Raw genomic sequence first — 72,089 nt, forward strand, 5'->3', positions numbered from 1 at the left:
ATCCCCTGTATATATATACACTCTGTGGAGTGTATTTTATTAAGAGTAGGATAAAAATCCACTAGATATTTCACAAGTGAACATTATAATGCGTGTACAAGACTTGTCAAATTAATGCTAATTATGCAACAAAAGTCCTATAATACACATAACGATAAAGATGGATGATGTAATAACTCGGTAGTACTTATATCTAACATGCAAATTACCTTGTCACTCGAGAAAGAGATCGGGGATTTTATTAATGCTAGTCAATTTCAATGATTACTCTCATTCCTTGTCTATCAATTTTATTTTAACACTTAAATGAATTAGACTGGTTCAGCGGGATTGGTCCTTACAACTGAATTAGAATATTTACATAAATGCAAGACATGATAGTCTGCCTGAAAATTGAACTAATCAGCTTGCATAGTTATATGAACATTTACATAAATCAATTACCAATCAAAGATATTATTCCTCTCTGGTCATACTCAATAAAATTCTATTGGTTTTAATGAACTAATAGTTAAACCAAGAGTTAACCTTAGACAACAAATACAAATCTTAATAAACATAATTGTAAGTCCTGACACAAAGGCCTAAGGTGCGTGAGGAATACAAATTGGACTAATGCTACCTCTGGTAATCATTTCATGCTTATGGAAAACAATAAAGAGATATTCCAACTTACGTGTTTGTATCCTTACAGCTATCCAATAATAATATGTCAAGACAAATAAATGACTCGCGACAAACTACTCGGTTAATGCGACTCGCAAGGTCTCGTCGATAAAAGGGAACTTCTCCCCTAGTATAATTTACCAGAGTTTATATACACAATTTGTTTTTCACTTTCAATCGTTTCGTTCTCTATTTCTGGACTATTCTAACCACAAAAGGTTGTTTTCTGTGACGTCAATACGGAAGTCCTTGTAACTAACTTCACAAATATTTTGACACAAGTATATATTTCTGTTTTACAAATAGCTTATGTATTCCCTTTCACTTCAACTGGTTTTGTTTCTAAAAGTAGTTTATATCCGTATAGTATCCGTGAATTCGCTTTCTAGACATTTTTAAAATTGTTTAATAAAACACTAAAAAATTTTGGTCTAGTCTCTATATTCACGTAACATTTAAATACCGATTATATACATTAAGAACACAGACAGTTACTATATTTCACAGTGTGTTTTGATAGAGTTGATGTGTATAATCAAGAAAAATCAACAAATAACGCTAAATTACTAACGTAATACGCAACACAATACCTTTGAATAAAACAATACATAGTCATTTAGGGATGTGGCCTGCAAGTTTTTCAGGAAGCAGGCTTTTCATATTAAAAGCAAACCAAGAGTATATTTCCAAATTACGAAAGCTTCAATAAGACAATAAATATATACATATTACACAGTACATAAATACGTATATTTTTATTATTATTATTATTATTATTATTATTATTATTATTATTATTATTATTATTATTATTATTATATTTAGTTTGATACTTTTTTGAAACCTGGGTCTTGACAGTGCGTGAAGTTAAAACTACAGCTTGTAAGAAATTTACGAATAAGTTAGTCATAAGAAATCGGAAACTGTTCATGAAAGTTCATTTGTTTCACTGTCTTCATCTTCGTTACTCTTAAGTAAAACAGTTAGGATAAGTGACTTTCTGAGTATATTACTACAAGTAGAGTCGTTAAATTTTAATTTTAAAAAATCATTTTCTTACGAAACCAGGATATAAGAAATAATGTTTGGAAATACGTATCGTATAAGGGGTGGGGTAAGATTTTCTTTTAAAGAATAGCGTATCTTTTAAATCTCTGAAGCTAGTGAAACGAAACTTGGCATATAAACTTTCCACTGTAAAGCAAACAAACAGATAAAAAAACTGAAAATTCAACACATAAAAAGGAAAGAACAAAGGGTGAACTTTCTGTAATGTTCAAATTTCCTATTACTTATTCAGAAAATATTTATAACATAAAGGATTTGCTTAAGCTGGATGCGTGAAACTCGTATTTCAACTTTTAACTAAAAGTAATAAAATATATGTCTCAGCGTCTTGAAAATTACATTTCTAAGAGGGAAGGAGGGTCAATTTCTATAATATTAAAATTTCACACTGCTTATGAGATTTGGGTAGAAAACTTTTTCTTTAGGTATGGGTTCGTCCATTTAAACAAATGAGAGTACAAAGTGGATGATTAATTAGGTTCTTTAAATTACTTTAACATGTTGACGGAGTTTAATTATTAGAAAGTGTACGAAATATTCAACAACACTTTTTCTTCCGAAAGTAAATTGTAAAAGAATTAGTACAGCAGAAAGTAACAAAAGCGAATAAAAATAATTTGGATTCTTTTCGTAGTACTCGAGGTATCGGAATTGTTGGGAGAATCGAATTTGCTGTATTCGTTCCGGGCCATCACTACATGTATGTTGATATTGATGATAACCTATAATGGTGGAATAGATCAGATATCCCAAGTGTGCCCATGAAGATGGCATGTAGGAATGCAGGGTTAAAACAAGTGACCCTGTGGACGTGGAATATAAATGGAATATAAACTGTATTACAATGCATATGAAGTGGACACGTCATTTATATATGAATACAAAAGTAAAAGAAACAATAATAGTGAAAATTTTACACCTAGGTTAATAATTATGCCTTACTTCTTACATCTTATTACACTGTACATTTTACATGACATCATTGTTAAAATAAACTTAGCAATTATTACTTGCAGTGTATTTAGAAATCCTCCAATAAATATATAATGGTAAAAGCGAGTAATGACATTGATTTACTGTACATCATGTATCTTTCCACTCACTTAGCAGTTCATGTATTCCTCTACCGAGTAAAAGCAATGTTGTAATAAATATTTCTAGATTCTTTTTTTAAATTTAGCAACAGTGGCCTAAGTTTTTATTTCTTTCGGAAGTTTATTGTAAAGCATGATACCCGCGCATTTACACCCTTTTTCATATAATACTGTTCTGTGGTCTACAATAGAAAAGTTTTGTTTGCTTCTTGTATCATGATCATATTGCTGTTCTACTCGTGTGAGGACACCTTTTAGTTGTTTCTTTACAAATATCAATATATTTAAAATATACAAACAGGGTACTGGAAGTATACTAAGTTTTTTAAATATTGGTTTGCAGTGATCTTTTGGTTTAGCAGTTGCCATCATTCTTATTATTCGTTTCTGTATCGTAAAAATTACTTTGGCCTTGTGTGTATTTCCCCAAAATATAATACCATATGTTAAATTCGATTGTAATAATCCAAAGTAAATTGTTTTTAAAGTATTTTAGAATCCCTTAAAACATTTTAAGTACTTTAATTGCGAATTATATTTCGTTTAATTTTTTACTAAGCTTAGCTATTTGCCCATCCAAAGATAGATTTTTATCTATCCAAATTTCTAAGACCTTAGTTGAGTTTACATATCCTATTTCGTTATTTTGAATTACAATGTTCCTAGGCTGTGCATGTTTGTTGCGCATGTGATGAAAATTGATTGCTTATGTTTTTTCAAGATTTAATTTAAGCTTATTTTCTTTAACCCAGTGAGATAGTTTACAAAGGATTTCGTTTGCACTACCTTCAACAACCTCATTTGTTTTACCTTTTGCTATAATATTAGCGTCATCTGCATAAAGGGATGCTTTTGCTGGAGCAATATTACTTGGTAGGTCGTTAACATATATCAAAATTAATAGCGGCCCTAATACGGATCCTTGTGGTACTCCATATGTTATTTCTTGTTTCTCTGATATGTAGTATATAGCTTGGTTTGTATCCCTGTTATTGTATGCAATTTCCACTACTTGCTGCCGATTTTGCAGATACGACTGAAACAATTTGGATGCAATGCCTCTTATTCCGTAATCTTGCAGCTTTGAGAGAAGATTTCTATGTGACAATAAGTCAAATGCTTTCGAAAGATCCAGTAAAACACCTATACATTTCCCCTTACTGTCTAAACTTTTATGTACACTTTCCACGAAGATATATATATTGCGGTTTCCGTTGATTTCCCTGTTTAAGTAAAAAGAATGCTAGCCGGACACTCATTGTGGTTTCTAAGATTTTTGAGAAAATTGAGAGAAGCGAAATAGGCCTATAATTTTCAAGCACTGATTTGTCGCCTTTTTTATATATTGGTTTTACTTCTGCTTTTTTTTAATATACTAGGGAATTCTCCAGTTGAGAACGACATATTTAAGAGGAAACGTTTCTTACTAATCTCGTAAATTTATCTTTATGCCTTAGGCTGATTATGCGCGTTTCGTGTGTATTTTCAATTTTTTATTGTGTTTCTATGTACATCATCTGGCATTTGTGATCAGATAGACCATCAATTATATCATATTTGATGTCATCTTTTACATTAGTAAATACATTTTCAATAGCCGTTCCTGAGTGCGTGGTTTTTCTAGTGAGTTTATTTATGATGTATGTTACGTTATACGTGTTTAGAAGTCTAATTGCGCGTTCCTTTTGTGGACAGATTTTTAGGAAATCTATGTTGAAATCTCTCAATATTATATTTTTTTCTTATGTGTATTCCGTATGCCCCATAGAAACATTCTTAATGAATTAAAGATAGTGTCAAGAGATCCCCAAAGGCTACGATATACTACAGCAATTATTAAATTTAACGTTTCTTTAGTAATGACTGCACATTCACAACCGAACTCGGTACTTGGCATGTCTATTTTTTTTAACATCTTGTGTCAAGTTTTCTTCGAGTAGGATTGTTAATCCTCCCCTGCTGTTTATTTCGCTACAGAAATGACTAACTACCTCATAGTTTTGTACTTTTATTTGTTCAAAATTTTCTTTTGTTAACCAATGTTCGGTCAGGCACACGATTTGCGGTTGTTTGTCTATAGTATGCAAAAATGCTTCAAGGTCAGTTATTTTTTATGTCAACCCTTGGATATTCTGGTGCATTAATGTCACAATGGGTTTCCGCGAGTTTCACTTTACCTGGATATGTGGGTCAGGTCCTGTCCTGTCTGTTTTTCATTCGTTCCATCTGTTCTTCAACTCCCTCCCACTCACTTGTCGCTGTTGTTCACTAACACTTCAGTTCCCCCCTCCGCTTCCCTTCTTTGGTTGAATGTGGCTTTTCCTCTAGTGTCCCTCGCTTTGATAGTCGCCGTCGCCTGCTGCTTCCTGCAATGACGTGTTCCTGTCGGCAGAGGTTTCTGTTTGGCGAACCTGTTCTCCAGAATACATGCTATTCTCGTAGTCTATACACGTGCAAGCTATATTTTGTGCCGTTGGTAATTATTTTATCATATCTGAGATGCGCGCTGTAACCATCGTTTCTGGCCTTTACTAGTTGCACTTTCAATTGTTCACGAATTTGTTTCACTCCGAGAGAATATTGCTCATTGATACTTATGCCAGCTGTGTGTAGTTTTCGAACATTTCTAAGAATTTCTTGTTTTTTTGAACGAAATTGATTTCACAACAATTGGTCGTTGCCCACTGTTGCTTCCCATCGGATATACTCTTTCCATTATGTCCCTTGTTATAGTTATGTCCGTGTTTTTCCTAATAAGTTGTATGTCCTTTTTTTCTGTTGTATTCCAGTCCCCGTTGTTTTCATCTTCTTTTACACAATAAAGCACAATGTTGTTTAGTTTGGATTGTCCTTCGAAATAGTCAAGTTGGTTTTTGAAATCCTGGTTTTCCTTTATGAGTCTTTATACTATGTTCTGTTTCTTTTGTAGCTGTTGTTCGAGCAAAGTCATTTTAGGAATCATACTTTTCATTTCTGTTCGCAATGCTCTTGTTTCTGATATAAGGTTGTCTGGACCAATTTTTAATTCTTTCAAGACTTCTTCGATGTTTGGAGTAGTAGGTCCAGGGTTCGGTTCAACTGCTTCGGCTAATAGGAGTATCAATAGTATCAATATAAGCGTAGCACTGATAAATGCACACTTCCCATTTTTGTTATCTTTGTTCGCACATGACACAGCACTTCCCTTTCTTACGTAGTTTTTGATCTTGTTTTCGATATTATATTGAAATTTCCTTTCATCCATTTCTAATTGTTAATTAACATTACTATTTAATGATTCAATTCCATGATATTTGATTATTTAATGGATGGAATTTTTATTGATATTGTAAAGAAACTACTTCTTCTTGATCAGTTCCATTAGATATTTTATGTCTCTTCCGTTTGACATTTGTTGTAAACATTTTATCTTGTTTAGTTTATTATGTAAAGTACCCTTAATGCGTTTTTGTGTATTTTTCTAATTTGTATTCATCAACTTCTACTTTATTAACATCACTTAAACTAGTTAATAGTCTCAATTGTTTCCTACCAATGTTAATATTTCGAAGATCTATTTTCCTATCTATAACATTATCAACTATACCCATATTTATTGTATATCGAATGGTAATTCCCAGTAGAACTTAAACAGCGTTTTTCTTTGAGTGTCATTTTTCTTCGACCATTAAAATATACATGAACATTTACATTTCTTAATAATCAATATAAAATATACCTAATATACATGAAAGCTGACCAATCTTATGTAAAGTTCCTTGCAGGTAAAAAATTATCGGAAGAACACATATGTATGTGTTTCTTCTATGTGTTGTAACTAATCGCAATGTAATTTTAAAATGTTTGTTTTGATATATATGTAAACATTGGCTGCAAATATGTGCTAACCTCCGTGCACCGAAGTAGAAAGTCAATTTTCCCCATCCCACAGATTACTCGTGACTGTTTAACACACCCGGCTTCGTAAATATTGCTTCGTCGGTCCACAAAATCACAGTTGGAAAGTTGGGAATGGACATAGTTTGCGTAAGTACCATTGCAAAAGGTCCAAACATTGGGGAAAGTGTTGTGGCAGTAGTTGATGTACTTTCGTCAAATTGAATTGGTGTATATTTTAGTGATGTACGGGCCAATACACAAGTCGTATGACTGGCGTATTGTATATGTGCTCTACCACATGTGGTGGATTGAGGACAACCTCAATTGCCCCAAGAACTTGTTTTTCAAAGCTAACAGTTGTTACGTCTCGAATTTCGAATTACTTTTCGAAGATTTATTATTTTAAAATAATATTATTATTAGCATCGTGTTCTGAAATAGTAATCAAATTTTTAACAAAAATCATACCCGCATCCACGAAATAGAAACTTGGCTCCTAAAGGCGCAACTAGAAAATATTCAGAAGCAGTAACTCCAAAATGACTTGCTTTTGGGGCTAAAATAGCCGTATTTTGGTAAAATTCTAACCTTCAAACATGTAACATAACTCCCTTTGCATTTGAAATTTCGAATAGCAAGCACAGGCGTCCACCATGATGCTTGATAGCACCATTAGATGTCAGACCACTTTCAAGTTTCATTAGTCTCCCTCAAACCCGCTCTCAACACATAAGAATGGTGAGGACTTTTGTTTTGCCATGTATATTAATAGATTATATGAGATCTCCTTAGTAGGTAGATTTTAAAATTTACCTCGAAAGCTTCAGGAAGGTACTTACGAGAGTCACTGGCAAGAGGATGTAATAAGGAGGAGTCATGATATAAAATAAATTTGAAATTACTAATCTATACTGAAATATTCTGTACCCAACACAGGGTAGTCTTAACGAGAATAAAATTATTTACGCAATTAAATTCAATAATTATTTTCTTATGTACCGGTATGACATTGCTTTTACTTTCTTCCAGTGCAGAGGTTTTCTACTAATAGACAAGTAATTTTATTTCATATAATTGAAGGACTTGCTACATGACCTTGTAAAACAAGTCCAAAAACAATGGCTGAAAATGTAACTGCTCCAAACTTACGCCTAATAATTTCGCTCAAAAGCAAAATTTGCTTTAATGTTCAACGGTGAAAATAGTTGAAATTCGTTCAGTTCGCCTTGTGTGTGCCTTTCGTCGATTGTGCTGCCACCTGGTAGTACTAAAAGAAACAACAATAGAAGAAAGAGAAGAGAGATGAGAGAAGTAAGCTCAGAATCTAAGAAATTATGTATTGATTTTAATGGTGAGCATGATTCAGCGTATTATCGTTAAATTTGAACGATACTCTCCTCGCAGTCTTTTAGTTTAATATATCAAATATGTAATAACATTAAAAAGCCAAAATTATGCGTAATATGTCGCAAGTTATTTACAAAATTGGTGACTAATATTTTACTGAAGTTTACTAGTCTTTTTCTACTACGTTATTTTTCGTAAAAAAAAAAAGAAAAGAAAAGGTATGTGAGAACGAGATACATTTGGCCAAGGTGACCAGCCGTCCCGTTTTAGCCTGGACAGTCCCTTATTTTCAACCGTTGTCCCATTTTTCTGATTCTCAAACGGGACGCCTAAATGGCCTGTTTTTAAGCAAACATGACCCAGGTGTCCCGTAATTATTATTCAAAATATAAATGGTCAATGCTAATTCTACACTTTTCCGTACCAACACTCATTCGGAAGGTTCAACCGTGCCTAGAACTTCTGAATATACAAATGAGAATTGAGTGTTCTGTGGTTCAAGTGGGAATTGAGTGGGAATTCTGAGTGTTGAAGTAGTTAAAAGTATTTTTGGGTAGTACTTAAGTTAGAAACGCTGTGTTATCATTCTTACTTGCGTATTTTGTAAATTGAAAACACTGCTGAGTCCCAAAATGCAATGTAGAAGCCCCCCCCCGCGTCGCCGATTTGTATGCTTCCCGATTTTCAAAGTAAAAGTTCTGGTCACCTTGCATTTGGCGGACAAAGATATTCCGCTCTAATGGAATGATGAAAGAGGGACGAGTAAAATAGTCATCCGACGACATTATCCTACAATTCAATATACAATTGAACTGAATCTAAACTAATCTTGTTATGACAAATATCTGGAGTAGACGTCTTACATTTCTGGCAGATGAGGCGGTACAAACATTTGGTATAAGAAGATTGAGTGGATATAGAAAAATGAAAGGACTTGGACTTCGTAATTACAAGTGTTCACGTGACGAACTGAGCTAAGACATTGAACATATTACAACATTCGTATTTACTCTAAGAACCAATCACTTCTCTGGGGCATAAGTTACTCTAATATTTTATGTAAAAATTCAAGTATGGTTAGTTTCAATAATAAATGACACTGTGAGTATTTGTAATTTTTTGTTCTATTTTTAGAAAGCATACGTCAGTAACGCATGTGTGTAATAGTGGATGTAACAACCCAAGTAGCACAGATCTTCGGGCCGATGTACTTTTATGGTCGGCATCGTCCATTTACCTTCGGTATTTTCGAGACAATGTAGCACGTAGGCCCTATGTTTGAAATTGTCGGGGGAAAAACATCCTTTTTGCGACGATTAACCTATATCGGCCCGATAATCAAAGTCGTCCAGAAAAGGACTGCCAATATTTGTCGGCATTTTTTCTGCCCTATATCGGGAGTTTGTCGCCAATTCTGAAATTAAGAAATTGAATGGAGACATCTAAAATTATATATTTCGTTTAATATTGTCAATTCCATTTGTTGTGTATCGAGATAATGGACTAAACTTATTTAAAATTTCTGTCACTAACAGAGGTGTCTCGCGATTCGTTGCGTCGTTAGTTAGCTGAGGTCTAGGGCTGAAAGGTCTGGGAGTGCAGGAAAAGAAGCAGAATGTTGAAGTGGAGCGCTGGAAGGTGAGTTGTATTTCTTTATTACTTATAAAATGAATCTATATATTTTCATTAAATAATTATTATGTAGAAGTGCACATGTGTGTTCCCTAAAGTTGGTGAAGAAATTTCAGTTTTCATCCTTAACGTAATTTATAGGTATCAAGCTGATTGTTTTGCTTACAGAACGAGGCCGTCAGCTTACATTATGCATACTCAGTAGCGTAGCCAGGATGTGTGTTTGTGGGGGGGGGCAAATGCTGTTATAGGTACAAATAGAAAAATTACAAACAAAAAATATAAACATAAAAATATATAAAAAATTACAAACATCAAAGTACCAGAGTACATTGTCAGACCTCTTTGGGGGGGCCGGCCCCTCTGGGCCCCCTTCCCTAAGCCACTGTGCATACTCAATGGAAGTAAATGAGAGCATGCCCCTGTCTTGTCCAAAATTAAACCCGTAGTATTTGTTCATTATATGTACGGTGCGTGGTCTGAGCCACAAATACTAAAGGGGTTTAAAATAAAACTCAAATGCACGGTTCGCTTGAGAATTGGTCGACAAATAGCAGACCCAACAGTAAGCCTGCATATATATATATATATATATATATATATATTAACGACATTTTTAGCTATAATCCTTTTTGATAATTATAAAACCGAGGGGCACACAAAAAGAATGCCCCTATCAACACAAGTAACTTAAGGTAATGGGTTCACTCGAGCAGACGGTTCTGCCAAATAGAAAATTTATAGGTAAAATATACGATGTGAAACTTTTTCGTGAAGGATGAGAGCGTAAATATAAGTAATTACTGTCAATGAACAGTCTTGGAAATGAATTATGGGCATTACTCGAGCAGACTGTTCTACCAAATTTTCACACAGTTAGTGCATTTTAAGGTTTCTTTTAGCAGAACATGCACTAAATGAGGGGCTAATGCATAAACGCTGAACCCACTTGTGCTAGGTGGCTACTAGCAAGCACGATTGCTATCTAACAATCAGACAGGAGCGTAGCAGGGAGGGCCGAGCGGAGCGAAACGTGCGTCTACAGGGAGCAGGCGCGTCAATGATGAAAGGCATACGCACAAACGAGAACAGTGGAAAAATACATAAAATATCCGCAATAATTTTTACCTTCAAAAATACTTAAATAATTGCAATAATTCCTATCTTCAAAATGACATCATTGCTTTCCCGGGTAAAAATGGCCCGCTGCAAGGAGAAATTCGTCTGTTCTGAATTTTTATTTCTCTTCCAAACTTCACACAGTAGATTTTACGTTTCGACATACCCTGACGCTGCAAAAACTTTCTAAAATCATTGAATCAAGTATGCAAAAACGTATAGTAAACTTCTTGGAAAAATATAATAAAATAGACATTGCTCAAAATGGTTTCCAACGCAAAAAGTCAACTGAGACGGCGATATTTAATTATCTCGATTATATTCGGGATGCATTAGACGACAGGAAAAAATGTACTGGCATTTTTCTTGACTTAACTAAGGCATTCGACCTTGTTTCGCATCAAATACTCCTCGGAAAACTAAACAATATCGGTGTAAGAGGAGTTGTAAATAAGTGGTTCCAAAGCTATTTAGAAGATAGAAATCAAGCCGTAGAAATTGATTACACGGATCAGCGGGGTACAAGTTTCAAATATACCTCTGACATCAAACCAATAAAATGCGGGGTGCCACAAGGCTCTATTTTAGGCCCTACTCTCTTTATAATTTTCATCAATGATTTTCCAGCTTACATAAAAACAGCCAAACCAACCATGTTTGCTGACGATACAAGTCTAGCCATTACTGAATACACTGACAGTAAAATGAAAGTTAGTATCGAACAAACAATAGAAGAATTAAACTCATGGCTTGAAAATAATAACTTAAAATTAAATACCGATAAAACTACAGTAATAAACTTTCATCACTCTCGAAATACACATGTAAATAATCCAATCATATCTATTAAAAATAAATTTATAGATAACGTTAAAGCAACGAAATTTCTAGGACTCTGGGTAAGTGATACACTAACGTGGGATAGGCACGTATCTGTACTCCAAAAGAAACTTTGTAAAGTGCACTATGTCTTAAAAAGTGTGAAGACGTCATTCAACATATCAGCATTAAAAGTAATTTATCATAGTCAGTTTGAGAGTCTACTTACGTATGGAATAGTACACTGGGGAAACGCAGCAGAAAGTAAGACAATTTTTAAGATTCAAAAAAGAGTACTGAGAACAATGAAAGGTACAAAATCAAGAGTATCATGCAAAAGAATATTCCGTGAGCTTAAAATTCTCCCACTGCCTTGTCTTTATATATTACGAACGGCAATCTTTACAAGAAAATACCTGAAACCGTCTCTTAAATGCAACAGTGACATTCATACATACAATACCAGAAACAAAAGCGATTTTGCAATTTCCATTCATAATACAACACTTTACCAAAAAGGTCCAAAATATACAGGAATACAAATTTATAACAGCTTACCCATCAACATAAAAAACTCACAATCTGATCACCTCTTTAAGCAAAGACTAACAAAGTACCTACAAGAGCACTGCTTTTATACTGTCTCGGAATTTTATGAACATGCTCAAGCTAGAAACTTGTAGTTGTATGAATCAATAGTAAGGTATTTTATTTTATTATTACATGAGTAGTCATATTTATTTATATATTATTATAATCAAATATCTTGAATACGTGTTTCCTAAATACTAAATGAAGATAGCATAATATAAAGAAAAAAACTATAGATTCTCGCACTATGAACAAAATCAGGTAGATGAATAGATAAGGTATGGCATTTCTATGTACATATATGTATCATATTGGAAGACTAATGTGATGTATAAGGTAGTGTAGTAGTAGTTTATTATATAGACAATAATAGAATTTGACATGTTCTATACCGCATGTACAAATGTACAATACTGTGGTCTCTTGAACGCAAAATAAATAAATAAATAAATAAACGAACAGAACATTGTCGCCCTTTATTTCCACCTTCACATTTTTTTATTCTTCTGCTTCAGGAAATAGTTACACTTACATGGAACATCCGTAAAGTGTTGCACGCTGATTTCAACGAAATTTTGCAGGTTCATACTAGACACAAAATAAAGTGGCCCACATTTTTTTTGTTTCCGTGGAGAAACGGTTTGATGGGGCCTAAGCCCCTCCCGAAGTATTTTCGAAAAAGCTTGAAATCTCAAAAAGAACATAAGCAATTTGCAGAAAAAGACGTATACACATACTAGATAGAAAATTAGTGAATACGGTTTTTTCTTTTGTGGGAGAAAATAGTCGCATGGGGAAAAACTTTCTCCACTTAAATATCTCAAAAAATAATGACAAAGCCATAATCGACAAAATGGTACAAGCGATTCTGAGGAAATTATGCACGCAGATACTAGACTTAAAAGTAAGAAATATGTACTGTTTCCTGTCTGCGAAAAACGGTTTAAAGGGGAATAAGCTACTAACGAAATATTTTCAAAATGGCTTGAAAAGACCAAAACAACACGAACCATTTTGCAGGAAAAAGCGTATACACATGCTACATAGAAAATTAAGGAATACGGGTTTTTTCTTTTGTGTGAGAAAACTGTTGTAAGGGGAGCAACAGCCCTTATTGGAATATCTCTGAAAATAATTGGTACAATCATGCACGTCGTGGTTCGGAATAACTTTTAGTCTTGTATTTTACTTTTCCCCTTCTTACTTTTCTCCAACTATTTCACGGCGAACATGGTTCTTACCCATGTCTGCATCTTCGTCATACTAAGGTTGGAACACAGTAAGTTCGGATGCAGACAACGTGAAAGATGTTTACTGCACTGTGTGTAATTAAATCATGCATTAAATTTGCAACAAACCAAGATTTACATAATGAAAATATTATATCACTCAATAAACGCACGTATTACATGCCATTGACCAAGAAAATAAATTAGTTAACAACCCTTTGTTTAATATATCAACGAAGTAGGTGGCTTGACAAATAAACTAAAGAACTCACGTCATTATTCGACTAGCCAATGGTGCAGTTCCCTCACTGTCCTGAGGTCGAGTCCCAGATGCTGTTTCCGTGATTAATATTCCAGGCTGCCGTTAGTAAACGCAATTTTTAGTGTATATGGTAACAGACGAGGTCGTGCTTCAGGGTTTCACTTATCGTAATATTTATCACAACGAATAATAAATTGACCCGACGTAGTATTCACATTTAAAGTGTTTCACAAATAAAACTGTTTGACATAGGTCAACTAATGAGACGTTTGGGTTCTTCCCATGCCGGGATATGTTAGACGTTTTAAAAAAAAAGTTGCTCAGAGATGCGCGCGATCTATAATTGCAGACAGCATGGGCGCTGCCTTCGAGATGGTGTGGGATGCACTGAAGCATTTCCTAATTGAATATTGCATATGAATCCTTAGGCTGGAGCCCGCTTATGACGTATAGTGTTGAGTTCAAAGTCTTTGGCTGACAAAATGTGGATGCTTCGAATTATTAATCCATTTATTGACAGTGGCAACACATTTATGAAGAAAAGGGAGAGGGAAGTCTCTCCCGACCTTAACTTTAGATTACAACTGCATTTTTATTTGGATTACTCTTCTTGGAAACATTTAACTTTTCTTTACTTACTAAGATTACCTGGAATATTTGTTTTTTTTTCTTTCCAGCACTTCTCAGCGGATTTTCCATATGTATATCAATTTAATCACTCTTCATGTACAAATTCTTAATTCATTCCAAAATGTTCTAGATTAGTTCATTTAGTTTGTTTTTTTTATTTTCGATTAGAAAAAATCTAAATAAAGAATTATATCTGATACGGACCGATGTCCACACTGCCACATACAATTCAGAAAATCTGTAATGCGGTGCTGATGCACAATAACGGGGCATTACAGACTGACATACATTTCTAGTTGGAAACCACTTTGATCGGAGTTGTACACATTACCTCGGCCGAATTGGATAAAATCGTGTTTACATTGTCAACAAAGGCATTTACGGTGCGTACGATTTTGTGTGTTGTTTTAAACTCCCACAGCCAAGTATTCGATGCCTCAAATAATGGAAGGTGAAATCTATTGCTGGCCTGCAGAGCCCATCGTCATAGATCAACATCGTGTACTGGAAAGTGTGCCTCACGAGCGTCTTGGAATTGCCGAAGAACGTATTGAGATACCTGCTATATCTTATCCTTCCATGTTCCTCCACCAATGACTAGTTTTTCCAGTATTCTAGCTGCTGCCCTGAGGTTAGGTTTCTAAATTTCGCTTCTACCGGTACGGATCGAAGGGATATCGGTCTTTTAATAACACTTCCTTAGTAGTTGACAGCCTTTTGTTTGTATGCAAAGGTGGCGTGCGCTTGACCAGGTACGGTTGTGCCGCCATCGCACTCTTGTACGTCATCATCCACAGGAGAATATTGGGCGGTATCTTCCCTGTCGTCCTCCTCAAATGCTAATCTCAATATTTCTTATGTGTCCAACGTAACTATATCGTCCATCCAGTATTTCAGCAAGCATTGCAATATGCGTGCTGTATCCCTTTCCTGTGCTGTTATTGGCGACTCTGGTCGATGTATTACTTCAAAAGTAACAAACAGTAAATGCAGAATGTTAGCGGGATTGAGGCTGTATTTCTCTTCTTTAACACGCTGATGGAACAAGGAACTTATAAACATATGAGTATCTGACTCAATGTACTGAACTTCTTGATTACATATTATGTACACATGGTAGATTTTGATATCTCATTTTGCATGTGTGGCTCATTATCTTGAAGTGTTTTTTGTCGCATTCATGTATCATTATCACAAGTAAACATGTTATTGCACGAGCCAAGGACCAGATAAGTATAATTGCACACCGCCTTGTCAGTTAACAGCCACATGTTTTGCACATACAGATAAAATTACTTTCGCTCGAACTTATCATATGCAGCGATGAGCATGACCACCTCGTAGGCTTGCTACTGCAAGATAACATTATACATATTTCATAATACAGTTTGATATCTTCTGCTGCCCAATTATATGCACTCAACCTTTGAAACGGTTCTTCACAATACACATCTCTCGCATTATTTGTTCAGTAAATGACACTTTAACAGCTTCCTGTCTGTGAGGTCGTTTGAGTTCTTTTTCACGTGTAGTTTCTCCATGAGTGCGACATATACATTGGCTCGTAATGGAAAGATATATGGTCAACAGAAATATATGTTGGGTATGTGAAATATATACTGGAAATTTCTGCAAATTGTTTGTGAGGTTTAGGAGGTTTAGAGCTTTTTGAAAATATTTCGGAAGAGGCTTACTCCCCCACAGAGTTTTTTGCACAAAAGAAAAATACGTATTTCTCATGTTTACGTCTACTATCTGCATGCATAGTTTCCCCTGAATCGCTTGCACCCTTTTGTCTAATTTGGCCTTTGTCATTATTTTTGGAGATATTTAAATGGGGGCCTCTGTTACAACTGAAACCGGGTTTTCACACAAAAGAAAGAATAATACTAACGCGAATATTGAAAAGTTACCTCCGTATAAAAACAGCTGCAAATAAATACACTAAATACCTTATTTATTACTATTACACGATCTTCTTAATTTGTATTTAATATTCACATACAACTACCAACATTCTGTCAATACGCCAGAGGGTATATTTTAAGCGTAATAATTTTTAAGTCGTGAAATAATTATACGAATATATATTCGTATATATATATATATATATATATATATATATATATATATATATATATATATATATACAACTGATGTATTTTAATGAAATTATTTTACATAAATTTCATACATTGACGAAAATAAAATATCATAATAAAAATTGTCACCTGAACGAGTATCGAACTCACGAACTCATGATTTGAACGCTCGTGGATTTACCACTGAGCTAACATGAGTAAGTCACGCATACGCAATCGAAAAATGCATATTTCGTTAATTTTCAGTGGGTGTACAAAGTATTTCATACAGAGTGAAATTCCCATTCATACCATCAACCGAATTTTCAGATATGCTCTGCGTTTATGATTAGTCCAAAGTGGGCAAACAATAATACTTCATAGCAGTAAACACATAATCCTTCGGCGCGATGTCGGAAGTGTTAGGGATCGTCAGCAGCACGATATTTCGTTCTGGGGAAAACGCTTTTTGGAATGGTTTCTTTCACGCTTATAAGTGAAGAAAACGTTATATTTACCGTGACAAAATGCATAGTATTACACACTATTCTGAACATAAAAAACATGGAGCTGTCGGTTCCTAGTATTTCCTACTTCCTTCCTAACCATTGGATGTCCACTGTTGTCATGACTTACCTTCTGCCTAATTTGAATCCTCCTTGAAATCAGGTATATCTGAAAACTCTATTGAGAGCATATATGAGAATTACATCGTGTAGAAAATACACTGTATACCTATTGAAAATTGACAAAATATGTACTTTTGGATTGTGTATGCGTGGATTTCCTTTACGCTGATAATGAATACCACCCACAGTTTCTGGAATTCGAAAAAGGACCTCTTGAAATTTGACTTATTCGCGATTTTGGAAACTATGCACTGAAATAGCACTGAAGCTATGCACTTTTCTCCACACGTCCAGATGAACTTTTCTCTTATTTTGATGTGGGAATAACCTCTTACAGTTTGTTGGTATATTTCATTAACACCATGTATATATATGTATATACATTGTATTATTTTGTAATTCATACATTGAGTAAAAAGTAATGATATCCAAAAAGTTGGACATTCCGAAAAACAAATATAAGTACCATGATTTGAAACGGAACTAACTGCGAAAATCTTTTTCAAGAAACATAACTGAATTTCCATGATGATGGCATTTATATCCTTTGAAATTCTTTTTTCTCGTTTGTTTTTGTTTCATTCTACCATGGATGGGATCGTTCGCTTTGTTCTCTTTTATTGGGAGTGCAGGTGAGAAAATCAGTATGTGGTCACATATATACATACTTTGTTATCCTGTATGATTACGAAATTTCTTAAATATAACTTTCTAACACTTAATAAATTTCAGTATGTCATATTACATTTAAAAGGGACCATACGAGATCATCAGCAGTTTTTCCCGGTTGCAAAGTTTGGCTTGGAGGCTAGTGCCAGGTATCTTTGGCTTACTGTTTCCGAACATACCCGAAATTGAACTTAAAATATGTTGAGCTCAAAATACCTAAAATCGACACTGTCATATTTTTTTCGAATACGGTATACACTATAAAGAAATTTTAAATCAAATTTAGTCATTAAATACTAAAAGTAATATATTTTTTGAAATCTAATTCTTCTGCAGTAATGCTATTAAAATAGGTTTCAACAGAAAACCAGAAAAAACTAAAGTATGCAGATTAAAAGTATTTCCTCAATTTAAATATAAACTTGACTTGCATATTTTTGGTCTTAAGACATGTGTCCTTTTTTACTTAGAATATACGCAAATATTTGGGTGGAGATTGGCAATATGCGTCTAAAATGAAATAATGAGAACCATTATTTATGTAAAATCACACGCAGCAATTTGTTCTAAAGGACAGTAGCGTATAGTACTGAAACAGAGTAAAGGAGGAAATATTTTAAAGGATAGGTTAGGTTTTTAGAGTACCATGGCTTAGGGAAATGTTAGATTAATTGGAGAACATATGTTGAAGACAGGTTAGGTTACTGGGTGAAGTATGTAAAATCAAATTAACAGCCAAGGATTATTCAGTACGATATTTGAGTTTGAGTTTGCTAGGCCTAAGCCTAAGCAAACGTATTTGCGTAGGAGGAAAATGATTTAGGTAGAGTTAAAAGTGTAGAGCATAAGATTGAATTAGAATCAAATGTTCCATTTAGAAAACAACAATATCCAATCCCAATTGCTTTGAGAGAGAAAGTCAAGGAGCAGACAAATATTTTGTTAGAGCAAAATATTATAGAGGAAAGTAATAGCTCGTACAATTCGCCTATGCTATTCGTTAAAAACCATCTGGAGCTATCAGGGCCGTTTTGGACTGCCGCCATATTAATTCCAAGGTCAAGTTTCACTCCGTGGCTTTACCTCCCATACATCAAATTTTGACGTGTATGGGAGGCATACATTTTCAGCGTCCTTGACATAAAAAGTCCGTATCATCAAGTGCCCATAACAAAGGATTCAAGACAGTACACTGCGTTCAACATACCAGGAATATGACCATACGCGTATAAAGTGCTTTCGATGGGATACATTCAATCGCCAACTGTTTACACGAAAATCATGCCTATGATACTCGCTAACTTTAGTCCGGAGGCGGTGTCATATTACATGGACGATGTATTTGTGTACGTGAATGAACAAGAGAAGATGGTGACGCTACTGAAGTATTTTTCAAAGATTACGAAAATACGGGTTGAAATTATCAGTAGAAAAATGTCAATTTATGGAGGAAAAAGATTTGGCATTGGGACATGTCGTAAGTGACGCGGGGTATGAGATAAGTCCAAAAATAATTCAAGCCACTAAAGCATCTAAGCCACCAAAATCGGCAAAGGAATTGAAATCGTTTTTGGGACTGACGAACTATGTCAGAAAATTTTGCAAGGATTATGCAAAATTTTCGGCAGTTTTCCAACCGTTGCTCCGTAAAGGTCATAAGTTCGTGTGGTCGGAAGAACATCAACAAGGTTTTGAGAAGTTAAAAGATGCCTTATTAAGTGGACCACTCCTAGCACCATTTCGAGAGAATTTGGAAACAAGGGTCTACACTGATGTGTCGACAAAGTCCATAGGAGCTGTGTTGATGCAAAAGCAAGAGAACAACGAATGGACACCTATTGCATACTATAGTAGGGTGTTACGACCACAGGAGACTAAGAGGCATATAGTCGAACTTGAGATTCTTGCCGTAGTTAGTGTGTTTAAGGTTTTCAATTATTACTTATATAATAAGGAATTCGAGTTGTTTACGGACTGCCGGTGTATAAAATACCTTCAGATACCGAAGTTATCTCCTAAGTTATTGCAATATAGTCTTGAAATGGCACAATATCAATATACCCCGGTTCATTGGCCAGGTGAAAAAAATCCAAGTGATGTGTTGTCAAGAAATACTGACATTCAACCAACATCAGAGAACGTCGATTTGGACGCCTTTCCAATCAACAAGGAGGATCTGGAAGTGAATATAACATTTGATGACGATGTGGACGTCGCTGAACTACATAGCAAGGATTCGTTTTTTAGTCCTATCATGAGCTCAATCGAACATCCTGAGAATGCGGAGACAAAGGCAGAGAAACAGGCGCGCTGGTATGTGATTAAAGACGGAAAATTGTACAGAACTCAAAAGATGGCAAATGGAATGAAATTCCTTTTATGCATTCCTTTTGCATTAAGGGAACAAGTTTTTCGAATTCTACATTGCTCTATCTACGGTGAAGGACACTATTCGTACACGAAGTGTTACAACCGAGCATTAAAATCAGTATATTTCCCTAATATCAAGAAGTTTTTTGAGGAGAAAGTTAGCCAGTTTGTTAGCTGCCAGATCCAGAAGCGGAAGACAGGACGTACGCCATTGCATGGACAAACATATCCTAGTTATATGCTATTCCAGTGTGTAACTATGGACGAAATTGGGCCTTTTAAACGATCTGAAAATCATCGGAATAAATACGTTTTGGTTTTTGTAGATAACGCAAGAAGATATGTGATCGCTCGAGCAGTACAGTTCAGCTTACAGCAGAAATTATAGCAGAGGTGATATTTGAAGAATTGATTACCAAACACGGTATTCCAGAGATTTTATCCATGGACAGACATCGTAGCAGAATAATGGAAGATTTAGGGGAACGATTTGGAATGAAATTACACTTCGCGAATACAGATGCCCATTATAGTACTGGAACTGCTGAACGCGCCATCGGTTCGATTCAGCAGGTTATGAAATATTATATAGACAGAGAGTGTACCAACTGGGATGAAATTCTTCCATGTATCATGTTTACGATGAACACTCAAGTTCATGACGGAACGAAACATTCGCCATATTATTTACTGACAGGACGTGAACCCAGAACGTTTCTCGAACAAGATCATGACATTCCCTGGGAGTATATAGAGAATGATGCGCGAATTCAAGCTGTAAAAGAAGCACGAAAAATGGCATACCAGAATTTACAAAAAAGGTTCAAATCTCAGAAGAAACAGATTGAGAAAAAATATTCCCAACCGACGTTCGATGTAGGTCAAAAAGTATGTATAAGAGAAATGCCACGAGCCGGAATCGCAACATGTTTTGGGGGAAGGTTTAACATTAGAGGAATTATTTTGGAACGAATGAACAACAATTCGTACAAAGTAAAATATGAAACTGCGAAAGGTCAGGAGAAAGTTGACACGATTGCCATTCGAAGAATCAAGCCATTCGTAGGACAAAAGGATGAAGGAAGTGACTACGATGATGCTCAGAGTTCGGGTGGTGACAACTAGGAATGCGGAAAATGGAGACTTATGGTTTACGATATTTCGGTTGTTGAGAAAAAAAGTATATATATAAATAAAAATAAATATATGTTCATAAGTTTTTAATATTTAAAATAGGAAAATTGTAAGCAAAATTGGTTTATCGGTGCACTGCGAGCTGGACCGCAGGCGAACAACCAAAGTCCGTCCGAAGCCGAAGGAAATTTCGGTTTCCATCTGTAACATCTGAACCATTAAACATGTTTTGTTTATAGCAATTAGAGAAAATAGGACTATAGTGTTTATTTAAATTAGTGAATTATAATCGATTAATTGGAGTGATAAAATATTTAAGGTGCAAATACAACATAAATAAATCAATAAATAAAATAACTGTATAAATAAATAAATAAACAATTAAAGTTATAAATAGTTAAAAGATTTAAAATTCATTAATAAATAAAGTAATTCATTAATCCGAAGAGAATAAGTAATTGGAGATTTTAATTACTTGCAGTAAACACCATGTTGAGGAACATAATATGGGGCATGATTATGATGACGGTGACTGCAGCGGAAGACGACCATAAGAGGTCACTTTGCCGGATATTGGTTTGACATTGGTTCAAGATGCTTATGCTATTCACTCATAAAACATGGTGTATACGACAAGTTACATTGTTACATTTAAATTTTCAAGAAGCAGTGCCGGTGCACGACAAATGTACCGATGCTTACGATATACTAAACGAATATGCAACAAAAGAAAAAGAATTTAGAAATGATATTGTCAACTCATTACCTTGGCATTTTGTATACGAAAACGGCAAGACTAAGTGCATGCAAAATAATAGGAACAAGAGGTTTATATTTTCTTGGCTCTTAGGTTTAACGTCAATTGGTTTGTCAACATATAACTTAGTCCATAATCAGCAGTTGTCATCTTCGGTAGAAAAATTAGCTAAACATGAGAACTTACTAGCTGCTGAAATTAAAAATTTAAAAACATCCTTCAATAAGGAAATTTCATTGGTAAATGTTATTGTAGTTAAAAAGCAACATGTATTGCAGGGATTTAAAAATAAAATACAAGAGCTGTCCCAATCCCAACGGAAGATACTTGCGAATTTATTTGCGCATTTACATCAGGAAAGAGTTAATAAAATTATAAACAACATATTAAATAATCAGCTTTCATATTATATACTATCGAATCAGGATATAGAAAGATTGGTAAATTTACATGATGTACTAAAGCATACTATTTATAGGTCAGACATTGGTATGTTTTATCAAATGTCCAACATATATCTAATGAAATATCACTACGATGAAAATAATGTTGATTTGTTAATAAAACACCGATAATATATGACAGTAGTATATCTATTATGTATAATGTTATATCAATGGGATATTTGACAAATAACACTAGCATATTTTATGAATTGCCAGAGGCAGTATACATAGCCGAAGGAAAATACCATTCATTTGATATAACAAGATGTGAGTTCAAAAGTTTACTGTATTTTTGTGAGACTATCACGTTAGACGATGAAGCGAAATGTTTAAATAACATTGTGCTGAATAATTCATTGGAAGGATGTCAGCAAAATTCGGAAAAGTTTTTAGGGAAAGTAACATGTCAATATACACATGCAGGTGTCATGTGTATTACACCTATTCAACAGGATGCGTATATGACGAAGGTAGGTGTGGATCAAGAAATTACATCCACGAAATTAGAACAAGGGAAAAATAAGTCATATTTTATTAATTACGACAAATTTGATAACATTATCATTGGTGAATTTGTTATTCCAACTAAACACATTGTGCAAGTACGAAATACATATTTTAAATTGATGGGAAATTGGACAGAGAAACAAATGAATTTTTCAATACACACACAGGAATTAAATGGGTTGACGGAGAAATTATTAAAATTAAAAGTTGATACGACGGTTCCAGAACTAAGTTTAAAGACGGATTATATAATGTATGTGACAGGCGAAGTAATAAGTGGATTAATTATAACAACTACGTTGCTTGTAGTATTATATTGTGGACTGTAAAAGTTGATTCATAAATATAAAATGCAGAACAAAGAATAATAATAATAATTGAGAAGTAATAATATAGACAATGGATTAGGTAAACAATGTTGTATGCGCCTTGGATTAAAAAAATTAGTGATGAATATTCGTGAGTAGGAGAAGAAAAATTATTTTTTGAAAAAAAAAACCTGGAAAATAAATAATGAATTAGGACAACCAACAAGTGGAGAAAATATGTAGAGATACTTACCAAACAAGATTGGTAGTAGCGAGCCATAAGTCAGTAAGCCTAGACAATAGATCCTACGGTCGTGGTGTCCATTGCTTTAACGATTAGGAATAACCAAACGGTGGGAGATAAGAAGGAAGTAAAACGGTAACATTCTGTAGCCCACTAAAGCAAAAGAAGTAACAAGAATAGAAATAGATAAGCCTAGACCATCATAGACGAGGTAGAAAACATCAAACAAATATAACAATAACTAGGGTTAATAACAAACATCTGTGAGGCAAGTAGCTGAAAGCTAATAGAAACAACGAGAATAAGAATAGGTTTTAATAAAATAGTAATAAAACTAGAAAAAAGATAAAATAAAGAATAAGAATATATAGAAGAAGTAGAAGTATAAATAAGTAAGCTTACTTGATAAAATAAGTAAGTTAGAAAAAGTAGGTAAAGTTTGAAAATAACGAAATACTGAGAAGAGAAAAATTATAGAACAACATGCAAAAGAGTGTCTAATAGACCATAAAATAGTCACAATAGGATTTCTATGTATTGCATCATAACTGTAGTTACGATAAAGCATTCAAAATTTTATGTAAACATTGTATTTTGTACCAAGTTAAATTCTTAAAATCAAGTTTTTTCAAGAAAAAGTAATGGGAAATAAAAATAGTCAGTAATAATAATAATAACATATCAATAATAATAATTAAATAATAATCAATAATAATTGTAACGTTTATTAAGTGAAGAGTCAGACGTAAAATTTTAATATTTATTTTCGGAAGAGAAGAGATGTTGTTTGTATCATCACAGATAAAGTAATAAGCAGCAAGGATGACTGGCAAGCTTCACAGCACGGGAGCTGAGATTTGGAATCCCTTCAAACCTCAGAGGGGCGGAGCTAATGGAAAGAAAGATGGAAGCTTTCTTGAAGCCACGCCTTTTGCATAATGAACACAGCATTTTTAGGCAAATAACGATGCAATATGTAGTAATTCCGAGTTAATAAATGATCTTAATATTATAGAAAGATAGAAGAGAGTTTAATACATGTATTATTAAATAAATACCTACATATGAGTATCTAGAATCTGTATGTAAATATGTAAATATGGGTGGTACTTAATCTTGCTATGACGACTTTAAAAAAGAAAAAAGAGAGAGAGAATAAGAGAGAAGAAATGAATAGAAGTACTATGTAATAATAGTGGTTTTAGGACTAGATAGATTACATAAGGATAGAAAAATAGTTCATTGCAAGCAAATATTCATTACTTGTGCATTAAAGGAAGCAATGTAAAAATATAGAACGAAAAACTAGGCCTATGGGAAACACAGTTTGAAATTTCACTGATGATAACCATAGACAAAAATTTAGAAACTTGTTAATTTAAAATAGATATATTAGATAAAATAGGCCAAGAATAGAGTCTCACACCTAGTTATTTTATATTTTGCAGAATTACTAATTTTATTACTAATTTTTGTAACGTTAGTGACCGGATATTTGTTATATAGACTAAGAAAATTAGACAAAAACAGAGGAAATATTTCTAGTAGTGTTCAAATAGAAGACACGGACACGGCCTATGAACAACAAAGGCAAGATTTTCACTATTTAAGCACAGAAATATACACTAAGATTAATAAGCAAAACACAGAAAAACACTTCAAAACACACACATCAGATCACAGTACTAAAATAACGGAGAGGTCGCGAGATAACACAAATATTGTGGGTACACATTCTCCAACGGACACTGATATAAACCATAGTGCTACCGAAAATAACGCGAATTCTGTGAGTGCCGTTAATGGAACATATCCGAACTTTCGTTACGAAAGTCGAAGATACTCAGACTTTCACTCCCTGCGAAATTTCCATTGTTTAAAAAGTACGAATTTGGAGGATAATATACCGACAGCGTGAACTTCACGAGTTCCAGCACACATCAAGTAGGTCCGAGTACTGATGCAACGTAAAAGCGTCAAGGTCACGGCGAAGGGCATTCAAAATTTCAAACTCAGCACTTTGTGGCATGGTTAGAATTCAGAGTTGCTAACCTCATGAATCTTAATTATGATTTTTGGTGTGGTGCAAATCCAGTGCTGTTGTGTTTTAAAAATTTTTCTAGCATACTGCGAAATGCAATAATGTTATAAGGAAGTGTGCAAATTTATCTTATGTGTGTTGTTTGTGTTTAAATTGCAAGTTAGTGATGTGATAAATAATAAACATAACAGAAAGACTTGTAGGAAAATTAACTGAATTGGAAACTATGGTTTGAACTTTGAGACAGTAACCAGTGGAAAATTCCAATAAAAATTGAGAAGAGTTAACAAGAAATACATATATGTATTTTCACTGAGTGTACTGAACACTATAGAGTACAAGGTAAATGTCGATAGATGGAATGAGAGTACATTCTTATTACTCAAATATAGGCTATGAACATTAAAAATAAATAAATAAATAAATGTACATATTTTGAAATTAGAAGTAACATGTATGTTATACATAAAATATAATATATGAATATATGTAATAAAGATATGGTATTGGAATAAATAAAACATACAATATGGACAAAAAATGATAGGTGATGGGAGCGATTTATAATTTTAATGTATTAACTTTGTTTAAAGATGTATTAATTTTGTTGTTAATTGTCGAATCGATTTGCAAAAGGAAATCTAATCGAGAACGGAGTTCCCTCAGTTTTGAGGGGGGGCATGAAGATATATATTAAAAGATTATAATATTTTATTAGGTGATTGGGATAATTATATTTTAAAAGTCAAACTTAAGCTCAAAATATTACAATGATGTTTAATAGTAACATGTATGGCACGTGTTATTGTTTGTTATTGTATGTCTGTTTGTGTAAGCATTTGCATCTGGTTATGTTTATATTGTGATACTCGTGAAATCCTGGCGAGACGCTAACTCGCAGGATTATGTAAATAGAAATTAAGAAAATGAATGTCAGCTTGAAATGTGTAATAAAACCATTTGTTAACAATGGCACAATTCGGATATGTCATAATATTCAGATTCGCATAGATTGATAGTCTGGGAAGTCGGTCACAATGTAATACGGTCTGAAACGAAGGTTTGACCAATAGCTGAGGTAAACAAAGTCGAATCACGAAATGACGAATTCCATCGTCTGCGGGAAGAAGCAAAAACCTAGATTTGGATGGAATCGGGATCAGAAGCTGATCAAACGGAGAGGAGAAGTAAATCAGAAGTAGATATTAGTCTTGAGTTCCAAGTACTACGAACAACCATCTATTAATGGTTGGCAATGAATCGGCTAACTGTGGAAACGGAGTCGTCGATACCAACATCGTCCTCAGAGGAGAGAGCCCAGCAGTGAAGATTCGTCGTTCCAGCCTGAAGTCTGAATACCAAGGTATGTGTACCTCAGTTATGTGTGTTGCTCGCGATCGAAGCTGCAGACATTTGACATACTGTGATCTAAATGTTTAAGTCATATCCATTAAATTCCACACACTTACACTATTACATTCACTGTCCAAATACATGAAGTTTCAACGAATTAAAAGTGTTTATGGGATATACTAGAATATCCTCTCGCTAGAAATTCTACTTGCTCAATTCTATCCATTTCAGACAATGGGTAGTAGCAACTTCTTAATGTCAACATGCGATAATCCCCAAATTTAATAGGCACGACGTGGGGAGGTTGTTAATATTGAGCTCAATTTGAATTTGTTAGTTACCTAGGAAATGCCTTCTTTTCTTCAGCGAGTTTGTTCGATTAAAAGGTCAACTCAACTAATTATGAACAGGCGCCTAATTTTTAATTACAGGAAAACGCGTTCTAGGTGGACTTGTATACCATTACGCTTCTCTTTGCGGAAGCATCGCAGAATATGGTAAGGGCTAGACGATGGGACAGGTGCCGTTTGAGAACTGAAGACTCGAAGTCCGTTGCGCTCACATCTACTCTTACGGAATGTGAAAAAAAATTGCTGAATTCCAGTTTCTTGTGCAATACTGGGATATAATTCCAGCGACGTTTTCATATGGTCTCGATCACATAAGATTTTATTACTGAGCATCTCTTATGGTGCCTTGCTAAATATGAACTTTAAATACATTACTCTAAGTAAATAAATTTAAATATCAACTTTGAATAATTTTTCCGCTTCACGCATACGATATATTTTACATGTATATGTTAATAGGGGACGGTCTTGCAGTACCGACCACCTTAAGTATTTTTATTCTAACTTTTACAAAAATGAAAGTACTGTGAATTTCAAAGCAATTGTCTATTCTTCAGAAACTACTTTACTATAAAAAACATTATATGGTTTACATTTTGCTACAAATAGCTATATATTGAGAAAAACAGAAACGTATTATTATTGAGAGAATGAGAAATGTCGTACAGTACCGACCACCAAATGTGGACGACAGTGAAGTACTTAACAATTATTAAAACTAATAAAAAAACAAAAATGTATTACATTACTCTGTTTTCTCAATTCTAATAACTATATTTTGTGATACTGTCCTATATAGTAACTATAAATTTGCAATACTGTGATAGTAAAATATTTTCCCGAAGTGTGAAACGAAAACGTCTGTTTGGCCTACTTTGCGTAAGAACAAAACCCAAATTCAGTTTAGATACAAAAGTCACAAGTAAAATAAGAAAGGTTTTCTTGGTCTGTGCATTCAACGTGCGCCCAACCTTCACACTTAACGCATTGCACCCCTCTTCATCAAATGATTCATGACAAATGATACATACTGTAACTTCATGATAGTCCAGTGTTCTTCGACATGTTGGTTTGTCGTTGCTCATCTCTTGGGAAGATGTTTTCTTCTGTCTCCTTCCGACCTTTTCCTGGTTGTTCTCTTCAATTCCAGCTTCTAACTTCTTTCTTCTCATTTTCTTTTGTTCCGCTAGTTTTCTTTTTTGCAAAAGCTCATTTTTATATGGTGACGAAGTTAGGATTTCAGAATGTTGGCTTCGTCGTTTCTTTTCTTTGTCCTGTCTTCCACATTCTCATTGCTTGGGGAGATTTTCTGAACAATCTTCTTGAAATCAGTCGATAATTCTATTAAGGAAGATGGCTCTTCGGAAAGGTGACCTGTAGCTAGGACTGTGGAATGATATTGCTGTTAAGAAACACTGATTGGAGTGAGTTTTATTGAACAACTCGACCGTTCAGAAAGATGATCTGCACTTTGCACTGTGGAAGAACTCTGTTGTTGAGAAAGTGGGATGAATGTTGTTGAACAACTCGGTTGTTCGGAAAGACAGTCTGTACCGTGAAGTGTAGAAAGACCCTGCTCATCAGAAAAGTGAGTTGATGATGCAGATTGATTGTTGAGCTCTGGATCGCGGAAATGTTCAGCAGGAATGAAATCCAAACCTGTGAAAACATTTGGGTTGAAAGGCCAAAATCCAGTACATGCAAATGCTGACTGCGCCAGATCCATTCTGCAGATAGAGATGTAGGCTTGGATGACAAGTACAGCTATATCTTTCTGTGAGATTTTAAATGGATAATACTTCCTCATCCAGGTACTGCACGCTTGGTTGTATGCTGCTTTAAAAGGCTTCATTACAGCACGGTCCAAGGGCTGTAATTTATGGGTTCTGTGAGGAGGCAAGCTTATCATGTGCACATGATGTTTTCTTGCAAACAGGATAACATCCAAATCCTTGTGACTACAGTGTCCGTCAAGTATGAGAAGAACTGGATCTTGTTCAGTAGGGCGAGTCCTCTCAGCAAATAACTCCATCGATTTTAAGAACGATTTAGCAGTTTTCCAACCACTTTCCTCAGCTGCGAAGATACTTCCCGGGGGAGCATCCTTTCTCAGAATACCGTCTACTCGTTGTTTATTAGGAAAGACAAACAGAGGAACAAAAATGTCAGCAGTGGCATTAATGCATAATACAACTGTTATATTTTTTCCCCTTTCACCAGATATAATTTTGCTGATTTGCTTTTTTCCTTTTTGTGCAATAACCTCGGTGTCGTTGGCATGAACGATTGTCAAGCTAGTTTCATCACAGTTGTGTATTCTATTCGGCGGAATTTATATGTATTCAGAAGTTTTGAATACATATTAAAGAAGCGATCTACTTGATGCTTGTTAAAGCCCACAGCCCTTTGAAGACTTGTAGATTCTGGAGTTCTTAGACTATGCTCCAGATGGCGTGCCATAAAATCATAGTAAAACTGCTTGCCTGCCACTTTGAGTTCTTTATTAAATTGATGGGGTAGTTTTAGATGTTCTGCCAAATCATATGGAAATTTTAGGAATTCCTTCCTACTAAGAGGCATAAACTTATCGTCCACATCTTTCATGTAAAATACTAGCTGTTGCTCCATATCTTCATTAAAGGTCTTTTGAAACCTGCCCATCTGAGGAGACAAAGCTAGAGCTTTTCCAGCTTGTATTGCTCTTACTCTGTCTCCCAATGTTGTTTTAGGTACACCAAAAGCAGGCGCAGCCTGTCGTTGTGTCAAACGTTTGGAAAGTACTTCATCTACAGCAGCCTTTATACTTGCTTCGGCCCATCTTCCTTTTTACCTTTCCGTTGGTGTTGCCATTTCCCTCTGTAATTATCAAAAAAGGAATCTGACCATTATCTTGAAATTAAACTTCGTTTTCTCTATAGTTAATATTGGTCGGTACTGGACAACGATAGAGTGGTCGGCACTGGACGACACACTAGGTGTGACTTTGCAGGTCATAGCACGCTATGTAGTGAATACATTAACTACATTTTTCCGTAATCATTAACCTAAAACTCGTACCTGTGACAGGAATTGCAAAACATTTGAGTGACTTACCTTAGAAAGAACCAATGGTGTCCTAAATATAACTTTTCTCACTGAAAATATCGTCCAACTTCTTCAACGCTTCGCAGTTCGCTCATTACTTGACACAAGAAACCGAGCTCGAACTAAGTGACGTATGACTACAGAATCTCTTCACGTGTCACTGTAGTACCCTGCCATCTATCAAGGGAAGTGAGAACTGTAAGATATTCGGTACTGTAAGACGGTCGGTACTGGAAGACTTTTCCCTATGTATGTTCTAAAACATGGTCTTAAAATAAATGCACATAAGGCACTTTGCATCAGTGTTTTTAATTATATATATTAACACGTTTTATTGTCTTATTAAATACAAACTTAAAATCTTTTTTTCCCACTCTCTTTGCACAAGAGAGGTTTTTCCCCTGTATCTTGTAGCATGTTTATTGATATGTTATTTTCGAATGAATTTTTTGCCACACTTTCGAGTTGTGTGAGCATTTTAGCTTTGTGTTTACATGTGCCTTATCAAATTTGTCATTCGACTAAATTTTTGTTTCACTCCGATAAGTGAGAGACTTCTACTCTGTGCGAATTAGTATTAGTACTGATAACTGCAAATTTTAAGTACATCACTTTCCACTCTTAGATTGTGAGATATTTAACCTGCATGTGTTAACATGTGTATTGCGAAACTTGATTTTCTGGTATATCTCTTTCCACACTCTTGACACGTGTAATGTGTTGGCCTTGCATGTACTAAAAGATGTGTTTCCAAATATATATCTCGACTAAATCCCTTTCCACACTGCGAGCACATATGGAGATTTTCTCCCGAGTGTTTTACCCTGTGTCTTGTTAGATCCAGTTTTCGAAGGAATGTGTTTCCACAGTGTTCGCACAGGTACGATTTTTCACCAAAATGTATTAAAATGTGCTTTGCCAAATCTGTTTCTTCAATAAAATTCTTTCCACACTCTAAGCATTTGTGAGGTTTTTCACCTGTATGAATTAACAGATGTTTCGCTAAATTTGAGTTTAAACTAAATCCTTTTCCACAATGTTTGCATTTATGGGGTTTCGCACCTGTGTGTAAAAACATGTGTCTTGCCAAATGAGACTTTCGTATGTATCTCTTACCACACTCTTCGCACTTGTATGCTCTTTCACCCATATGTATTAACAAGTGTGGCCCCAAACTCGACTTTTGACTAAAAGTCTTTCCACACTCTTGACACACATGATTTTTTTCACCGGTATGTACTAACATGTGCGTTGCCAAATACGACTTTCGAACAAATCCCTTTCCACACTCTTGACATTTGTAAGATTTTTTACCTTTGTGTACTAACATGTGCGACGCCAAACCTGCATTTTCAATAAATCCCTTTCCACACTCTTCGCACATGTATGGTTTCTCGAATGTATGTGTTAAAAAAATGTGTTTAGCCAAACGCGACTTCCGGGTAAATCCCCTTCTACACTCTTGGCATGTGTAAAGTTTTCCACTTGTGTATGACAGCATATGTCTTGCCAAACGTGACCCTGTAAATCCTTTGTAAGGCTCGTTAGAAGTGACAGACTGTTTATCTAAATTTGAACGTATTTCCTGCTGTGTAGTTAGAATACTCGCTTTTCTGGATACAGTGAGCTTATTGTACCTGTCACTAAAAAAATAAACAAGGAAATGAAAATCAAATCTTATGTAACATCAAAGAAATGTAAGCGCTTTTATACAAACACAGTATCTAATTGAAAGTACTTTTTTCCTGTTATAGATGTAAATATATGTTAATGATCTCCGAGGGTTTTATAAGTTATGTCTTGTGGTAAACCGAAGCAAGAACTACCGAGAGATGTCAGTATCATTTCCGTTCCTTAAAGCAAAGATATCCTTTTTTATTACATCAACTTCTATCTCAATTCATATACACAATCTCGGCTTAAAGCACATACCAATGTTCATATATTGCATTATGGAGCTAACACATCATAATTATAAGTGAAAATGGAACTTTGAAACCAGTGAAGATAGCCGTGTAGTATGTCATTAGTTTACTTCCAGAAAATGTTGTACCTTCGAGAACTTCCAATTACAACGACCAGAAACTGTTAATATAGTAAAAAAGAAATAAAGGAAGGCTATAACACTTTTTACATTTTGCACAAAATACATCGTATGATGCAGTAAACTTATCACCCATTTTCCATACCGCTACGGAAGGAAAGATGGAAGGAATGATTAAAGTAGGAAAAAGACTAACAAAACTTATTGACGATTTGAAAAATGCAAGGAAAGAGCTAAAAGAGGAAGACGAAGATCGAGAAAAGTGTAAGAAACGTTTCCAGGTCTAAACCTAGGTATAGAAAAAGAAACAACCCCGACGGTTGCAGGAATTGCCAAGATGCAGAATACTTAATAATAATAATAATAATAATAATAATAATAATAATAATAATAATAATAATAATAAAATAAAGTGAATGAATTCTTAGGCTGAAGTTTACTATGTACTCTTAGCAGTAATTGCTCATCACGGCTGGAACGTATAAAGTAATTGCTAAATATAGATATTTTCCACGTTCAATTGGCTACTAATAAATCGACCGAAGTGTCTTTTATACAATATAAATAACCCACATCTTTCAAGATGAAATAGGAACATGCCAATGAAAGGAGTTCTAGATCTTAATCGGAAATCTCTATAGAAAATTAACAATTCAAACCACTCATTACATCTGGAACGTGTAATAATCTAATACTAGTCAGACATAATTCAAATAACAAGAAGAAAAAATGTCAAACATATTCCATATTTCAAACTTCCGAGGCTCAATTCTACTCTGGTGAAACATTAACATCGTAAGCAGCAACTGCATAGATAAAATGGATGCTATATCCAGAAACGAAATAAGTGTTCAGAACTTTGTTCTTGAAATACAAAAGTGTAGAGAATAAACAAACGGTGTCGATTATTTTTTTTTATTTATTTATTTTTTTTTTTTTTTTACTTTTCAAGTCTGCGGACTCACAATAAAGAAATATGCAACTAACAAACCTGAGTTTCTATAACCATAGATTAATTACATGTGTAACGAAACGTTTTTTGAGCAATTGCAGTACAACACAGGAGGAGGAACTTTTCCTTATGTACACACTGATAAAGTCCCTCTTACCGCGAACAATAAACCGCGGGATCCCACAAATTATGCCCTCCTCGCATCGGAATAAATGAAAACATGGCTTGTGTTAGCCACTTAGCACAGATTCGTGCGTGGTTTCTCGCACCTATTTTATTTATAACATATAAATTTCCAAGCATATTATAAATTGTACGCTACTGGTGGTCAGGTGAGAAACTAGAAGATGTTAGGTCAAAAGTGAAAGAAAAAAGGGATGGTAACGCTCCTCAGCTTCACCTGTGCTAACTGGGAAATGTAGGCAAATGCCAACAGTAAAAAGAATGTAAAAGACTTAGATAAAAATTTGAAAATGAAATGAAATCTTTAAAGTTTACATCCCACGGTTATGCCGGTTAGGCTAAAGAAGATGGTGACGATGAGATATGAATGAAATGATGGAATGAAGTGGGAGGAAACGGGAGAACCTCGAGAAAACCCACGAGCACGGTGTTTGTCCACCACAAAGTCCACACGGCGCGAGCTGGGATCGAACCATGGACCTTAAACACCGGAGGTAAACGCTCTACTACTGAGCCACCGCGCACCCATAGAATAAAATTTTCATTCTAAATTTGTATAACTTCTGAACCAAATTTCCCTATCATTGATGATTCAATTTTTTTATTTTTTTTTTTTTTTGTGTTGAGGTATTCTAATAATACTAGCGATGAAATATATTAGTAACGAAAATATTGGAAATCTAGATTGAGCGCGGCAGGATATATGTACGGAAAAATTCTGACGCTTTCGGGGAGTAATTCTCCCCGGGCGAACCCCGTAAACACTACTGGTCACCGCAATCCATAAGATAATCTACAATGTAATTTAAACTTTTCTACCAATATTGAAATACTAAGTATCACTCGCTTTTTTTCTTTCAAATGGAACTTGTTTCTTCACTCTTTGATTATGCATTCAATATTTGTACCAGTCCAAGCAAAATATTCTGCAATCGTCTTTTAATAACCAGTATATATTTTTAAATTTGTTGTCATCAAAATATGTCATTTATTATCGCGAAGTTACCTGAATGAATTCCATATACTCATTGACATATTCAACAGAAACTGCTATGGGTTAGAAAAGAGTGCGTTGAAGCACTATCAATCGTCTGCTTGAGTTAAAGGGACATTGCGGGCTTGGTTTACCGTTCAGGAAAAATCTACAACGTAAATTGTCAAGTCTTCCATACGTAGGCCATAGATAGGTGGTCAGCACATATCTATGCACGCGGCTTCTAGATTACCCAGTGGGATACTATTTCCAATAATATAAAACATACTACCAAATTTCTTAAATACAAAATAAACAAACTTTGTATTGCATTTTGCGTTTCGGAAGATTCCCATTAAGAAGTTTTGACAGTTGACAGGAGTTTATATCTTGTTTAAATATTACTGACTGACTCTTTTACAATTAACCACTTTTCAATAAGAAGAATTGCAGTTGACATTACTCAGAAGCGTGTCAGTATTCAATAGTAGCTCTGAAAACTTAGTGTAAAAAAATGTAGTAATTTAACGTTATATTTGGATACTCCACTGCCAAAGTGCCTCGTCCTATACAAAGCTAAACCTTAGGTTACGATCCTTTAATGTTAGAATGATACCGATTACATTTGACCAGTTAAAAGACGAAAGAAAAAATTAACAAAATATTGAAATTGTTGAAAAGAATATTTATACAGACATAACTCTGATGAAATAAATGCATATAACGTACCTGAGGTCCTGGGAATTGTTATTATCTGCTTCCCGATTATCATTTCTTTCAAAATCCACTTCTTGAACGTTCTTATCTCCAATAGTGGATGAAATGGGACTGCTTGAATTTTCCTTGTTGTATGTGAAATAGGAGGATGTCGGCTTGGTGTTACTGTGAAAATGTTTCGCATTTGCAAGTACTTCAGTTGCTGATAAACGTTTGATCAAACATATTGCTTTAGAAGTTAGTTTCCAATCTGATATTATTTCATCGTCATTACTTTCTGAAGCCATATTCTCTCCTTTTAGTCTTTTACATACCAAACGTATTGTAGGAGGATCTTTATGGTCACTAGTGCTACTACTACATTTTTTATAATTACACACCTGAAATGACTTGTTTTCTGTTTTCATTTCAGCTTTATTAGAAGCAAATTTCAAATAATGAAAAGGAATTTCGCCAATACAAAATGTGATCAAGTTGTTGGTTTGTAACTTTCAGTAGTCGATGTTAAAGGAAACCAAACAAACCTGAAATCAATAAGTAAAACATTATTCAGTTTAACAAAATTTATGAGCGGGTCGGGAGAAGACAACGGAAAGTTGGATGTTATATGAAACTGAGTTAGTGTGTAGAATAGTTTGGGATCAGACTAGGTATAAACAATGAACTGAAACCAGTATTTAAATGTATTCGAAATTGTGGTACAGCTCATACGAAAATATCAGCATTCTTAAATACCCAAATATCACAAATATGAAAATACCCATTTTTTTCTTGATTTTCTCTCTTGTTAAAGCAAAAACTGATATATTTCTCTTTTACTCTACATACAGATATATTATACGTTTATATTGTTTCATTCACATTACTATCTTTCGTTTCCGCTATATAAAAATACATTTTATTGAAGTATAATTGTTCCTTTATTTCTCTTTTCTTTTTAAATAAATTTCCGATTTCCAATAATCAGTGTTGCAATGGAACAGAAAACGCCAAAATTAAGTGTTCTCTGGTACAGTGCTACCTTATATTTCTAGAATAATATATCAAAAGAAATGTTACACAAATTTTCCGCTTCAAAATGGATAACATTTTAAAGACATATTGCAATAATTTAAAGGCAGACTTGCTGCTTCTCTCCAGCCTTTTGTATTCACTCAAATACATTTAGCGGTAGTTGTTTCTAGTAAATTATTTTAACGTCATAAATTATTTTATGAAATTATTTTGATGTATGTTATAATTTGCAGGTCTTATATTTTACGGTATTTTTTGTTTTCCAATTCTTAAATGAAAGTAGATTGTTATTGTTACTATTATTTAGGAACTTACGGTATTTCTTGGTAGTATAGCGATATATCATCAGTATTACTACCAACGTTATATGGAACATAGAAATACTGGTTAACATTGGATCCTAACAACGTTAGGTCTTACAAGAAATGAACGGATCTTTCGCGCAGAAGGCGCTCAGAATAACCAAAAACATGTAGAGAGCTCTTATTAGATGATGTAATAGGACATAAGCTAAATTAATAATTTTATAGTCTACAGTATAGATAATTTACTAAGGAAAAAGCAAAAATCTTACCAGCGTAGTTATACACTATATTTTAGTAAAGAGAAATAATTCGTAAAACTATATGTGTGCTTATGTTATTTTTTTTTTTGCGATAGAAAAACGATTTTCGATATTATAAACATCAAAATCAATAAGACCGAACAGTCCTATCGGCATATACGATATATGCTAGGGAAAAATCCTATTCCTTTTGAAAGGTAAAAATAGAAAAAAGAAACGTGAGAGAACTATGTTACTTTTCTAGTTAACCATCTTTTTGTTTTAAATTAAATTCCAATATATTAATAGAACTTTTACAAATTCAACGGTTGTCTTTCTAATTTGGTTGCACAGAACAGTCATGTTTGCTACCTCACAATAACCTATAATATATTACATTCTCTTTTACAAACATTGATTTGAGTCAAACGTTACTTTTCGTACTTTATATAATAGTTGTCAAAAGAAAATCTCCCCTAAGCCGTCAAAGGAATTTTTTCTCCTACCTCTTCAAACTACGAAATTTCCGAAAGGACTTTTGCCATAAGACTCAGCTAGAGTCAACAGGTCTTTCGCCGTAATTCCTTTGGTATCAAAGAAAAATCTGAATTCATTATTAGTACAGTGAGTTAATCGAATGTCATATTACACTGCGAGAGCTAATCACGTATATACAGTGATGGGTAAATTCCCGGAAAGAATCCCAAAATGAGAATTTTTCCGGGAATTTATGTACAATCACAAAGAAAAGTGCATTCTATTACCACATTAAGATTTCGAAGGTAAATTCTTTTTTTTTTATCAGAGTATATTATTACACTTGTTTCTAGGGGATTCTTTAAAATATATATTCTGAACGGTACTATGTTGCTTTATTAATATCTTATTATGTTTAGGTAATACGCATAAATGTATATATACTTACAGTATGCTCTATAAAAGTAAATATGTGGATAGAATGGTATAGTAAGTCCACATATTTTTACACCTCTAAACAGTTTAAATTTATAAGTAAGTTGAAATGAAATGAAATCTTTGAGTTTTACGTCCCACGGTTATGCCGGTTAGGCTAAAGGAGACGGTGATGATGAGTAATGAATGAAATGGTGGAAAGAAGAAAGTGGGAGGAAACGGGAAAACCCCGAGAAAACCCACGCACACGGTGTTTGTCCACCACAAAGTTCACTTTGGATCGAACCCGGGACCCCAAGCACCAGAGGTGAACGCTCTACCACTGAGCCACCGCGGCCCCTATAAGTAAGTTGATTTTCTATACTTGACTCTACTACTGTTATTATAAATATACTAAATTTTTAAATGTTATAAAGGGATTAGATTGGGTAACTGCCGTAAGATACATGTCTCACCAATTGATCTACATTTGCGCATACACATTTATGTTCGCAAAATTTGCAAGATGCTGATTTATCTTTATAATTTACCACGTAACATTGCTATACACGACATTTCTTCCTACCTATTTCTCAAAATTTCATGCATTAATTCACATGTAACGGAAGTCCGAGTACTTCTTCAGAAATTCGAGTCAGAAGGAAGTAACAGACCGACGTCTATTACTAACGGTGTTTCAGGGTTTATTATTAGTTCTTCATCTCTATTTCTACATAATTCTACATTACTTTACAAAATGGTTAATTTTAACATTTCTAAATTAGTACTTTGCTAGGTTTGGCTATTATTTAGCATTGGATAGTCAGCTCTTGCACCTACTTTATTTCGATATTCTATTCCGATGCCGTTGTTTTATGGTTCCACACGTTAAATTACGTTACCAACATTAAATTCAGACAGCACAGCAGAGCGAGCGTTAGCGAGTGAAGACGGGTTAGAGCCCTGCATGGCACGTTGTTTTCTATCTTCGTTACCAACAATTCACTTCCTTTTCTCACATAAATCACAGCCACTTACCTTTCCGTTTTGTATAAATCCCCTTCAGCCCTAAAAAAAAGTGTTCGATACTTTATCGACTACTTGAACATCACTATCAACTCATTTCTTCCGTAAATCAGCCTTTTTTTTTTGCTAGTTTTGGCCCCCCCAATATTAGTATTATTATTACTATTACCTTACGTCTTCGTGCGAATGGAAATGGAACTTAAAAAATCATATTATTTGTTACATAAAGTACAGTCAAAGAATTTTTTAAGTTTTTAACCTCAAAGTTCTTTAAAACCTAGAAGTAAATCATGATATATTAAAACAAAGTAATTTGTCATATAGTTCTTATAATTTGGAAGATAAAGTAAACAAATGGAAATAAATTCCTTCCCGGGAATTTATAGGCTAGGGAAAAAACCCGGGAATATTCCCATTTTTAAATTCCTTCCCACAGGGAATAGTCCCACTGCCCATCACTACGTATATATATACGGAATGGCTGAAAACACGGAGACTGTGAACATGTCAACTGACATCATTCAAATCAAATTATTCAATTTAGTTTATATTTTCTTTCATAACTGTACGGAGTTAGCAATCATGGATAATACCCTAATTTCATAGACTGCAATTTAGTTACTAGATGACGCGCAAATGCTCCTTGCTGTACTATTTGTGTTCACGTCCGGTAGCGATGTGCAGATATTCTTAGGACAAAATGTCTCATGATTAGTGATGGGTAAATTTCGGGGAAGATATTTCTCGTGAATGTTCCCGGGAAGATTGTCAGAAATGGAAATTTTCCTGGAATTTATGTACAATCACAAACAAAATCGCATTCTACTACTATATTATGATTTTTCCTTTTTTTTTATCCCAGCATGTTATTACTGTTGTCTCTACAGGATTCTTTTAAATGTATATTCTGAACTGTATTATGTTATTTTAATAATATTTTACTATATTTAGAGAGTACGCATAAATATATATTTACTTACAATACGTTCTCTGCAAGTAAATATGTGTAAAAATGGTATAGTAAGTCCACATAATTTTACACCGCTAAACAGTATAAATTTATATGTAAGTGGATTTTCTAATCTTGAATCTACTACTAATATTATAAAGGGATTAAAATATTAAATATTAGAAACAAATTAGGTTGGGTAACTGCCATAAGATACATGTATCACCGTTTTATCAACGTTTGCGCATACATATTCATGTTCACAATATTTGCAAGATAATGACTTATCTTTATAATTTTGCACGCAAGATTGCCTCACTATGTAAGAGAAATCCGGGTACCTCTTCAGAAATTCGAGTCAGAGACAGGAGACAGATCGACGCCTATTACTAAAGGTGGTTCGGAGTGTATAAGTAGTATTTCATCTATATTTCTACATAATTTTTACATTACATTACAATCTCGCTCCTTCTCATCATTCGTAAATTAGTACTTTGCTACATTTTAGTGCAAAAGGAAATGAAACATAAAGATTTATATTAGTAATTATATAAAGTACAATCAGCGAATTTTAATTTTTTAACCTCCAAATTATTTAAAACCTAGAAGTAAATCATAATAAATGAAGTAATTAGTCATATGGTCCTTATAATTTGAAGTAAAGAAATGGAAACAAATTCCTTCCCGGGAATTTATATGCAAGGGAAAAAAACCGGGAATATTCCCATTTTTTATTTTCCTTCCCACCGGTAATATTCCCACTGCCCATCACTACTCATGATATCATACCCCAAATTTGGAACGGAAATTAGAGAAGGCACCGATAATATTTTTGATGCGGAGGAGTTTCACACAAAAATGGTTTCGGTAAATTTTTACATACTGTGCAACAATAGTGCAGGCAGCAAAATATATCTTTACAATGTATAAAAATTGTTTGTGAGCGACTGGTTGTACCAAGGAGTAGCTCCGTGCGGTAAATCTTTGAAGGTACACAAAATTTTATACAAAATCCAGCACAAAAGCCAGAATCTATAAGATAAGTAGCTTCTATTTTTGTACAATTCCGTTTTAAAAATACCGGTAAAGTAGGTAAAATAAATTGCAGTTGGACTCTTTTTCTGTCCATGTATCGCCTTCATGGGGTTTTATGCAATATGTAATGCAATATCTATTATTGTCATATTCTTCCAATGCAAAATATGAAAAAGACAAGGTAAAGAGGAATCTCCAATCTTTCCACCGATGTATGAGATATTCTTTTACATGTCTTGACGAAGACGTTCAGATGTTTTGAGTCTAACCTTACTAATAACAAAAGAGAATAAGTATTTATTTAAAAGAAAATGCTGGCCTCCAGCAACTAAATATCAACCTACGAAAATTGTGAGCATTCGCCACAATTTATCTGTATCATGTATCCACTATTTCATTTATGGGCAAATGCAGAGAACCTGATATACCTCTTCCTACGCTCTTCTTCTCTTCATAAGACTATTATCAGTCAAATAGGTAGGTGCACCAGCTTTCTATTCAAATGTGCTACTAATGCTAATTGGTCAAATGTGTACCTCAAACAGAGGATTTATGATTGAAAAACAAAATAGAAAAATGTACAGGACACAATCGGGAAGAATTGACACGAGTCGGGAAAAAAGTTAAAATCAGGAAAAAGGCAAAGTCAAAGTCGGGAAAGGAGTTCAGACAGGGAAAGAGGGCGAAAAGCCAATGTGAACAGGGCAAAAAAGGAGGGGAAAGTGGGAAGTGTAAAATGAAAATAGAAAAGAGAAAGAGTAGAAAAAGAAAGGAATGTATGTACGTGTAAATGGAACAGAAAGTGTAAGTGTAGTGTACGTGTATCACTGGGCCCACTTAACTCCCCCCTCTTGGAGCGTCACCCGCTGCGATACACGCAATAGCACATCCGCTGTCGAACCACCCGTGAGAGTTGCTGAAAGAGAGTATGCTAGACGCAAGGTGCCAGTACAATGTAAATTATTTGGTACCGATAGAAGTCTGTGAAATGACTGTGGGGTAATGGTAAACTTCAAGGCAAGGCTAATCCGAGATAATCTGCACAACAGGTATGACATTTATGTCGCCTAAAATAAAAACATGTTTTCATTAATACTAAGCTCTATTTACACTTAAGTAACCGCATAAATGTTTCAGTGTCAATAGAATATACTTTGAAATATAGTGACTAATTTCATTAATGGTTTGCGTAAAGACAACGCTAATCTTACGAAATTTTGCATAATTGTTATTATAACATTTTGGTCGCTTAAAATAAAGCATGTTTTCATAAATATCATGCTCTATGTAAACTTTAATTTCACCGAAAGATTTTTTAATGTCAATAGATTCTCTGAAAAGTGTGCGGATATTAAGTACCGGTTTACGTAATGGAATTAATCTTACGATAGTTTGATGTAATAATATTTACGCCCCTAAACTTAAAAAATGGGGCGGTATTCAAAGAGAATTCGTTAATCAATTATTAGTCTCAGACTACTTAGTGACATTCTAGTATTAATTAAAAAAGGCACTTTTTGGTTTTCAGAGTAGATTTTGAGTACAACTAAAATTATATTTAGAGTATGGTTAACTCATATAAGCCCAATGCATCGGAGAGAAAAATAGATGTGGCAGCTACAGAAAAGTAGATCAGCGCATGCGTAGTTTTTAAAAATGAAAATACAAGAAATACGAAATGTTGAGCCTTATGCAGAAACGCTTTGAACTTTGATTAAAACCATACTACAGGGTTGACTAGCGGATGGTTATAAAAATTGTACTCAGAGACTCAGATTAAGACGTAGTATTGGCCGAAGTTAATCACAGTTGAGTAATTAATATAGAGCAGAGACAAATCTTTTACCCACGACTTAGCGTGCGACACAACATTTCGTATTTCGTAATTCATGTATTTTCATTTTTACAGACTACGCATGCGCTCATCTACTTTTTCGTAGTTGCCACATTTATTTTACTCACCGATGCATTGGGGCTCTGTAAGTTAATCATACCCAAATCAACATTTTAGTTGCACTGAAAGTAGACTCTAACAAAAAGTGAACTTTCCTTAATAAAAATATGTAGCCTTACTGACTATTCTCTGACTAAACTTCGATTAACGAATTCTCTCTCAATACCGCCCGTTGTGTCGCACGCTAAAGCGTGGGTACAAGATAAGCCTCTGCTCTAGATTAATTACTCAAATCTGCTTAACTTCGCCAAATAGTACGTTGTAATCAAAGATTCTGAATACAATTTTGAAAACCATCCTTAATTCAAATCCGTAGTATGCCGTTAATGAGACGTTAAAACGACTTCCAAAGAACCAAGTCTTAGTCAGTACCAGGCTTTATTTAGACTCAATTTAATCTTACAAATTTTTCGGTGTTAATACAATATTCTCTGAAAAGACAGTGGGGACCTTCAGTAATAGTTTGCTTAAAGTAAGCGCTAATCTTACTATAATCCTCATAACAGTTATAATAATATCTACAACGCCTATATAAAAATGTATTTTCAACAATATAAGATCTATTTAAACTTCAATTCCACCGTATAAATTTTTTGGTGTCAATAGATTTTTTTTCATAATCTATTGACAGGGGGCACCTACAGTAATGGTCTTTGTAAGAGCAAAAATATTTCGGTTATGTGCAAATTAGTTAAAATGACATTTTGGGCGGTATGCAGAGACAATTGTTGAAAAGTCTTAGCATAGATTTAGCTAGTAAGGGTCTTATGCAAAGTCGTTTTGAAAACTAATTAAAGCATTACTACGGACTTTACTAAAGGATTATTTTCAAACGTTTATTCAGGGTCTCTTAATAGGACGTAATAGTTGAGTAAGTTAATCACATGTGACTAATTATCTAGATCTAAGTGTAATCTTTTAGCCAAGGTTTAGGTTGTGCGACGCAACGGGCGGTATTCAGACAATTCCTTAATCGAACATTAGTCACCTACTAGTTAGTCTCATACTAGATTTATACTAAGGAATATGTGATTCAGAGTCAACTTTGGGTTCAGCTATAAGGTTGATTTCTGTATGGTTAAATAATATAACTCCAAAGTATTTTGTGAGTTACACCTACACTACACTCACACTTTTTGTTACATTTACACGTACATACATTCCCTTCTTTTTTATACTCTTTGTTTTTTCCTTTTACACTTTCCACTTTCCTCTAATTTTTGCCCTGTACACCTTGACTTTCAGCCCTCTTTCACTGTCTATTTCTTTCCCGATTTTGATCTGTTCCCGACTTTGACATTTTACTTTTCCCGATTTTGACTTTCTTTTCCCGATTGTGACACTTATTACCGTTTTACTATAATCCCTTTCTTACTTTGTCATTAATCTTACCTTTTATTCTTTCTACCTTTTAAGTCTGTGCTAATTTATCTCCTTACCTGAAAACATTTATTACAAACCTTGTTCATATGTGTTAGTGCCGGGAACATATAAAGAGGGATTTTATCCGTCACATGAAGTGAAGTTAACTGAAAGTTGCGATTATGGTTGACGGTAATTTATAAATAGATACAACTACGAGTTACGCATTCTTCGTTTGTGAGGGATAATTTTACGGAGGGAAGATGCGGAAATCAATTAGTATTAATGACGATACAAGAATTATGTAATTATAAGGAAAGATAATTTATCGAAGAGTTGTAGGTGTCCCTCAGAAAGTGGATTCTTTTTAATAATCCCTCACTATTCACTTTAATAAACAGTTCTGGCAGAGAAATCAGATTAATAATTTCTTCTTACTGATTTACCCGCTGAAGTGATACGAAGGAAACAAAGAAGGAAGGACGGGTAATTAGTCACCGTATGCAAGTAAATAGAGTAATGTCAGGCATTGATTTTCGGTACAAAAGTGATATTTAGTAGCTCATAATTTTAAGTACAACCTTGGCATATGTTTAGTTATTAGGTTCCTGCCTTATTTTCGAATAAAACTTCTCTTATTTCTGTTAATATGAGATTAGTTTAGGGGTTCACTCGAGCAGACAGTTCTACCACATAGAAAAATTATTGGTAAAATATGAAGTAAATCATTTTTCGTGCACTAATGAGAGTGTGAATACAACGAATTACTATCAGTGCACAGCATATTCAAGTAAGTCTTCCGTGGTAGTAAAAGAATTATATGTGTAAGTGTGCTCTTCCACTATCCTCTTTTATTTGTATACCCTCCGTCCATGACGTCCCTGCTCCCTATGGATCGCTGCCGCTTGGGCCTCCTACTGCGTTCCTGCCGTGACTCGGTTTGATAGCATTCGTGCTTAGTAGTGGCCTCCAAGAACAAGTTAGTTTGTGCTTTTAGTCTGTTGTTTTTATACTATACGCCCACACTATTTATACTGAGCACTGCTGAAGTCAATCTGCAAATGGTAATAATGGATCTCCTCATTAAATACACGCTCTGCTAAAAGAAATAGTAAGTCGTAAGTTAACTTCAACATATAAGGGATGTTTCAAGATTTGGTAAAAAAGTCTGCTCGAGATATGCCTAGTTTAATTTAGGTTAGGTTAGGACCTAAATACTTGCCTCGTTGTATGCAGATTCCTTTATGTGCAATTTTGGTAACAGGGTTTGAAAAAAGAACTTTTTTTAAAAAAAACAACCCACCTGAGCCCATGTGTTTTCTCCGGGTTTAATTGTTTTTTTCAGGGCTTAATATTGTTCTTTCGAAATATTTCATTGCCTTTGTGGTAAAAGTACAAAAATGTGATTTTTATTTTAAGATTATCGTCACAACTCGCAACAATTTTCTATTCATTACTGTTTTGAAAAATTAGCCGCAATCTTGAAAATTTACGTTCGATCGTCGCCAAAATATATACAGATAATTCAGTGTGTCTCGTGCGTCTACTCCAAAAATTTCAACTTAAAAGACCGCCGAAAATTGTGCTTTGTAGTTTGAATACGCGCTATTTTGAAAATAAAAATGTCTGCCATTTTGAAATTTTACGTTGGTATGCTGCCAAAATCTGTACAGGAAATTTAATATGTTTCGTTCTTGTTCCCTGAAAATTTAAACTTAAAAGACTGAAAGTGGTACCTGCAGTATGTGTGGTACAGGCAGCGAACGAACAAACGAAGATCGAATCATGCCCAGGAACCTCACTGACGTTTGTCAAATATATTAATTTTGTATATATATATATATATGACTCATATTTTGTAAAATAAATATTCCAAAATGTCTTAAATGAAATTTAATCTTTTCAAGTGTTAAATAAATAGTTTTATTGTTGAAGTTCACTTCCGACATTTTGTACTTTCAATTACAGAAATTTCCGGAACACTTGCTGTAAGACGGTTCTTTCCTGAAAATTAATTTAAAACAATTAACAAATGTCGATGGTTGAGCACCAAAAGCGCGTAACTGTCGAATTTTCATATTTTGAGTTAATGCTATGACGACATGTATAATGGATTAAATTTTCTTGTGCCAAGACGCCTTAATGAAAATCTCTATCCTTGGAACGTTATTCGAAAAAGATACAAAGGTATAACTGAGTTGCTAGCATTTGGTTCTGTGCCAGAGAGGCACATACCACTTAAGCCTCTAAACTAATAAAATTGCAGTTACGCCTTTTTGGCGCTCAACCATCGATATATAATTCATATTTTATAAAGCAAATGTTTCAAAATGTTTTAAATGAAATTAAATAGATTTATTGTAGAAGTATTCAGTTCCGATCTTTTAATTGGGGGAATTTCCCAAGCATTTCTTTCACGACGGCTTTTTATCTTTCATCTCGAAAATGCAGCTTCTTCACTGTACATCGAAACTTCCACTAGTACTTACCTTTAAATCTAGCCCTTGAAAGAAGTGGTTTTCGGAACTCTAAGCATTTAGCTTCTTAAATTTGACAAGAATTTTTACACTCTTGTTGCTGTTGATTGCACAGAATGCTTATTTGAAGTGTAGCAACAAATCACTGGAAAAAACTGTTGTTGTTGGAAAAACAAGTTTTACTGAAGAATGCTTGTGTTAACACACAGCAAGGAATATTTTCTCAACGGAAAGAAAATATTTTCCTTGGTTTCCAAAAGGTTTTCCTTCTCTGGAGCTTTCAATGCTGGTTTCCCCAATGTATACCGAATATTTTCGGAAATTATTTTCCCAACAATGTTTAGAAAACATTTTAAAAATTACCAAAAGCACATTTTGAGAATGCTAGCCGGAAAGTAAATCTAGGAAAATATTCACAAAATGTATAAGAAACATTTTATTGGATGTAATCTAACACGTTTTTACTGTAGGGATGGAAAATATTTTCGAAATGGTACTTAAATGTTTTCCATATATAATATGGAAAACAATGAAACGAAATATATGCCATATATTTAAAAAATGTTTTCTAATGCGTTATTTGCAATATTTTCTATTTCTACAAGAAAACATATTGAATATATATTTTGAAAACTTTTAGAATATTTCAAAAATAAATTATTTCAGAACATAAGAAATATTTTTCAGAAATGTTTAAAAATGTTTACTTAATTTTAACAAAAGTATTTTGGTAACCTTCTCTTATAACTTACATGAAATGTTTTCGTACAATATTTTAGTACTATTTCCAGAATATTTTATCGAATTTTGAATATAAAATTTGAAAACAGGCATATTACCAGGAAAAGAAGACATGTTAAAAATGAATAGAAAATGTTTTCCGTTGTGTTTTGGAAAATACTTTGCTTTTGGTGAACAACATTTTCTGATATATTATAGAAACATTTTTAACATTGTATTTAACTCTGTGCAGTGGTGAATATAAGAAAAGAAAAAGCCGAGCCCATAGATTAATACTAAAGAAATTCAGGAAAGGAGAAATCGGGAAAGAAGAAGTAATTCAAGCATGGAACGAATATATAAACAGCAAGAAAGATGCACACATAGCTAAAATGAAAGAAATTAGAAATTTCAATGAAAAAATAGCAGAGAAAATTAAGTCAGGAGAGAGCGAAGCAGGGAAAAGATTTTGGAGATATGTTAGACAAAAGCAAAACGAAACAGAAAAAGATATCATATTTAGAAATGAAAAGGGACAAATAATGAAGGACAGTACGGAAATTGAGACGTACTTAACAGATTGGGCGATGAAGCAAAATTATGAAGAACAGAAAAATGAAACAAATAAATTAGCAAAAATAAGTAATAAGAGTGCAGAAGAAGAAAGTCAGGAATCAAATAATGATATTGAAAATATGGAAATAGAGAAGGCTAGGAAAAATGCTAAGAAGAGGAAAAGCAACAGGAACAGACGAGGTTTCAAATGAGATGTTAATAAACTTAGATAATAAATATTTGGATAGTTTGAAAAATATTATGAATAATATACTTAAGTCAAGTACCATTCCTCATAGTTGGAAGCAAACGAAGATTAAGTTAATATATAAAGGAAAAGGTAGAGATAAACATGAGATAAAAAATTATAGACCAATAGCTATTACCAGCTGCGTATATAAGTTTTTTGCAATTATTCTAAGAGACAGATTAATGAACTGGCTAGAGAAAAACAAAATATTAAGTGAGTTACAAAATGAATTCAGAACAGACAGAAGAACAACAGATAACATCTACATTATAACACAACTGATAGAAATATGCAGAGAAAGAAAAGAAAATTTCATAGTAGCATTTATTGATATTGAAAAGGCGTATGATACAGTCAAGAGAAAGATATTATGGGAAGTAATGGAAAGCATAGGAATATCAAAGAAATTTATTATGCTTCTTAAGGAACTATATAAGAACAACAAATACAGATATGAAATGGGAAACATAAAATCAAAATGGATAGACAGTAATAAAGGTTTGAAACAAGGATGTCCTCTATCACCAGTTCTATTCCTGATATACATACATGAAGTGGAAGAAGCATTGATCAAAACGAAAAGAGGATTAGAATTAAGATTGAAAGGAAAATAAAAAGTAAGAAAAATCCCTGGCACTCTATTTGCAGACGATGTAGCTCTGATGAGTACTAATATTGAAGATATTAAAGAAATGTTAGAAACAGTAGATAGGAAAGGAGAAGAAATTGGTCTAAAAATAAATGAAGGAAAAAGCAAGTTCATGGTTTTTAGTGGAGACATAGAGGATAAAAATATACAAGCAGGAAACATAGTAATAAGCAGGACTGAAAAAATAGAATTTTTAGGAATTACACTTGAAGAAGAACAATACTTACTTGAACATGAGAAAAAACTGAAAAATATACTACAAAAGTATACAGCAATTATAAAAAATAAAGCAATGTGGTCATACAATAGATATGAGGTGTTAAGAATACTATGGAAACAAGTAGCAGTACCGGCGCTAACATATGCAAATGAAGTAATAACTTTAACGAAAAAAACAGGAGTATTTTAAAACAAGCACAAAATCAAATAGGAAGGTTAGCCCTAGGAGAAAATAAATTAAGTGCAAATGTAACAATAACAAGAGAGATGGGATGGAGTGATTTTGAAAAAAGAGAAGGTGTGAGTAAAGTAAAATATCTTGGAAGATTAAAATTTATGGAAGAAACAAGATTAGTAAAAGTAGTGCATGATGCCACTAAACATGAGAAGAGGAGAGAACACGAAATGGTTTAGGAGAGTTAGGAAATTAGAAAGAAAGTATGATCAAACTACCGAGATAGCACGAATACTTGCGGCAAATTTTTGCTTCGTTTAGTGGAGCAAACAATCTGAAAGTTTAAGAAGGCAAAATTTCTTAATATTTATTAAAAGATTTCAATATGATCTGCAAATTTTCGCTGATTTGTAAAAATAAATTCATCACTGGAATTAACTTGCATCTTTTTTTGAAAATATAGCGTTGAAAGTTTGCCGTCGCAAACAGTTTGCAACTCTGTAAAAAAAAACTTGTTTTGAAAAACTTGCTGAAAGCAAATATGTTATGATATTACCGAGTGCGCGCGCATCGTACCCAGAATTCATTGCGCTACATCAACTGTGACAAAACAAGCGGAAAGTGAGAATCGAGAAAAACCAATACACCAGAGAACTCCAGAATAAACTAACTGGTCTCTTATCAGATGTTTTTATTGACCCAGGCAGCCTGACGTTATTTTGTGAATGTGTATGAGAGTAAGTACCATAGGTGTCCAAACTCGCGAGCCCGGCGCTCATGAACTCGGCACTCGCGCTCAACCGGGCTCGGGCTCAATAATTGAGCGCGAGCCCGAGTGAGCCCGAGCCCCAATGAAATAAGTGAGCACGAGCCCAAGTGAGTGCGAGCCCAGTTGAGACAGTTGAGCGCGAGCACGAGTGAGTGCAAGCCCAATCAAAAGAGATAAGCGCGATCCTGAGTGAGTGCGAGCTCAGTTGAGAGAAATGATCGCGAGCGCGAGCCCAGTTGAGACAGTTGAGCGCGAGCCCGAGTGAGTGCGAGGCCAGTTTGAAACAGGTGAGCGCGAGCCCGAGTGAGTGCGAGCCCAGTTGAAACAGGTGAGCGCGAGCCCGAGTGAGTGCGAGCCCAGTCAAGTTAGATGAGCGCGAGCTTGAGTGAGTGCGAGCTCAGTTGAAAGAAGTGATCGCGAGCGCCAGTGATCGCGAGCCCAGTTGAGACAATTGAGCGCGAGTGCGAGTGAGTGCGAGCCCAGTCAAAAGAGATGAGCGCGAGCCCGAGTGAGTGCTAGCTCGGTTGAGAAAAGTGATCGCAAGTGCTAGTGAGCGCGAGCGAGCCCAGTGAAAAATGGCCATCTATGGTAAGTACAGGGATATGATCGTTGAGTAAGTAGATAAATTGCGATATCCTTTGTCTGTGCGTTTATCGTTCGTAAGTTTCTTATCTTTGGCAAGTAGCTAAATAATGTTTAATGCTTGCCACTAAGAAAAGACGGGTCCACATTATAAAAAATTTGATGTTTCATAAAGTTAGGTTTCACTTTATAAATTTGCAGCAAACATTACCTGATACATTTGCAGCAAACTTAATCTTGCGATCGTGAAAACAGTTTCTGCAATGTTGCTGCAAACCTTTTAATATTTTCAACAAATTTATCAGCTCATTTTCGGAAATTTTGTCAAAGAAAATTTGCACAAAATATTTGCAGCAAAGTCCTGGCAAACTTTCTTGCTGTGCAGTCGCAAACATTTCGTTTGTATTGGCAGATGTTTTTATTTTCTGAGGCAACTTTGCTGCAAACTCAGCCAGCGTCAACTTCGTTATTTGCATTGAACTTTCGGCAAATTTTCTCATTTGAAAAGGCAAGTTTTTGCAAATTTTTAGTTTGCCTTTGGAAATTTTTAAACATTTTTAAAAAATATTCTGTGCTATCAAGGTACCCGCTGGCATAGAGAAGAAAATTTAAAAAAATGGGAAAAAATCACAGAGAAAACATTTAAAGAGAAAGCGCAGGAAAAGTGATATGAAGAAGTTGTTAAGAAGAGCAGTTTGAAAGGAATATACACACATAAAAAGGGTTATGAGAAAATAAATTATATGAACAATGATTTAGGAAGCATTTTACTTTTCAAAGCCAGGTCAGGGAGCCTTGAAAAAGGGGTAAGATTGAAAAAATTTAAAGAAGTGAACGAAAAATGTCAATTACGTTTTAAAGAAGATGAAACATTAGAACACTTATTGTTAAAATATGAAGAAACCCAAAAAATCAGGGAAAAATGGAAATGGATCGACGAAATGAAAGAAGAAGAGAATTTGGTTAAATTAGCTTGGAGACTAGGCTTTAATGTAAACAGAAAGGAACTAAGTGAGAAAGAAATAGAAAAAAAACAAAGAACTTCTTGATTTTGGTGGAAAAAGAAAATGGAAAACGTTAAATAAAAAAAAGAGCAGTACCGTACTTACTTTTATTTATTTTTTTCTTTTTTTTTCAGGATCCAAACTTCCGAAGAGAAGGAAGGAAAATTCCTTGAACCTGAACCTGAACCTAAACATCTTTTCTATGGTTTAGATGAATATCTTCAGTGTGATCTTTCTTTGTAATGTAAATATTAAGATTTATTTGAATTTTGAAATATATAAAACAACATACAATTTATATTTTCTCTAAAAAATACACTTTTAGTTTTATTGTTACGTATATATTTTGTATTATTATTATTATATATATATTTTTAAATAATTGTATTATTAATTGTAGCGTTTTCTCTTGTATTTATGATTATTATTAATTGTAATAGTAACTGTATCTGTTGATACCGCAATACACCCATGTGTTACTGCGGCGACACGGAGGGAAACCTACATCATCTCATATTTCAGTGTAAATTAACGCCAGCTTATCGGGACATTCTCTTTATGATAATACATCGTTTTCACAACACTTCCCCAGTGACCATTTCATTTATCTTAGCGAACAATATACGCGCTGTAGTTTATCATCTTCTCCAGTACATTATAGTCAACAACATTTCGATATAATTATTCCATATATAACAGTACAGTGAATATATTTCGCATGTGGTCTGTGTAAAATTCACCTATACCATCTGGCTCATATATACCTGAACTGTCCAAAGGTCTGGCGCAAGGGCAAGAAAGCAGCGAAGAAGAAGAAGAACTGTATCTTGTGACGAAGCCATAAACGCTAAGTTCTTACGGCGCAAATTGAAATAAATAAATAAATAAAACCTGCATTTTCCTGTGCTAGGCACAAAGGAAGAAAAGTGTTTGTACTGTTTCAAGAAATAATCCTGCAACTTCCAGCATCATCGATGCTTAATTTTACCAATTTTAACCTTTTAATTATATTAGATTAATGTAAAGTGAATATAAAGTTCAGCCATGTGCATATTATTTATGAAAGAGTGCCTTTAACAAAAAAAATGTAGTTATTAATATGCGCAAGGATACGAACGCTTAATGCACAACACGCGAAGAGGTACTTTGTGCCGCCATGGAGGATTGAATGGATTATGAATTGCTGTCCGTGCTACAAAATCGTTTATTTAATGAATCATCGTTTGAAATGTCAGTAAATTAATTGCCTACAAGTGAAGAAAAATAAACGTACGTATTTGAACATAAAATTTTAAAAGCATCATCGATCGTATTGCGTAGGAACGTTAATTACTTAAAGCCGCTTGGAAACACGTCGTAAAACTTAAGAATGTTCAGCTTTTCATCAAGAAAAGAATTTTTAACTTTTGTAATCAAGTTTCTCATCAATCATGGTAAAATTGCGTGAATTACTTGCAAGCACAGTTACATCTACAGTACTATTATTTAGTCAATATTAAGTGGAGTGTTACGAATTACATCATGAACCGAGGTGAGTTACGATAACCAGGACAAAACCAAAAAAAATTATCAGACAAGAGAGAAGGCGAGACCACAAGGAATTAACTTCAATCCCCCCTTTTCCTCATTTTAATCCCCTGTTCGTGTTAAGTGAAGTGAAGTGATGATAGGTGAATTAACGTGTGTTAGATGGTCATGTACCACCCAGCCGGCAACTCATGGGCAAAAGCTGTGATTTCTATCTAATATCTACTTTTCGTTATTTTTTTATTCAAATCTTCAAATATTTAAACGTACAAAGAAAGTCATTACCAGAAATTTATTGAAAGAATGTGTGTACGTAAGTAATTTCATATGTGGATTGTTTTTAATCAAATAAATTCAATTTCATGCATTCGTTCTATTTTATGTTGTTGTTTCAGCATGAATCGCTACCATATGAATTACTGCAAGATTGTTCGTATTACGTCCAGGTACTTGTGTTGACTTTATAAATGTTAACGGGCGTACCGAAGACGGTGGGTACGCGCAAGTGCAACATCAATCTGAGTTCGTATTGGTTCGTGATCCAATTGGAGGTTTGCATGTCTTTTATTCTAGCGATTACTAATAGCAGAGTTAATTGCGCTTTCCTTCTAACCACCAAACCCACCATAAGAAAGGCGTAACGGACAAAATACGAACCCAAGCGGGTTGTAATAATGGCTTTCCCGAACAGGAACACGATCCAATCGTGTTAAGATAATGTCTTCCCGAACAGGGACAGGCAGGAATCGAACCCAATCGTGTCATAATAATGGCGCACCAAACAGGCACAGAACTCCTTCACCGTTAAAGTAAAAGTAGTGATTCATGTTTAGAAACACATAGAAACAAGGTAAGTTCCTGACTCGTGTTTAGAATTTTTATACAGTTGTGCAAAATGGGTGAAAGTATCTCAAGTTATTGTTAGATGCAATTAATGCAAATAAAGCTGAAATGCAAACTTTGCACGAGTCATTAGGAGCTAAAATTGTTGCTTCTAACAGAGAAATGCAAAATATACGCGAATCTTTAGAAAACAAAATATAAAAAATCAATGAACAAGCTAATAATGTACATGAATCGTTAGAAAGGAAAATAGTTGATGTTAGGGAATCTTTGGAAAAGAAATTGTGGAAGTTAGTGAAACAACAAAAAAGTAGATTGACGATAAACTCCAGGTACAATTAGAAGTTGTAAGGAAAGAAATTTGGGGTAAATGTGAAGAAAAGGGGGACTGAGCATTTAAGAAAATTGAATCAATCGAAGCGCCAATTGAAAAGTTTAGTATGCAGATGTAGAACAAGGGTGCCAAAAGGTTGTATATGATTCAGTTGACGCTTGCGCCTGCACTGTTAAACAAATAAGTAGTCAAACAAAGGTAAAGGTTCAGTAAGCCAAACTGTTACGTCAGGTAGGCCTAATGTTCGTTCGAAGTTTAAACAGCAGGTAGATGTGTCGAACGTAAAGTATTTGTCATGTTACGGAAGAAAGTGCACTGATAGGTTTTGTGCGTGTAATTGTACTAATGTAATTAGTGATGTGATGTATATTTTTCCGGAAAATTTTCCGTTCTAAAAAAATATCAGTAATCAAGTAACAATTCCTCAGCAATCATGAAATTGATTGAATTCATGTATAGAAATGTTAAAAAGTGAAAGATCGTTTACAGAATCTGAAAGTTTTTATGGCTCAGACAATTTTCAGTACTATGTAGGAACAAGTTAAACAATTGTTCATGAATCGAAATATTTCCTGCCATATATGGAAAAATTGAAGAATTTTTTATGAGTCGGAAAGTTTTCATCATTTCGAAGCAGGAAGTAAAACAACTGCTTTCTGAATCGGAAAGTTTTGTTGCTCTGTAGAAACAAGTGAGAGAAATTTTCATAGATCGGAAAATTTTCATTACGATGTAAAGACAAGTAGAAAACACTTTTCATAGGCCTGAAAAATTTGGATATTATGTATAGTGATGTTAGGTGGAAAATTTTGCACTATATTTAACTGCACATAGAGCTACAAAATTGAATTTCAGTAGAGGAAAGTTAGTCAGCATTAAATTATAATTTTCCAATTAGCTTTCGGGAACCGGAAAATTTTGTATTTCAAGTTGGGAAATAAACTTTTACCAAAGTTTTTCACTCTCTCTATAGAAGAAATTTTTTCACCTCACATCAACGATGTAGGAATAAGTGTACTATTCTTTAACGAATCGAAAAATTTTCCGAAAAATTTTCATCACTGTACAGGACAGACAACTTTTCGATTAATGAAAAAATGTTCCACTTGTTCCTACATCGTACTGAAAATTGTCTGAGCCATGAAAATTTTCAGATCCTTTGAACGATCTTTCACGTTTCTATATATGAATTCAATCAATTTTACGAATACTGACGAATTGTTACTTAACCACTGATATTTGTTAAGAACGGAAAATTTTCCGGAAAAATATAGAAGAAAATTTTCCACCTCACATCTCGACGAAACAACGATGTAGGAATAAGTGGAGTATATTTTTATGAATCGGAAAATTTTCCGTTTCAAAATTTTTCGGAAAATTTTCATTACTATTTAACATTATGGAGTAATATTAATGAATGGAGACAAGAAAGTGCGCTCTTCACTCATTAGTCATATGTTGAATTTAATGGAGCTAGGATGCGTCCAAAGCACGTCACAAACAGATAGGTTAGCATGTATTCCAAGTAATGACATATGTTCGTACTTCGTGAACATAGTTATGGTTCAGATTGACAATAGGCAAAACAGCGGTAACAGTTCCCACTTGGTAGTAACTAATGTGTATGTTACGAACTTAAAGTGCATAAGTTTTTATTGTTTTCTATGCACCCAAATATATGTAATGAATGGTAAAATCAGATCAGGCATCGTAGCATTGATGAAAATAACGTCGGTGAAATATCATGGCGTTAAGAAGTTGAAATGTGTAAAAATAGTTTTCGTAGTTGGAATATACTTTGAACAAATCCGTTAGGAGGTACATATATTAGTCACAGTGTAGTAAATATAAGCACGGTAAGAAACAAAACTTGTGTAAATTGAAATGAAGAATAAGAACCATGCACAGAATTTTGCGATCTTGTGAAAAAAATATCAAAAGTTGTCCCCAGGAATTTTAAGAAAACCCAACGTCAGCGTAAAGGCAATTCCATGGAGGCGAGCATTAATGAGAAAAGCAATGTAATCACTCTAGAGAAATCACAATTAGAAAAGGTGAGTGAAAAGCAAAGCGAAAAGTTAAAATCCAGTAAGCATCATAAGTTACTCAGAAAGGTAAATGTTAATGTGGAAGGAAACTATACACAGAAATTAGTTGTTATAAACCAGAATGGTGTTCGTGAAAAATTTAAAAATCAGGTAAAAAAAAAAAACCGTGTAGTAGAAAAGCGTTGAAAATTCAAAACAAATGTAACAGGAAAGCTAAAGTTAGGTTAGTCAAACAAACTTGTGCTAGGTGGTTCGAACATCCGGTGACCGTACCTACGTGTAATCACACAGGGAAAATGAAAAACCAGTTTCATCAGAAAAATAAATTCAGTGTTTCATTCAAAATTAAGCAGAAAATTTTGAAAGGAAATAAGTGCAGTAAACAAAATTAAAAAATATGTGGAAATTGCAAATTAGTCAAGCAATGTGGTAGGTCAAAAGTTAAAATTTCTGCCAATATGCAATTTGATGTCAATAATGACGGTGAAAAATCATACGCGTATGGAAAGTTAGTGTTTATCAAAGTAAATATTCGTCGCAGAACCACACAGATAATTATAAAGACGTGTTTATTAAATGTTCTAGAATAAAATTCAATATTCTTGTTGCACTCGAGAAACCAAGAGTGGGAATGGGATGAAAATGTATGTTTGCCAGAAAAACCGGACTGTGTACATTTTAAAAATTTGACCTTAGCGATGTTTACGATTTCTGATAGTAAAATAAATATATAGGATTAAAATTTCCTTTTTGAACCGTATACAAATTAAAAATTAAGAAGATTGGTAAATTGTTAGATCCTTTAACTGGTAAATCAATTGGATCGCATTCCGTAGATCGACTCAAGGTGTGAAAACCTACGAAACAAACTCGAAAGATTTGGTTAGATTTAGCTGTAAATCATAATTCTCAGAAATACCATAATGTAATCTCAAGTGAATTTAAAAATTCAGATTTAGAAAGTAGTGTTGAAACTGTTCTTTGCAACGCATTAACCACAATACCACTATGTTTGTCTCAAAGTATTCAGTCGAGAAGTAATAATGAACGAATACATAAAATTATTAAAAAAATATTGGATGTTCATAAGTATTTGAATTTTCTGTACTGTAAGAATCTATGAACATATGAAGTATTGGAATTTGCGTTGGTAAGTCTACAAAATCCGTGTGTGTTATTGAACGAGCGAGTTCAAGGAATGTAAAATATATATATATATATTTGATATAATAGAAGCAGGCATCTGTGATTAGCTATGCGACTTCCAGATGGCCGTTGATATTTTCTTTTCCAAAGTAATGGAAAAACCAGCAAAGATATATACCAAGTCATTGAGATGAGGTTCCCCCCCCCCCTATATATTTTGGGTAATGTAATATTTCTTTAAAGCTCGGAGTAAGCAATTTTGGTAAATCCCATTCTTTATTATTTTGAAATTTAATCTTGTGTTCTATATTCCGGCCTCATCTCGGGATGGGAAACACATAATTCATTGTGGGTAGGTATCTTCGAAACTTAGCCAGGCAGACCCTGTTCCTGTATCATAACTTAATTATTACATTGTAAAAATTTAGGTGTGGATCTTAAAGGTGCCGACGAGTTTTATTCAATCTCGAGAAACACTTATATTATTCAATGTTATTTTGAAAATAAAGTTTTAATATATGATGTTTTGAAAAATTATTTACTAGTGAGGGAATTTATTTCGTATATTCATGTCACCATATTATTGCATTATATTTGAAGTTAACTAATAAGTTGATATAATGTCGTTTAAATGCTGCATTTTAAATGTTTCAATGATGAAAATAATACATTACTAAAAGTTATTTTGAAAATTAGCTGTAAGGAAGTATATATACGTGTAAAAATAGTTATCTTGCATTTCGTATTTCATTCTTTTAAAAATGTTGAAAATTTCATATGTTTAGTGTATTATAATAAAAATGCTTAGTGTAAGACGTAATAACACGAGTCAGATACTTACAAAGAAAATAAAGAGAGAGGTTGAAATTCTATGATTTTTGTAATGGTGTAAGGAACATATTAGTTACTTGATATGAATAAATATAACATGAAAACTATATATAGGTGATATAAAATGAAAATATAATAAATAACTAATACGTTATTCAATTTGTATTAAAACGTTGTGTTATGAGGAAAGATACTATCTTATACATTTAAAAAGAAGCCCATTTAAAGTGAATAGCCCATAAAAATAAATAGCCCATCTACGTTTGTGCAAAGTGTTAATGTACCATCATATGTCAAATATTAATAGTGCAAGAAAGAAGAGGAGTAATAACCGGAAAATAAACTTTTAAGAAGAGGAAAATTTCAAGATTCCAGGATTCTGATAATCTTCAAAGATCATCATCGTCCCTGCGCGCGCCATATATGAGCGTGTGTCCTCCCCCACTCCCATTCCATTTTAATTTTTCCCAGTTACTCTTGTCTGAGGTGGAATAAAGCTCAATGGATTATACGTTGACGCAAACTTTGTGTTATGGTTTTATCTCTCACAACGAGTTTGCAGCGCTGTGCAGTGGTGATTTGCATTTTCCTGTGCTAGGCACAAAGGAAAGAAAAGTGTTTGTACTGTTTCAAGAAGGAATCCTGCAACTTCCAGCATCACCGATGCTTAATTCTACCAATTTTAACCTATTAATTATATTAGATTAATGTCAAGTGAATATAAAGTTCAGCCATGTGCATATTATTTATGAAACAGTGCCTTTAACAAAAAATGTAGTTATTAATATGCGCAAGGATACGAACCCTTAATGCACAACGCGCGAAGTGGTACTTTGTGCCGCCATGGAGGATTGAATGGATTAAGAAGTGCTGTCCGTGCTACAAAATCGTTTATTTAACGAATCATCGTTTTAAATGTCAGTAAATTAATTGCCTACAAGTGAAGAAAAATAAACGTACGTATTTGAACATGAAATTTTAAAAGCATCTTCGATCGTATTCCATGGGAACGTTAATTACTTAAAGTCGCTTGGAAACACGTCGTAAAACTTAAGAATGTTCACCTTTTCATCAAGAAAAGAATTTTTACTTTTGTAATCAAGTTTCTCATCAATCGTGGTAAAATTGCGTGAATTACTTGCAATCACAATTACATCTGCAGTACTATTAATTTAGTCAATATTAAGTAGAGTGTTACGAATTACATCATGAGCCGAGGTGAGTTACGATAACCAGGACAAAACCAAAAAATTATCAGACAAGAGAGAAGGCGAGACCACAAGGAATTAACTTCAATCCCCCCTTTTCCTCATTTTAATCCCCTGTTGGTGTTGTGAAGTAAAGTGATGATAGGTGAATTAATGTGTGTTAGCTGGTCATGTACCACCCAGCCGGCAACTCATGGGCAAAAGCTGTGATTTCTATCTAATATCTACTTTTCGTTATTTTTTTATTCAGATCTTCAAATATTTAAACGTACAAAGAAAATCATTACCAGAAATTTATTGAAAGAATGTGTGTACGTAACTAATTTCATATGTGAATTGTTTTTAATCAAATAAATTCAATTTCATACATTTGTTCTCTTTTATGTTGTTGTTTCAGCATGAATCGCTACCATATGAATTACTACAAGATTGTGGGTATTACATCCAGGTACTTGTGTTGACTTTATAAATGTTAACGGGCGTACCGAAGACGGTGGGTACTCGCAAGTGCAACCTCAATCTGAGTTCGTATTGGTTCGTGATCCAATTGGAGGTTTGCATGTATTTTATTCTAGCGATTACTAATAGCAGAGTTAATTGCGCATTCCTTCTAACCACTAAACCCACCATAAGAATGGCGTACCGGACAAGATACGAACCCAAGCGGGTTATAATAATGTCTTCTTGAAAAGGGACTGGCAGGAATCGAACCTAATCGTGTCCTATAATGAGAGTGTGAATACAACGAATTACTATCAGTGCACTGCGTAATTCTTCAGTGGTAGTAAAAATATTATATGTGTAAGTGTGCTCTTCCACTATCATCTTTTATGTGTATACCCTCCGTCGATGACGTCCCTGCTCCCTATGGATCGCTGCCGCTTGGGCCTCCTACTGCGTTTTTGCCGTGACTCGGTGTGATAGCATTCGTGCTTTGTAGTGTCCTCCAAGTACAAGTTAGTTTGTGTTTTTGGTCTGTTTTTATACTATACACCCACACAATTTATACTGAGCTCTCCTGAAGTCAATCTGCAATTGGTAGTAATGGATCTACTCATTAAATACACGCTCTGCTGAAAGAAAAGTTAGCTAACTTCAGCATGTGAGGGATGTTTCAAGATTTGGTAAAACCGTCTGCTCGAGATATGCCTAGTTTAATTAGGGTTAGGTTAGGACCTAAATACTTGCCTCGTTGTATGCAGATTCCATTATGTGCAATTTTGGTAACAGGGGTTGAAAAAATGATTTTTTTAAAAAAAAAAAAGGCTCAACCCACCTGAGCCCATTTGTTTTTTCGGGTTTAATTGTTTTTTGAGGGCTCAATTGTGTTCTTTCGGAATACTTCAATGTCTTTGTGGTAAAAGTACTAAAGTGTGATTTATATTTTAAGATTGTCATTGTCGCAACTCGCAACAATTTTGTATTCACTACTGTTTTGAAAAATTAGACGCCATCTTGAAATTTTACGTTCGATCGCCGCCAAAATGTATACAGATAATTCAGTGTCTCGTACTTCTACTCCAAAAATTTCAACTTAAATGACCGCCGAAAATTGCGCTTTGTAGTTTGAATACGCGCTATTTTGAAAATGAAAATGTCTGCCATTTTGAAATTTTACGTTGGTATGCTGCCAAAATCTACGGGAAATTTAATATGTTTCGTTCTTGTTCCCTGAAAATTTAAACTTAAAAGACTGAAAGTGGTACCTGTAGTATGTGTGGTACAGGCAGCAACGAACAAATGAAAATCGAATCATGCCCAAGAACCTCAGTGACGTTCGCCAAACATATTACTTTCATATATATAACTCTTATTTTGTAAAATAAATATTCCAAATTGTCTTAGATATAATTTAATCTTTTCAAGTGTAAAATAAATACTTTTATTGTTGAAGTTCACTTCTGACATTTTGTGCGTTCAATTACGGAAATTTCCCGAGCACTTCCTGTACGACGGTTCTTTCCAGAAAATTAATTTAAAACAATTAACAAATATATAATTCATATTTTATAAAGTAAATGTTTCAAAATGTTTTAAATGAAATTAAATATTTTCCAGCGTACAACAAATAATTTTATTGTAGAAGTATTCAGTTCCGATGTTTCAATTGCGGGAATTTCCCAAGCACTTCTTTCACGACGTTTTTTTATCTTTCTTCTTGAGAATGCAGCTTTCTTCACTGTACATCGAAACATCCACTAGTACTTACGTTTAAATCTAGCACTTGAAATAAGTGGTTTTCGGAACTCTAAGCATTTAGCTTCTTAAATTTGACAAGAATTTTTACACTCTTGTTGCTGTTGATTGTACAGAATGCTTATTTGAAGTGTAGCAACAAATTACTGGAAAAAACTGTTGTTGTTGGAAAAACAAATTTCACTGAAGAATGCTTGTGTTAACACACAGCAAGGAATATTTTCTCAACGGAAAGAAAATATTTTCCTTGGTTTCCAAAAGGTTTTCCTTCTCTGGAGTTTTCCATGCTAGTTTACCAAATGTATTCCGAATATTTTCGGAAATTATTTTCCCAAAAATGTTTAGAAAACATTTTAAAAATTACCAAAGGCACATTTTGAGAATGCTAGCCAGAAATTAAATCTAGGAAAATATTCACAAAATGTATAAGAAACATTTTATTGGATGTAATCTAACACGTTTTTACTGTAGGGATGGAAAATATTTTCGAAATGTTACTTAAATGTTTTCCATATATAATATGGAAAACAATGAAACGAAATATATTCCATATATTTAAAAAAAAAAAGTTTTCTAATGCGTTATTTGCAATATTTTCTATTTCTACAAGAAAACATATTCAATATATATTTTGAAAACTTTTAGAATATTTCAAAAATAAATTATTTCATAACATAAGAAATATTTTTCAGAAATGTTTAAAAATGTTTACTTAATTTTAATAAAAGTATTTTGATAACCTTCTCTTATAACTTACATGAAATGTTTTCGTACAATATTTTTGTATTAGTTCCAGAATATTTTATCGAATTTTGAATATAAAACTTTAAAACAGGCATATTACCAGGAAAAGAAGACATACTAAAAATGAATAGAAAATGTTTTCCGTTGTGTTTTGGAAAATATTTTGTTTTTAGTGAACAACATTTTCTGATATATTATAGAAACACTTTTAACATTGTTTTCACAATATACTCTTCCGTTACTGGAAAAAATATATTCCTTGTTATATCTGAAAGTATCCCAAATATTTACCGGAAATATTTTTAAAATAATTTTTGGAAAATAGTTTATGAAGTACAGGAAGTATGCTTTTAGAACGTTATACGGATATTTTTCACTAATTCTACTAGAAATATTGTGTTGAATGTAATCTGTTTTCAATGTTGAGATAGAAAAGGTTTCCGAAGTAATACTGAAAATGTTTTACAGACATGATATGAAAGACAGAATAGGAAATGTATTCCCTATATTTCGCAAATGTTTTCCAACGTGTTACTTGCAATCTTTTCTATTGTTACTAGAAAAAGTAATAAATATAATTTTAAAAATGTTTCGAATATTTTAAAAATAAATTCGTTTGTAATATGAGAAATAATTTCCAGAAGTATGTTTAAAACACCTATTAATTTTGTGTGGAAATGTTTTTGTTACCTTTTTCTGCAACTTATGTGAAATAATTTCATACAATATTCTAGAATTATTTTCAGAATATTTATCTATTTAATTAAAAAAAATAAAACAGATATTAAAAATGAATAGAAACTGTTTACATCGTGTTTATGAAATATAGTTAGTTTCTGCTTTTAGCAAATAATATTTTCTTATATATCAAAGAAATGCTTTTACATTATTCTCATGATATTTGCGTCAGTTACAATAAAGTACATCTTCCTCGTTATACCTAAAATGAATTTTACCGGAAACATTTTTGTAATTTAAATATGTTAGAGATTAATTCTAATATATTGGAGATTGTATATATATGCTGTAAATGCAGAGAAAACTAAATACATGGAAGTGCGTCTGACAGTAATACGGCAAATTATAGGTGCGTTAAAATATTAAATAGTACTTTTGATGATAAAGTGGATAGTTTCAAATTCTTGTCGTTGCGAATTCTGTCGAGGAATCTGAAGCTTAAAATATACAAAACGATAATCATGCCTGTTCTGTATGGTTGCGAAACATCGTCGCTTACTCTGGGGGAAGAACATAGACTTAAAGTATTTGAGAACAAGTTCCTGAGACGAATGTTCGGACCCAATAGGAACGGGAATGGGGAATGGCGGAAACTTCATAACGAGGAACAACATAATTTATACGGTTTTCCCAACATTGTTAGGGTCGTGAAGTCTGGGAGGCTTAGATGGGCAAGTTATGTAGCTAGAATGGAAGAAAGTAGAAACGCTTTCAAAGTCTTGACTGGAAGTCCAATCGGAAAACGGCCATTAGGAAGACCTAGGCGCAGATGGGGTTACAATATTAAGATGGATCTCGCAGAGATTGGAAAACAAAGTAGAAATTGGATGCCGTTAGCTAAGGATAGAAGTCAGCGGAGAGCTTTTGTGAACGTAGCATTGAACCTCCGGGTTCCATAGGCCATTGAGTTATGAGTGCACTGGACAGGTCGGGGTTACGCGGTCCAGTTCTGCAATTTCCTTAGCCCAGGCCGGGATTGGGCGAGCCGGCGTTTCAGATAGGGCTGAGTTCGGCCGATTATTTGCAGTTCTTAAATAATTATTGACTTTAGTTAAATGATAATTGCAATAAAACCAACGAGGAGTGAAAAGTATTAAAAACAATGCAACGTTTACAATTTGTATTGCTTAGCGGCTCGACTTTTGCTATATACAGAATTAATTGTTCACCTAATGACCGGCACGGGACGGACTTGGGCAAGCTGGCTCCACTATTAATTTTGGGCAGGGCCTGGCTTGGGAAAAAATTTTCCGGGCCTCCGTTGGGCTGGGCCGGGCATAACTAAATTCTAGCCGAATTAGCCTCGGGGCAAAAAATTCGACTCTTGCAGATCTCTAATGTATATATATACGGGTTGTTCGTGTGCACTTTTTACAGCGTTTGGGAGGTCAATGTACTCATCAAAATATGAAAAAAAAAAGTTTATGAACATGTTGTCAAAAGCAGGGATGCCACATTTAGTAATTTCGTACTAGATTTAGTGCTTTGCTATTGAACTAGTGATCTAGTACGTACTACTGGTAAATCTGCACATTCTAGTGATTTTTGGCGTTTCCTTTCTGTTGCAGACAAATGACAAGGAAATGGTTCTTAAAATTATAGGAAGAAGTATATTGCAGTTTGAACGGATATAGAAACTTCCAATTATTCTTTTTCCTCTGACTGAATGTAACCCCTTCTTGTAACGACCTTTAATAAACAGCGGCTATCTTTGTTCCGCTTACTCCTTTTGTTAGCAGATATGAGATGGACTAAAATTGTAGTTTTTTTACGGAAGTAAAGATATACCGTAATTATACAGCACATTTAAGTTTTGTCACGCACACAGGCGCATTCTTTATGAATTTGAGGAACATAAAATAAATAAAACGTAAGTAACAGAAAATAGAGACAATACAGACATTTTCATTTGTATCACATTTGTTGAGAACTATAGTTAGATGTCACAAACAAGCCCTCTAAACATGTTCCATCCTTTAATTTTATCCGTATAACAATTCCTGATTTCAGGAGAAAATTTACATTAACATTGGCATATAAAGTTCTATACTCTTGTACTTTATGTATGTGACATCACATGACGACACTAAGAGACAATACTAACAGGTTTTCATCCAGGGGAAAAGTCAAAGTGTGAGTGTGTTGAACAAGGACTTTAATTGCGTCCTTTCTACAAAAACAACAAGTAATCACAATTTTTATTTATTTGAGTCCTTCTGGGAGGGGGACATAAGTGTACCAAAGGCATATACAATACATATGTGTGCTTATTTAGGACATGGGTCTATTGTTTAAAGTGGTATAACAACTACATGAACTCCCAGCCAAAATCGAACCATGGTCTCCCGCGCACAAGGTTTATGTGCTAACCATACAGACGCGAAGAAATTCACAAAAGCACACACACACACACACATATTATATATATATATATATATATATATATATATATATATATATATATATATATATATATATATATGTTGTTAAGTTGATATTGAGTTTAACGTCCCTTTTATCAGCGAGGCGTAGACCTACTGATTAACGTGGAATCCGAACTAAATGAGCTCCCGCTGGGAATCGGACCCGGCCCAAGTAGCACACTTACGTCATAACAACGTCAAACGTTGGTCATGAAATTGCAAAAGACGTCAAGCGAAGAAATGTGATGTCACTTGTTAAGTTAAATAATGGTAACAAATATGACGGAGATACGACATGTGGACGTCTTTTAGGCCGCGCCTCTATTACTTCCGAATGCGATTGAGAATTTCCCAGCACGTGTAAATAAATTGGAGTGCTTCGACTAGTTCCGACCAGCAAATTGCGAAAACCGACGAAAAGATGGGAATGATCATGAATTGTAATGGAAGGCACCGGATATCTCATAAGGACATCTAATTTGATTTAAAAATAACGTACGTTTCTCATTAATTTTTAGTTACTATAAAGATGTGACTTAAAATTTGTAAAATACTTTACATATTTTAAGTTTTTGCACTTTCTTTTTCTATAATAGATTATTAAGACACATGGTACAAAACATAAGAAATGTTTATTAAGTACTGACCTGCTCAGAGAGATCAGAAAAAATGAATAAGAGCTGATTTTGGAATGAAAATGGTGTTATTAATGCTATATATTGGGTGGTTGAGGAAGTGAGTATTTATTTTAAATTATTATTATTATTATTATTATTCCATATGCCCATTTAACCATTGTTTAGACACTATGGGCGGTATTCAGAGAGAGAATTCGTTAATCGAATGTTAGTAACAAACTAGTTATTAAGAATACTAACTCTTTACTAAGGAAGGAGCACTTTTTGGTATTCAGAGTCTACTTTTAACACAACTAAAATAATGATTTGGGTATGATTAACTTAGGACCCCTCTGCATCGATGAGTAAAATAAATGTGACAACTACGGAAAAGTAGATGAGCGCATGCGTAGTCTGTAATAATGAAAAATACATGAATTACGAAATACGAAATGTTGTGTCGCCCGCTAAACCGTGCGTAAAAGGTTAGTCTCTGCTCAAGATTAATTAGTCACATGTGATTAACTTCGTCCAATACTACGTCCTAATCAGAGACTCTGAATATAATTTTGATAACCATCCGTAGTATGGAGTTAATCAGACGTCAACACGACTCTGTATAAGGCCCTATAATATAAATAATTTTTCATAGAAATAGGCACTAACTCTACAGTTAAATAGGAAGAATGGGCCAAAGAAAATTTACTGTAGGCAGCCTATGACACTCCAAAATAAACAAACTTCTGCTCTTTATAATACATCTAACTAGAGATGTGCACAAGTCGAGACACACTTGGTAAAATTCGAGACAAACGTGTTTCTCGACTCGAATTTTCCAGTCGAGTCGAGACAGCTGGTAAAAATCTTGACTCGACTGGAATGTCTCGAAAATTTTTCTATAATTTTTAATATTATTTTGAAGAAAGTACTGAGTCAGAAACACTCGGCAGAAGAATTTCGGAAACTACAGGACTTCTCAGGTGTTTGAGAGGTGCTGTGGTGATTGTCTTCAAAAAGTGGCGAAACCATGGAAAAAGACGTGCAAATGTCGAGGGGTTGGGCGCCCCCACCTCATTACAGATGTCGGACGTCGTAGGCTGGGCAGACTGGTAAAAGAACACGCAGCAAACTGTGTTGGAACTAAGACCAGAGTTTAATGCTGGACAAAGTACAAGTGTGTCTGAAATAGTCTTGTCAAATTTCCAGAAATTTTGAACATGTCTTTAAAAGCCGTTTTTTATTTATTTCCGGAAAAATTAAAAAAAAATGTTTGTATTAGATTAATTTTACTAGTAATGATATCTCTTTTTTTCAAACACGTGAAAAATGTAAGTTCAAAAATTTCAATATTCCGAATATTAAAAATTGCACTCGAAAATAAAATTATTCCAATTATTATCTATATATTAAAATACTAGATTTACGCGTATATGTTTCTCCTCACAGAAAAGTTTACAAGATTGTCTCCAATCCTTTCAACAATGAGATCTCGAACCAACAAGTGCTAGAATTGTGCCGTTTTCATTTGTCGATTCCAAATTTTGTGTAAATTGTCCAGTTCTAATTGAATATTAAAAAAAACGTCGCCGCTATTTCTTTATTACATTTTTAGGTGTACACTAGAAGTACTGAAATTTTTTGAAAAAGTAAAGCATCATATCCTACAAGTTATATATTCAAACACACATAGTTGTATATAGGGGTTGTATATCTGTCAAGCGTTTGTTTCATGGCCAAATGATAATGAAAACGTAGGATAACTATTTCTGTAGTCTAAGATTAATCTTCATTGTTTGGAGAGGGTTCGTTTTTCTAATAAACACCGTATATCACTGACAATTAATTGTGTGTGTAATTTATTTATTTACTAAAAATGCATGCAAATGCGTGCATACACGATATGGGCATTCAGTAAATAGACACTTGAAAATTTGAATTCAATTATCTATACAAGCCGGCTACGAGTCTTTTGTTTTGGCCATGAACCCTTTCCTCCTACCAATTTTACAATTAGGATTGAGCTTCTTACCGGATGTGTAGCCTACTGAAGGACCACACAGATCTTATCGATATTGTGCTATACTGTAGTTTCTTTGTATGCTTTGGCAGAAACATCTGTAGATAACTAAGCCCGCCAGTGAAGCAATATCTAGCATCTTGGTGCTAGATCTAAAATAATTCACTAACATTTAACATCTAGCATTTTGACTTTAGCATCTTGGCAAAAGAAAAAGAACGAAAATTTAGATGGTTCACTGACAGTAGTTGAAGCGATGGTTGGAGTAATAAAACCAGTTAGTATTTCCGCTGTTGTATTGTTGAATTCACAGAAATGTTCAAAAATAAGCAAAACGTGAGTCTGCACAAGATGTTTACTTACCCATAGTTTTATTATTGTCAACTGAACTCTAGTGTGAGGTTATCTGGGATGTTTCTGTCCCTTCTCCCTTTACATCTTGAGAGGGGAGGGGGCATGATCGTCAGGGGACCACTAGTAATACACCGCTAAGAAATGCTTCAGTGGGGCGTCGGAGGCGGCATGTTTTGTATATATTTCTTAAAATGTTATCCATTTATAAAATAGAAATTCCCCCTTCCAACCCTGGTTCTCTTTCCAATACAGAGAACAGACTCTTTAAATGAAGAAAGAACCCTGAACCCTCCCGAAAATGTTAAAATGAATGATGCGTACAAGTAACAAATCTGTGAATGAGTCAAATAATGTAGATACATGAGAAGATGATGACAAAGGTAACAGTGCTTGATACAGCGGAGTCCACCACACGTAAATAGATTTGAAGTGTTCATATTAGTGTATGTGTACGTATATATGTGTGCTTGTTTCTGAGTATTTATATGTGCGTGTGTCTTGTAATTGTTATATTAATACCCACTGGATTAGGTGAAAGTATAAATTGGATTTGATGACTACCAAATTGACGTCATCTTGGTAAGAAATTATTTTTTAATCTTTAGTAATATTAAATTAGATTATAGTTTAGCGTCGCTTTCAGGAGCAAAGCTCTACAAGACGTGAACCTACAGATTAACGTCGGATTTAAAACACATAAGCTCGTACCATGAATCAAACCTTGTTCGAGAAAGTCGCTTACGCTAACCACATAGCAACGGGGAGCTCAACATTTAGTAATATGTGTATTAAGTTGTAAAGTTATATTCGTTTAATTTTCACTAATATAATCTTCACAATGTAAAGCCGTCGCTTGGCACGTTATCTCGTTTAAAAACAAAAAGGCCCGAGTGTGTTTTCGTCTCGTGGTTGGACTGCGGGATGATAGAAACCCGAAAGAGATGTTTTTATTATATTTTGTACAGTAGATCTGCTCTTCCATAATCTCCGTGTTTGTTAAGAATGAACCTCCCTGGCTCACGAAAATGTATACGTAATATAGCAAACCATACACATTAAATGCCAGACTAATATAGCAAACATTGAAGAAGCCCCCCCCCCCTACAAAATTTTCTTCGGCCGCCCATGTATGGAGGTACACAATTTTACAACTCAGTGGATAGGATGTGGATGTATTCAAAGGCTATTGATTTAGCCATCAAATTTAAATTTTATAAAAATATCAGTGAATACTAACCTGAGGATAACTAAATTTTAAATTCAAATCGCTAAAGGAGTTTTTTTCTTTTTTCTTTTTGGTTCACCAGGCCTCTGTAATCTAAATAATTTGTGTTTGTCTGTTCGTCTGTCTGTGTGCGGCCTGGGGACCAGACGAGTGGACCGAGAGATACCGAATTTTGGTTACTGGTACCTTGGCCCAGGCCCCAGATCAAGACGTAGCGTATTTTTCAAATTTCGAACCAGGGGATCTCAGGGGGGCGTTTACGGGACAGGCTTGGATTCCAGGCTAAGACCTACAAAATTGTGGTCACGGGTATCTTGGTCCAGGCCCCAAGCCAAGACGAATCATTTTTTTTTTCAAAATTCGAACCAGGGGTCTCAGGGGGACATGTAAAAGTGGTAGAAAATGGCCGATATTATTGTCGAATTCATAGTTTTCGCGGTCGCTGAAATCAATGGTGAAACTCTGATTGCATTAACTTCTAAATTCACCCTATTCGGGCCGGGGGCACCGGGGGGTAGATACCGAGAAAAGTAATCCAAAATGACCGATATTAGTGTCAAATCCATAGTTTTTGCGGTCGCTAAGATTGATGGTTACAGTTCCATTAGCTATGATATGCAAATTCAGCTACAATTGTATGCGTCCCGGGAGTCAGCGAGTGATACCGAAACATGTAAAAATAATCCAAAATGACCGATATTAGTGTCAATTACATAGTTTTCGCAGTTGCTGAGATCAATGGTGACACTTCCACTGGTGATGATTTGTAAATTCAACTACTATTGTATGCGGGCCGGGAGTCAGCCGAAGAGGGGAATACAGAGAGATGTCAAGGTAATCCAAAATGACCGTCATTTGTATCAAATCCACAGTTTTCGCGATCGCTGAGGTGAATGGTGGCACTTTCATTAGTGATCACTTGCAAATTCAGCTGCCATTGAATTACGGCCGGAAATCAGCGGGAGAGGGATACCGAGACATGAAAAAGTAATCCAAAATGACCGATATTAGTGTAAATTCCATAGTTTTTGCAGTCGCTGAGGTCAATGGTGACACTTCCACTAGCGATGATTTGCAAATTCAGCTACCATTCCATGCCGGCTGGTCGTCACCGGGGAGGGGGGATTCCGAGACATGTAAAAGTAATCCAAAATGACCGATATTAGTATCAAATCTATAGTTTTCGCGTTCGCTGAGATCAATGGTGACCCTTTCGTTTGCGATGACTTGCAAATTCAGCTACCGTTGCATGCGGACCGGGAGTGAGCGGGGGAATACCGAAACATGTAAAAGCAATACAAAATGACCGATATTAATGTCAAATCCATAGTTTTCGCAGTCGCTGAGATGAATGGTAACACTATCATTAGTGATAACTTGCAAATATAGCTACCATTGTATGCGGGCCGGGAGTCAGCAGGTGAGATACCGAAACATGTAAAAGTAATCCAAAATGATCAATGTTAGTGTCAGAGCCATAGTTTTCGCGGTCGCCGAAATCAGGGTAATACTTCCACAGGCGTTGACTTCTAAATACTGACCACATGCGAAGAATGCATATATTCAGCTAATATATATATATACTGGACAAAAATAGGGGATCAGATGAAAACTCATGTAAAACTTCTTACGAATAATGTGACAACACTGCATCTTGTGCAGTTCAGATGGAAACCGACTAGCATGAAGGCACAATGTGAAAAGGAACCGTCTGAAACATCTGTGCACGTGATCGGTGAAGTGGCGCTACCAGAGATCATTTTGTAGTGTGGCGCTGCCAACACATGCCAGCTCCAGGATACCTTTGTTCTCATTGTGTTTAGTGCGTCAAAAATCCACGTAGTGAAATTGCGCAACAACGTGATTTGCCAGAATCGCTGCCATGGCGAGCTGTCAACAGGTTGGAAGCTGGTCAGACACAGCGGGAGGTGGCACATGCCATAGGAGTGGCACAAAGTGTGATTTCCCGATTGTGGAATCGATTTCAAACAACGGGAACTGTTCGAAGAAGACAAGGACAGAGCCATCCACTAGCAACCAAAGCCAGAGACGATCGTTATCTCTTGTTAACTGCCCGTCGAAACCTTCGTCAGAATGCAATTCTGCTTCCTCGAGCCTTCCGAACAGCAACAGGACGCACAATATCCACTCAAACGGTCCGCAATCGCCTTCGAGAAGGTGGCCTCTATGCACATAGGCCTATGGTATGTGTCCCATTAACTGCACGACATAGTGGGTTCGGACGCAATGAATGGGGCAACGTTTTGTCCTCTGACGAGTCTCGATTCAGTGTGGAGCCTGATAATCGACGTGTTTTCATTTGGAGAGAGTGTGGAACACGACAGAATCCCATGTTTCTGCAAGAATGATCCCAGTATCATGGTGGTGGACTCATGGTGTGGGCAGGAATCAGCATTGGTGGGCGTACTGATCTCCACGAAAAGACTCTTTGACGGCTCTCAGGTATAGGGATGAGATCCTGAAA

At 34.4% G+C, this 72,089-nt stretch overlaps 2 protein-coding genes across 4 annotated transcripts; one reads left to right on the forward strand and one right to left on the reverse strand.

Moving 5' to 3' along the window:
- The first annotated feature begins 20,553 nt into the window (after positions 1 to 20,553).
- Positions 20,554 to 21,210, forward strand: LOC145689110 (uncharacterized). Its single transcript, XM_081763237.1, has one exon. It carries the CDS (start codon positions 20,554 to 20,556, stop codon positions 21,208 to 21,210), a length of 657 nt encoding a protein of 218 aa, XP_081619363.1.
- Positions 21,211 to 28,415: 7,205 nt separating this feature from the next.
- On the reverse strand, positions 28,416 to 41,082 carry LOC145689870 (uncharacterized). 3 transcript variants are annotated; one of them, XM_081764153.1, is made up of 3 exons: positions 40,982 to 41,082; positions 35,191 to 35,702; positions 28,416 to 31,952 (listed from the first exon to the last, which is right to left on the reverse strand). In XM_081764153.1, the coding sequence occupies exons 2-3, from the start codon at positions 35,583 to 35,585 to the stop codon at positions 30,947 to 30,949; spliced, it is 1,401 nt and encodes a 466-aa protein (XP_081620279.1). In that variant the 5' UTR covers positions 35,586 to 35,702; positions 40,982 to 41,082; the 3' UTR covers positions 28,416 to 30,946. The 3 variants fall into 3 exon arrangements, with proteins under 3 accessions (XP_081620279.1, XP_081620281.1, XP_081620280.1); XM_081764155.1 differs by having other exon boundaries at positions 40,978 to 41,064; XM_081764154.1 differs by lacking the exon at positions 40,982 to 41,082 and having other exon boundaries at positions 35,191 to 36,731.
- Between the last annotated feature and the right edge of the window lie 31,007 nt (positions 41,083 to 72,089).

This window comes from Thermobia domestica, chromosome 7 (assembly GCF_964235325.1).
Source record: "Thermobia domestica chromosome 7, izTheDome1.hap1.1, whole genome shotgun sequence".
NCBI classification, from domain to species: domain Eukaryota; kingdom Metazoa; phylum Arthropoda; class Insecta; order Zygentoma; family Lepismatidae; genus Thermobia; species Thermobia domestica.

Excerpts from the sequence above, each read along its gene's own strand:
- LOC145689110 (XM_081763237.1), top strand. The coding sequence starts at position 20,554 with ATGGAAGATTTAGGGGAACGATTTGGAATGAAATTACACTTCGCGAAT.
- LOC145689870 (XM_081764153.1), bottom strand. The coding sequence starts at position 35,585 with ATGAAAACAGAAAACAAGTCATTTCAGGTGTGTAATTATAAAAAATGT. Across the intron at positions 31,953-35,190 it reads AACAATTCCCAGGACCTCAG|TGACAGGTACAATAAGCTCA; the intron begins GTACGTTATATG and ends TTATTTTTTTAG.